Raw genomic sequence first — 72,089 nt, 5'->3', positions numbered from 1 at the left:
GTCATTTCTAACTATTACAAAGTGGGTTGTATCCATTGTGTTACTAGGATAAGGTACCGAACCTTATCCATATACTATAGACCCTTTCGGTTATTACTCGAACATTATCTACTTGTATAACAAATATATACTTACTGTGTATATATACACTATCTATAAAATATATACACTGTATATTAAATATATATTGTATATCTGTTATATACTGTTCAAGTTACATGACATAACCTCAGATGTTAGTTTATCAAATTTGGGTTAATGCACTTCTAAATGAAATATCAATAACAGCTTTATTGAATAAATTTTTACAAACCACATTGGATTTCCCAGAATCCTTATCAGTTTAGAAATTAGAGTCACTGTATCATCTATGGATAAAATCCTTAGCACCATACACAAGCTTATTGTCTCTCGTTCTCCTAATATACTCGAGAATTCCCTTAATAGTAGTCCAGTGATCATATCCTGGATTGGATTGGTACCTACTGACAATCCCTACTACATAGAAAATGTCATGCCTAGTACACAACATGGCATACATCAGACTGCCCATAGTTGAAGCATATGGAATACGTCTGATATCCTGAATTTCTTGAGATGTCTTGGGACATTATTCCTTAGATAGAGTAATTCCATATCGGAAAGGTAGTAAACCATTATTGGAATTGTGCATAGATGTAGCAAAAATTGCTTACCGTAAGTGTTCGGGTAAAGTTTGAATATAGATGGTAAGTGAATACCGATCGTCCTCTGGATTGGGTTTCTAACTCATTTAGGTACCACAAATACAATCACTTAATTTTATTTAGAGAATCGAATCCGAATGAAATAATATAATAAAAAAATAAACACACACAGATAAAGATAAAAACAACGGGGAGAAAAGTCCTAGGCAATTGATTTCACCTAATGAATATATGAACGAACTACTTTAACTACTCAAGATTGAACAAAATATTAATTCTATAGGCCAAGAACTCTCAAATTTCAACTACCTCTCCCGAGCGCAAGCTAATTCTTCTTACATATTAAGAAAACAATATCCCTATCTAGTTTATAAAACAATTAAAGGCCTTATTGAACAAGTCTTCTAATGACATCTAAAAGACTGCTAAATCTCTCAATCTTAAAACCCCTTTAGTTATGCATCCTAGTTCTAACTCCAAACGACCTCTCCCAAGCGTAAGATTTCATGTTTAAAATCAATCAATCTAGGTGTTGTGTTTTGTGCCCTAAACTCGTGGGAGGCTTTCCCACTTCTCACCTTTAAAGGTGGGAAGTGGGGAAGTGAGGGGGGAAGTGAGTGGGGAAGTGGTGACTTCCCCCTTAGTTCTCCTTCCCTATTAAAGGGAGGTTCTCCCATTTCTTTTCATGGTCCTCGGTTGTTGAGTTTTCAAAACTCCAACGAGAAATTCTCTCTCTCGATCTCTTGGTTTCCCTTTCAATTATAAGACGGTTCCCACAAACTGAGTTCTTAACATCCAGAGGATAGCGATGAAGACTTTTTGGTAGCGTTGGTATGTACATTGAAGAGGTAACTTCAACGGTATGTGTCACTAACTTCCTTTTATTCATGCTTAGAAGTCTTTTCTTTGTTGTAATTCTAAAACAAGTTCGAAGCACACGCGTTCGTGCACTTCTGCTACGGGATCCGATCCCTTCAATTCGTATCAGAGCCTATGTTCTAATTTCGATATTGCTTTGACAAGGAAAATAATGTGGGTGTTTCTATACATTTGATGTAAGTGGTTTGTAAATATATGTTTTTCGTTTTTGGCATTAGATATTCATTTTTTCCATTGATTCGATCAATGTAAAAGCCCGTTGTTTAGGGTGGTTAATCCTGTAAATCGAGTCTGTAGGTTTGTGTCGTTCGTTGCAAGGAGTTGTCGTGAAAGAATACCAGAGAAGTGAAGAAAAACCAGAGAAATTGGGTGGATAGCACCTCGGCGCTGAGGGTGTCGCTTAGGCACTATTAGAGTTGCAGAAACCCAAGAGCTCGAACCTGCAGCGGTGGAACAGCGCCTATGCGTTGTCCCGCAATGCCTTGACGTTGGGTCCGAGCGCCTAGGCGCTGGGCTCGGGTGCCTAGGCAGTAGTTTTTTATTTTTTTAAAATTTTTTTTTGTTTCACTTCTTATAGGAAGCCAAAAATCGGTCTATTTTACAATTTAATTATTATGCATTTTAAGTGTATACTTAATTAGTTGTATATGTTGCATAAAGTATGCCATATAGTTTAAAATCCCACCATAGGTTAAGCATGTTCATGCATCATATGTATATTATAGTTATAATATATGATAGCATGATTTACTTTCATGACTAATTAATATAAGTGTTGTATTAATTAGATGAAAATAAAGTTTTTTGAGCATTATATTACTTTAGTAGATATAAATGTTATATTTATGTATGTCATTGATGTATGATTATAGTTTCAATTTCTTTAAATTTATAAGTGTTATAAGTTTGGTGAATAGAAATTAAAGTCTATAATCAATAATTACATGTGATACGCGACAACCCAAGTGTATTGAGCTACTCGAGCCACAAGACACTTGAATCCGATCGTACAGTTGGTTCAACCCGAAAGGCCAAGGTTAAAGGGATTACCTTTGCAGTCGTTACTTTAAGCAGACAGATGACTCACTATACTCGAGGCCGGAAACACTCAACGAGTTTGTTGACCAATCCAACAAAGCCTATTTTATTCAACTTCAATGATCCAAGGGTTTCTTACAATGAAGGGGTACAAGCCTATTTATAGGCTAAGGCCCTTGGCCTTTTAAGGAAAACAACAAAATTAAAAAGAAATTAAAAATGATAAATTCCCTAAATGTAAAGAACTTGCCTAAAGTTGAATTTGAAAAATGATAAATAAAACAAATACATCGAAGATAAAATCCTAAATCAAATCTCCCAAATAATAAAAAATCATAGGGAAATATATTCCTTAAATGGGAGGAGTGGGCGGCAAGGCATGGCTGGCGCGCGCAGGGTTAGGGCTGGCACTGGTGGTACGCGCACATGGGTGCGCTGGGCGTGTGGCATGGGCGTTGGGGGAGCCGGACTGGGGGGCGGCACGGGCTTTGGGTGTTGGGCAGGCACTGGCGGATGGCATGGCCGTGGTGCGCAGGCGTGCGCGGCGATTGGCGCGAGGGGCGTGTGCGGTAGTGAGCGTGGGCGCGCGACAAAGGCATTTTGCATGGGCGGCGGGCAGCATTGGCATCAGGTGGACGCGCATGCTGGCAGGGGCGTTGGCCTCTTGTGAGGTTAGCACGGCAGGGTCGCACAGGCGCTGGCATGGCTAAAGCGCGCGTGGGCGCTGTCGACAGGATGAGGCGCGGGCGTAGGCATGCACGGGCTGGACATTGGTGGGCTCGCACGGGATAGCGTCTTGTGAGGTTAGTCCGCCGCTGGTGGCGTGGGCGTGTGGCAATGGTGTGCGTGCGGTTGGGCGTGCGCCTCTTGCATCTTGTTGGGCGTGCAAGGGCGCGAATGCGCGCGGTGGAGCGCAGCCGCACGCGTAGAGGGAGGGTTCAATTGCAAATTCTTAGCTAAATATCCTTAGTCTTGAAAACTTTGGCCAAAAATAGCATAAACTCCGTATTTGTGGTTCATTTGCACAGGTTTGTAAAGAAGAGATAAGAAGAGAAGGAAGTGCTGAATCAGACCCAATAAGCCAAAGCATTTTCAAGATAGAGCATATAAAAGCTGGAGCATAGCGACGCCAGAACAAGAGTGTCCATACAGTTAATTCAAAACCATGGGATTCACTTATGTCCGTACATTCCCCAGTCGGGTGCGCTAAAAATGGGACCCGATATTTAAAAGGTATGTTGCCCTAGCCGACAGCACGCATATCCCAAGAGAGACAAAAATTGAGAGCTGAAAAGACCAACGAATGGAATATACCCATTTTCGGATGGACAACTGACGCCAGAAAGGGGAAATTCGTCTGCTGGAACAACCCGACTGCTTCTTCTTCTCTGTCAGTTAGCTATTTTTCTGCTATGGGTTGTATTTCTTCTTCTTCCATTTTATTTTCTTTACCTATTATGAGCTAAACCCCATTTTGGGGGAGATTTACATGTTGTAATTGATTTGAGACCCAATCTCTTGCTGCTACATTTATTTTTAAGCAAATCGATTTAATTTCTTAATCTTCGCATTTCTGTTGGCCGTTGTTTCGTGTATGCTAGCTTCTATATTGAACCGGAAGGGCTTATGGGTGCTGATTTATTTTGCTTGTGATTAGCGCTTTTCTATAGCTATAGGGATACTTATGAATGGAATCCTCTGATCATGCTTATAGCTTGGGTTTATTGCTTGGGTATTTAGCAATGGGAGTTGTACTTACTCATGTTTGGAGTGTCTCGGAAGGGAACCAAGTCGAGCTGGGAAATAATAAACGTTAGTTATGCTAGAGGGTAGGTTGATAACTTGTGAAAGCATGCTAAATCTCCCCCGCCTTTTCCATATTTGTTATTTACCCGTAATCACTTTCCGTGTTATTGCTTTCTTGTGTTGACAGCTTTAATACCATCGTCCCTCGCAAGTTTCTGTCGTCCTTTTATTATTTTATTTTATTTCACTTGCCTTTATTCTTTATCTTTCTTTCTTGCTTCAGTCAATCGTTACATCTAGTTTCATCTTGCTTGACTCTTCATCTTCTCATATTTTATTCATCTTTTGCTGGAAAAAAAAGTTTGTTTTAAAAAAAAAGTGACTCTTCATATTCTTTTGATTCACACCATTTCATTCCTTATCTCTTTCTTTTTCATTCCAATTTTCTTATTTAGAAAAGAAAATTCTGTCACTGTTTCCTAAATTTTAGAATTTGTGACTTTTCACATTCTAGACTATATTGAAGCATTCTTTGCATGATTTTCATAAGTATACTATAAAACTTGCTAAAGTTTGAGATATTCAAAGTCATAATGTTTCACGAAAGGCGAAGACGACATGAGAATCATCATATTAGCGAGGATCCATTTTGGAAGGCTATGAGAGATAATTTTGCTGAAATGCGAAAATCCATGGAGTACATTTCAAAGTTAAATCAAGAATTAAAATTGAAGACCAAGCCAAGGAGAGACAAACTGCACAATTCGTTCAAATGGAGGAAGATTTTCCCGAGCCTCGAGAGGATGATAAATCAATTCAAAATGAGAGAGAACATCCAAATCTCCAGAAGGATGATTCGAACAATGTTGAGGTCGTTATGTATGATGTCAAAGAGGAAGATTCAAATGATGAGATTGTTATGTGTGATGCTCAAGAGGAAGATTCAAATAATGAGGTTGTTATGTTTGATGAGAAGATAACCAAAGATTGTAATGAGTTATGCTCTGAAAAAGAGGTGGAGACAAAAGTAGTAGAAACAAAGGACGGTGAAAAAAGTGACAAACGAGAGAAAAGTGTTGACGACCATATGGGTTTGGTTACGAGAGTTTCTAAAGCTAGTATTGTTTTGTTTTCAAAACGACATATACAAAAGCTTGTAACCAAACGAAGTTGCTTTCTAACGGGTGCACTTAAACCAATTGTACCAAGTTTTTCTTTTGAATTCTTGCAGGAGGTCAAACTGCTTGTTGAAAAGCTAAATTCAAGAGTTGCTTTTAAAAAGAGCCAATTTCATTCACATGGGACATATGAATCCAAGAGGCTGCACAAGAAGCATCATTCCAACTTCACTTCCTACTGCATCCAAGATAATAAATTCAAAGCAGAGGGGGATCCAATTAGTACAAGACCGTGGAATGCACATGACTTCAAATTTTCCATGCAAGGAGATCCTTTAGATTCGAGGACGAATCTTTTCGAAGAATGGGAGAATGATATAGAAATGAATGATCACGGAGTACACGGGGAAAGTCTACAAGAGGAGCAAGCTCAAATCTGCTCAAATGAAGCTTATGCTCAAAGTCAACCCAATCATGAGCCAATCATTATGCCACAAGGTCCAATCACAAGAGCTAGAGCTAAAAGACTACAAGAAAGGTTGAATGGTCACTTCCAAGCTAAGGTGTTCACACTTGGTTAAGAGTTGCATCCCTTCAAGCTTGAAAAGACATCTTGTCCTCCAAGAAACTTCATGAATCTAAAAATCCAGATTCATCGACATATGTAATTTATTATGTATTTTTCAAGGGTTGTGTCTTTTCATCCAAGAGTTGTGTCTTTTCATTATGTCTTTTGAATTACTATAAATAGGGATGTACATTTGCTTTTCAAACACAACATTTTGATGAATGAAAAATTCAGATTGAGTCTAGTCTCTCTCAAGCTTTTAAGCTTTCTTTGTATTCTTGTGTTAGAATGCGTGTTTTAGAACTTTCAATCTAGTTTGATCCATTAGGTTGTGGAGAGTTCGAAATCTTGAATATAGGAACAAGTTCTCCTTTATTCTTGATCATTGATCATCTTTTCCAAGTACAAATCTGTTTAGCTTTCTTGGGGTTGATTCATCATCTTGTTATTGGGGTTATTCATATTATTGTTGTGGGGGTTCACCTTGTATAAGGAAGTTCTCATGCATAATTGAGTTAGTTCTTTTATCACTAATCCAATGAATCGGTTTAACATCAAACCTAAAGCAAGATTTGAAAGAAGCAACACCAAAAGTGTTAAGGAACAACAGTTCTTGAATTTCAATATGTTTAATCTGCCAAAACAAGGTGATTACAAGCCTTTAAATAGGCCAAAAGGTCGTTCAACATGAGGAACACCAAAAGTCTTTCAAATCCTATTTAATGCAAATTGTAGAAAATAAGACATGCAAATTAAAACATGATTGCACATCAAACTAGACAACTAAATGTGAATCCAAAAACGTAGAATTGCTTTAAATTGTCTCGGAAATCACATGTAGGAGGGGCTTTACGTTTGGATGAGATTTGACATGCTTTGACATCACAAACTCCCAAGAGGTGCAATCTGCAAAGGCACCTGTTCACCAATCTGCACACTTTTTTTGTCCTCCTTACCATCTCTCAAAATAGACAACTTTTCCCGTGCCATCTTTGCTCCATTCTCTTCTTGACTCATTAAATTAACATTGTAAAGAATTTTGGCCTCAGAAATCTTTGTCTCCTCGTGTGCATTAGCTAGCATTTGAAGATGTATTATGAAAACCTCTTGAATCTTCTTTGCTTTGCTTCTTGTAATTGGTTCCTCGGGTACATTCAATGGATCCGTGGTTGGATTTGCATCAGTATCCTATACAATAAGAGTGTATAAAACCGAACTGCAAAATAGCCGATCTTTAGATGTAACGTCGTTGACTAACAGATTGCTATTTCATAGGATGACCATACAACTCATTCTCAATCCTGAGTGAGTTATGGACTCTTGCCCGTGAGGGCTCGTTCTTTGATCTATATGGGTGAGAGTGGCCCGAGTTGCCGACTCAATATTCCTACGATTTTGGGGACGAGACCAAGTGGGGAGCTAGAAACATAACTTCACAAGATGAAATTCACTCCTCCTCGACTTTAGGGGAGTAGATGAGTGTTCACTTAATTACTGACTCCGGGACTTGAACAAGGGGCTCCAGCCTCTCACTGGCCCGAGAGGAACTTCCGATTATTGGTCGGACCATAACTGGGTTGTTTATTAGATGAGCAGTGGTATTTAAGGAGCAAGATATAACACAGGGGTAAAACGGTAATTTGACCCATTTGTGGTTACAAACACTCGTAAAGGATTGACTTGTCATTAATTGTCGTATATCCATGGACACGAAAACATTCTGCAGTGAGAATAGTGCAACTGCGGGTCTTTAGTGGGTTTGACCGATTAATCTCGTATCATTGGAGCTTCTGATCTGTAGGTCCATTAAGTCTCCTTACTAGCTCATAACGGGTAAAACGAGGATCAAGTTTTTGGAAGAATTTGAACGGTTCAAATTGCTCAAGGGAATATATGTATATTGATACATTATAATATATAGTTAATTAAAAGTATATATCATGAGAGAAATTATTTGAATGAGATTCAAATAAAATTAATATGAATAAGATTCATATTAAAACTATAGGTTAAAAATAATGTGCATAAGATGTATATTACAACTATAGGTTATACGAGAGAAATGCTATAGAATATGATTCTATTTATGTGATAAATAATTAAGTGTTAATTATTTATTTGATATATATATATATATTAATTGATTATTAATTAGATTAATAATTAATATTAATTAATTAATTAATTATATATATATATATATATTAATTATTAATATTAATATTAATATTAATATTAACATTAACACTCCCCTGCTTAATTGCAGGAGTGTGGGGGAACAGTTATGACGTGAGGAGAGGCAGTTATTGCAGAATGGTTTTGCAAGATAACCATTCCCCCAACAAAGAAACTCTCTCGATGAACACATTCTCAATCCCTATTGTTCAAAACGATTGCTCCCACGAGCACAATCTCGGAACCAGAGGATAGCACGGAAGATCATTTGGTGGTGTTTGGGAGATTGAATCGTTGAAGAAGAGTTCTTCAAAGGTAAGGGAAAACATTTTCCCCTGTATTTTCATCTTTGCACTTTTGATTTTGTTTTCTCAAAATTGATAAACAAAGATCCGCTTCCGCTCCGGGATTCACGTCCCATCAATGGTAAGGAACAATGCAAGGCCCTCACTCTGCGAAGTGGGAAAGCATTACCTCCGGCACATCCAAGATAGCTTCATCAAGGCTACTTGAATGATTCTAACATGCAAATATAACACCCAAGAATTGCAAAGAAAAACAAGCTTTAGGCTTTTGAAGCAAAATAGCAACTTTCATTCAATCATCAAATCTGTATTTCAAAGGAAACAAGCTAGGCTATTTATAGTCTCCAAAACAACCCTAAAAGTAACCTAAAGGCATTTGAAAGGTTGTAACTCCCAACGGCGCCAAAAACTTGACTGGGCGTTTATGCTGAACGCACGCACTAAGCGTGGTAACAATTATATAGATGCAAGCGCACACCTGTCAGAGTAATATAAAATAGATGGAGTATCCAAGTATCGATCCTCAAGGACTTCTAAATAATTTCCAAACTCTAAAGTTTTAAAGAATCGTGAATGTTGAAATGAGTGATTCTTGTAAAATGGGAAGTGGTCACAAATAATGGTTTTGGATTTGGGATTTGGAGTTATAATGATAAAACCTAGCCCGAATTACTTCAAGTTAGCCAACAAAGAATCAAGGACATGCTAAGGATAATATGCATTTTACTTTAGAAACCAACGACTACGCTTCTCACTTGACTTATGTCTAAGCAAGTTCAAAGTCCTAAGACATTCCCTAATATGTCTATTATGAGAGATATCTTAGTTTTAGGATGGAAATAGTCGCAACCTCGGGTTAAGGTTCTATGTCTAGGCTACTTAAGCGGAACCCTTATGTCTAAGGCGCTCCTCTCCTTGGTTTAACCACTCAACAATGCAAATAAGCAACCTTTTCAGTATTGACTTGTTAAGACTTACAGTGGCCTTCTCTAAATCCTAACTTTTTGGGAAAACATGTTGAGCAATGAATGGAAAGCAAAAACACTACTTCTTAGCAACCCTTTTTAGACATAAAAGGCTAACTATCCATAACCGGGCTAGAGACGGGAATTTAGAAAGACATATTGAAGAAAATACAGCAAGTAAAATGGTTGAATGTGGAATGCATGTGTGAAAAACAAAAGTTAACTAACGGAGAGTTTTTCTCGGGATTGAGAGCTTCGCCCTTCTCTTTCAAGCAAGAGGGAGTGTCACGTGCTCTTTCCTCCAAAAACACAATTCTCTTAACTAAAAATAAAGTAAAGGCAAAGGGAAGATAAGCAAAGTGTTGGATTTTTATAAATTTGAATAGGTAGAAAATAACTAAGTATAAACGAAAACAAAACAAAGCTCAATAAAGGAATGTAAAGTGCTCGGGATTTAAAAACCAAAAGCAACTAATGAAAGCAACTAAAAAGTACTTAGAAAGCAACAAAGAAACACTAAAAGTGATCAAGAGAAGGAAGCAAGACTTGATGATTTTGGTGGAGAAGTTGCTGGAATTTATAGATGTGCAGAATTGGTTAGGTAGGTCCTAAAACGATGGTGAATCACCCATTTCCAACTCTTTTGACTGACCAAATCGTGCTCAAACTGATAGTGGAACACTTCTTCTACACGTATGCATCGGTTGGAACCACCAAAACGCATTGGAAGACGCGTTTCATTAAGGGCAAAGTTGGAAGAAAAACTGTTTTTCTGCAGGCACGCAGGCGCCTGGCGCCTCCCATGAAGCTTTTTTCGTCTTTTTGCTTCTTTTGATTAATTTGCACTCCCAAATGGTCCTAAAATGTCATAAATACAATATAAGCCAACCACAAACCATAATATATGAATTTTGCATGAATTGGAACTCAAACGATCGAGAAAAATCCGAAACAAAGCTGAAACATTGTAAAAACAGCATCTAAAATCTTCTTTTTACGCATGTAAACAAGCGTATCATTTACCGTTGCTGTTGAGTATGCCTGGAAGCCACGGCGGTGTTCGAAATGTTGTATCTTTGGCCATTCTGATTCGACTTGTCCCGTTGAGAAGGTCTGGGTTCCTAAGGCACCTCGGGGTCCGGTCCTGCCGGTGTCAGCTCCTCCAGCTTTTGTTTCCCCAGTTGTGGTGTCCGGGCCTGGTCGGGCCCTTGCTATTGTGGCTCTTGCTCGTCCAGTGGAGCGAGCTGTTTCTGGTAACCGTTTTGAGGCTTTGTCTTTACCTACTGAGACTCCTACGACTGGTCATGACTCTGGTCCTTCGGGTCGGGATAGTGGTAAGGTTGTTCTTTTTCCTGGCCCTTCGTGTCAGGATAGTGGTGAGGAGGTGTTTTCGCCGCTTTTTGGGGATGGTTTTTTCTCAAGTGATGATCATGAGGGTTTCACTACGGTTGTCTCTCGTCGTCGTCGCTTGTCTCCTGTTTCCAGGGCGGGTTCTTCTTCCCCTCCTGTAGCCCATGACTAGTTGGTGCTCGTGGAATGTGCAGGGTTTGAATACCGCCGCTAGGGGCCGCGAGGTCCGCTCGTTTCTGAGTAGTGTTCGTGCTGAGTTTTGTTGTCTTTTGGAGACTCGTGTTTTGCATCGTAATTTTGCCTCTGTCTTTCGCCCCTTCCAGGTGCATTGGCAGTGCGTTAGCAGTTACTCTTCTTCTGGTGTTGGTAGGATTTGGGTGTTGTGGCGTCCGGGACGTTATGATTTCTCCCCGATTACTGTTTCTGATCAGTTTGTGCATGGTGTTGTTTTTGATCGAGTTTCTCAGCTTTCGGTGCAGGTTCTTTCTGTTTATGCTTCTAATTTCACCTCTGAGCAGGCTCTGTTGAGGGACTCTCTCGTGTCCATTTGTTCGACATGGTCTGGTCCTGGTGTGGTGATGGGTGATTTTAATGTTATTCGGCACTCGTCTAAGGTGCTGGGTGGTAGTCCTGTTTTGACAGATATGGAGCATTTTGATGATGTTTTGTTACAGACCGATTTGGTGGAGCCTCGTGTGTCTGGGTCTTGGTTTACTTGGACAAATAAGCATTTGGGGGCTGGTCTTATTCTCAAGCGCCTTGATCGTGTTTTGGTCAATTCCGCTTGGTTTGGTCCCATGCTTGTTTTTGAGGTTCAGGTTAGCGAGTGGGGTGTCTCTGATCATTGCCCTATTGTTTTTCTGTTTGGTGCTGAGGTGCCTAGGTGTCGCCCGTCTTTTCGGTTCTTTGACTATTGGGCTGCTGATCCCCTGTTCTTGTCAGTTTGATACGAATCCATTTGTGACCAATTACATATATCAAAGGAGCAATTATTACAAGAAAGGCAAGGAAGATTCAAGAGGCTTTCACACTGCACCTTCAAAAGCTTGTTAATGCACAAGAACCAACAAAGAGTTTTGAGCCCGAATTTATTCATAATGTTACTTCAATGAGTCAAGAAGAGAATGGAGCAAAGATGGCACGGGAAAAGTTGTCTATTTTGAGAGATGGCACGGAAGACAAAAAAAGTGTGCAGATTCGTGAACAGGTGCCTTTGCAGATTGCACCACTTTGGAGTTTGTGAAGTCAAAAGTTGTCAAACCATATCCAAATGTGAAGCGCCTCCTACAGCACATAGATAAGACCATTTGAAGCATGACTACGTTTTCTGATTCGCATTTAAGTGTCTAGAATGATGTGCAATCAAGTTTTAATTTGCATGTCTTATTTTCTACAATTTGCATTAAGTAGTATTTTGAAAAACTTTTGGTGTTCTTATGTTGAACGACCATTTGGCCTATTTAAAGACTTGTAATGCTCTTGTTATGGATAACTTAAGATTAAAACATATTGAAATTCAAGAACTTTTGTTCCTTAACACTTTTGGTGTTGCTTCTTTCAAATCTTGCTTTAGGTTTGATGTTAAACCGATTCATTGGATTAGTCTCGATCAAGCTAATTTTGAAGTGAGTCGTCTTAGGATCTAGGAGGGTCTATCGTAGATTCTAAGTTCGATCTAAGAGTGATTCAACTTCTAACCTTACTCTTGGTTGGAATCATTTGGTAAGTTAGTCGTTTTTGTGAATGTTTGCAAGGATCCTAGAAGGACCTCTAGCTTTGTAAACACGAGCAACCTTGGTGCTTATCATTTGGTATCAGAGCATTGGTCGACATCCTTTGGCCGGTTCTAGAGGTGAAATATCTTTACTTTATTTAATTTTATTTTTCTGTTATTTTCCTTTTTCGAAAGTAGTTTCTTACAAAGTGTAACAAGACATAACTTGTCTTGAAATTCTTGTATTTTGCTCTCGGATCATTAGCAAAAAAAATTAGAAGCAAAAGAAAAAAAAAGGAAAAAAAACAGAAGCAAAAGAAAGAAAAAACAGTAGCAAAAAGAAACAAAAACAGTAGCAAAAAGAAAGAAAACCGTAGAAAAAAAAAAGAAAGCATTCGAAGATCCGAGGCACACGAAAGGTTCTTTTCATTATGTTGTGTTTTGTTTAAATTATCAAGTTGTTTATCCGAAGATTGAGTTTCTGTAGTCTTAGTTTGTGAGAGTTGATCATTGAATTAGTTATATCAAGCTTTAAGCAAGATTGCACCAAAATTTAAGCCAACCCTTATATCTTTGACCTAGTACCAAAAGCCTACCCTTGAGTGATAAACACGAGTGTCCTCGAGTGAAATCTTGGTGAGAAGAGTGGTAAGGTCCTTATTATCATTATTATTGTTTCTAACAAAATGGCACAGGATGGAGTACCACAAGTACCGCAAGATCCTAACATGGTGATTCTTCAAGCAATTCAAGGAATGATGGAAATGATGATGGAAGATAGACAAGAAAGGAGAGCGCAACAACAAAGAGAAGAACGAGCCTTACAAGAAGATGATGCGTTTGACCTTGCTCAACAAGAAAGACAAGTTGGAGGAAGAAGAAATGGGAGAGGAAGAGGACGAAACAACTTTGCCAACGTCATGCAACCTAGAAGATTGGAAAGATTAAATGAAAATAGGGATGGCGGAGTTAAACTCAAAATTCCACCATTTAGTGGAACAGCGGACCCCGATGCTTACTTGCGATGGGAAAGAGATAGAACGTGTATTTCATTGCTCTACATATAGTGAAAATAAGAAGATGAGACTTGTCATTGCCGAATTCATTAATCATGCTAATGAATGGTATCAACATCTCAAATCCGAGAAAAGAAGGAAAGATGAGAATCAAATAGAAACTTGGGAAAAACTCAAAGAAGCCATGAGAATGAGGTATGCTCCCAAACATTATAAAAATGATTTGAAAACTAAACTGCAAGCTTTGAGGCAGGGAACAAAAAGTGTTGATGAGTATTATCAAGAGATGGTGGTTTTAATGGAAAAAGCACACATTCGAGAAGAAGAGGAAGAAACCATGTCTAGATTCCTTGGAGGTTTGAATCTGGAAATTGTTCATCATATTGATAGAAATCCACCACCTTGCTTGGAAGATATGTATCACCATGCTATCAAAATTGAAGATCAATTGAGGAAAGAAGAGGAGCATTCCAAATGGAATGAATTCATGCAACCAAAAGGGAAGTTTGGTGCTGTCAAAAGAGTGAAGGCCGAGAGCTCTAATACCAAAAACAATGAAGTTCCAAAGGAGGTAAGGGAGAAGACTAATTCTCTTACATGTTGGAAGTGCAAAGGGTTTGGACACATGAGCAAAGAATGTGTCAATAAAGAAGTCATGGTGATAAGAAATGGTGTTGTTGATTCAAATGATGCTTGTGAGAAATATGATGCAAAATTTGAGGAAGATTCTAAAGCACATGTTGATGAATTTATTGAACAAGATCGCAAAGATTCTGATTTTGATAAAAGTGAGTTCAAAGAAAAGAGAGAAAGAGAAGAATTAAGAGAAAGGAATTCAAAGGAGAAAGAAGAGGAAAATAGCAAGATCCAATCCATTTGTCAATATAAGTCAAATCTTATAGCATTGTTGCATAAGGACCCTTACTATCAAGCTCACATATTTTATCCTAGTCTTTCTACTTTTCTACTTTTCCAACTTTTCAATTCAAGCATGATCGAATACAAGAAACAAAGGAAGCTATAAAGGAGCCAAGAAGAGTTATCCTATCATCTTCTCATGATCTTGAGATTGTCTTACAAGGTAAGTATAAAATATATCTTGATTTTAAAGATACTAACTTGCTTCCTTATTGTGTAGGTAACCATGGACATAAGAAACCTAAGGTGAAAGGCATTGTGGAAAACTACTTATCCAAGAATTTGTATAAAGAATTCCATGGTCGAGAAAGCAGAATGTTATGTTGGAGAATGCAAATGCAAAGTACCAAGTGGAGGAAAAATAAAACCGAGCACAATTTCAACAAACCAAGTGATTGGGTTTGGAAGCACTTTTGGAAGGAACAAAGAATTTGTCCAAGTCCAAACATAAGAAGACTAAGAAGGATGATATTACATGAAGACTTCAAGATTGCACTTCAAGGAAGTCAAAAAGTGGTGTTAACTCAAAGAAGGCAAACAAGAAAGAGCCATAGAAATTTTCAAGAAGAAAGAAGTGACATGTCCAACGAAGAAAATCATAAATCTTCAAGCTCCAATATACAACTCACAAGGTAAGGAACAAGTTGTTAAGGCTTATCATTGGACTAACTTGATTCGTTTTGATGAAGGAAATGAAAACCTTGATTTGAGGACAAATCCTTTTAAAGAAAGGGGGGATGATACGAATCCATTTGTGATGTGAACCAAGGAAGCACCATTGTCATGCCTCAAGGACCCATAACGAGATCAAGAGCCAAGAAGCTACAACAAACTTTACTTTCTCATGTTCAATACTTGGTGAACTCGGCTAGGGATGATCAAGAGAGAGATGGAACTTTTCAAGTCAATATCTTCCAAGTAGAGCTTAAGGGAGGCGTTGCATTAAATGAACTCTAAGTTCATTTAAAGGACCTGAAGTTGAAGTGGAGTTTAACTCAAGTTGCATTCAATAAAGCCAAGTTCAATTCAAGGAACTCAAGTTGCATTAAATGAACTTAAGTGCATCTCAAGCTTCATTTATTGCAAGTTATCCATCAATTAATGGAACTACACTTCAAACTACTTCAAGTGAAGCTTCATTTATAATTGGGAGGTTACAAAGACTTTGAAGGGTGACCAAGACTTCAATTCTCGAATTTAAACCTCTTTTTATTATATTTTCAGTTTTAAACATTTCATTTATGTGTTTTAAGTTACATTTTAGCTAGTGGATGTTATGGCCATCATGTAATTGGGAGTTACAGACTGGGTGTTTATGCTGAACGCACGCACTAAGCATGGTAACAATTATATAGATGCAAGCGCACACCTGTCAGAGTAATATAAAATGGATGGAGTATCCAAGTATCGATCCTCAAGGACTTCTAAATAATTTCCAAACTCTGAAGTTTAAAAGAATAGTGAATATTGAAATGAGTGATTCTTGTAAAATGGGAAGTGGTCACAAATAATGGTTTTGGATTTGGGATTTGGACTTATAATAATAAAACCTAGCCCGATTTACTTCAAGTTAGCCAACAAAGAATCAAGGATATGCTAAGGACGATATGCATTTTACTTTAGGAACCAACGACTACGCTCTTCACTTGACTTATGTCTAAGCAAGTTCAAAGTCCTAAGACATTCCCTAATATGTCTATTACGAGAGATATCTTAGTTTTAGGATGGAAATAGTCGCAAGCTCGAGTTAAGGTCCTATGTCTAGGCTACTTAAGCGGAACCCTTATGTCTAAGGCGCTCCTCTCCTCGGTTTAACCACTCAACAATGCAAATAAGCAACCTTTTCAGTATTGACTTGTTAAGACTTACAGTGGCCTTCTCTAAATCCTAACTTTTTGGAAAAACATGTTGAGCAATGAGTGGAAAGCAAAAACACTACTTCTTAGCAACCCTTTTTAGAAATAAAAGGCTAACTATCCATAACCGGGCTAGAGACGGGAATTTAGAAAGACATATTGAAGAAAATACAGCAAGTAAAATGGTTGAATGTGGAATGCATGTGTGAAAAACAAAAGTTAACTAACGGAGAGTTTTTCTCGGGATTGAGAGCTTCGCCCTTCTCTTTCAAGCAAGGGGGAGTGTCACGTGCTCTTTCCTCCAAAAACACAATTCTCTTAACTAAAAATAAAGTAAAGGCAAAGGGAAGATAAGCAAAGTGCTGGATTTTTATAAATTTGAATAGGTAGAAAATAACTAAGTATAAACGAAAACAAAACAAAGCTCAATAAAGGAATGTAAAGTGCTCGGGATTTAAAAACCAAAAGCAACTAATGAAAGCAACTAAAAAGTACTTAGAAAGCAACAAAGAAACACTAAAAGTGATCAAGAGAAGGAAGCAAGACTTGATGATTTTGGTGGGGAAGTTGCTGGAATTTATAGCTGTGCAGAATTGGTTAGGTACGTCCTAAAACGATGGTGAATCACCCATTTCCAACTCTTTTGACTGACCAAATCGTGCTCAAACTGATAGTGGAACACTTCTTCTACACGTATGCATCGGTTGGAACCACCAAAACGCATTGGAAGACGCGTTTCATTAAGGGCAAAGTTGGAAGAAAAACTGTTTTTCTGCAGGCACGCAGGCGCCTGGCGCCTCCCATGAAGCTTTTTTCGTCTTTTTGCTTCTTTTTATTAATTTGCACTCCCAAATGGTCCTAAAATGTCATAAATACAATATAAGTCAACCACAAACCATAATATATGAATTTTGCATGAATTGGAACTCAAACGATCGAGAAAAATCCGAAACAAAGCTGAAACATTGTAAAAACAGCATCTAAAACCTTCTTTTTACGCATGTAAACAAGCGTAATCACACCCCCAAACTTAACTTTTTGCTTGTCCTCAAGCAAAACTTAGCAACTTTAATCAGTTTTCTAACACATGGACAAGGAAAAGCAAAAGCAACCGAGATGTTCAATCATAAATTGTCTCAGGGAAAAGATGTCAAAGCCTACCATTCTATTGCCTTTGTAAACTTAGTCACTATAAACCAAGTTTGAAATGATAAAAACTTTTTCTTTCAAAATCTTTTTTCTCTTTCAAAAACAGAAAACGTTTTCAAATACCACTAAGGAATCTGCACACTCCCTCCTTACACTAAGACTTTTACATCTGACAGACCGGCTACTAGCCCCTGAGGTTTCCACACACTAACATCGGTTTCAACCACAGCTACTCGTAGAAAGACTTTGAACTAACAGCTAGGTCATAAAATGACGACAATGAGAAACACGAAGTTACTTATCACCATCTTTACTGCTATTTTCAAAGTCAACACCCAACCTAAAACTAAATGGGTGTCTACAGTAGGACTCAGGAATCATAAATACATTTTCTTTAACTCTCATTGTTTTTACCGCTCTTTTCTTTCTAACACAAGTCTTTTCCCCACTCTTATTTTCTCTCAACAAGACTCTTTTTACTCTTTTGCAATTTTTTTTATTGTTTGTTGTGTTTTTTTTTTTCTTTTCAACACTTTCTTTTTTTAATAGCATTTGTTTTTCCAACTGACTCTTTTTCAAAAGAAAATAGCATGATTTTTCAAATATAAATAACACCTTATCTTTCTGAAACAACGACTGACACAACGACTGTCCCCCCCAAACTTAAGAGAGACAGTGTCCTCACTGGGAAAAGACTTTTGCATCAGATGAAAAAAAGCTTAACAGTAAAAAGGACAAGGACTTCCTATATAGGGGCAAAGAAAAAGCTTAAAGTCTGTAAAGATCAAAAAGACATAAAAGAAAATGAGTTTATCACATAAACAAAGGAAATAGCTCAAAGCTTAGTCAGGCATAGAACAGAAAACTCAACAATCTCTTATAATCATCATCGACATGAAATCACATGCACAGCACAGATGCTTCAAAATAGGCATGTGAAAAGCTAAACTAAGGTTAAGTGAAGGCATACTTTAAGTGATCAGAAGATAAACGATACTAATTTATTCATGCTTCAACTAAGCTCAAAACATAATCAATACAAAAAAACATGCGTAGTAATGCTAGAATATGCAAACTACGTCATTAACCAAAAGAATAAAACACAAAAAATAAATAGCAAAGAAAGAACCTCCCCTTCATGAAGTCGGAGGTTGTGGACTAGGATCAGTGTCGGTACTGGAAGATGGATGACCAAGGATAGCAGCTAGCGCTGGAGGCTATGAAGGTAAAACCGCAAAATCCAATTAAGCCCTTAAGTTGTAGATATGTTGCACGACTTCTCGAACTTGAGAGTTTTCGAAATGCTGGAAAAACAGGGCAGGCGCCAGGCGCCTGCGTAATTCTTTTTTTTTTTTCAACGTTTTTTTTTTTCTTTCTTTTTTGTTTCTTTTTTTTTCAACGTTTTCAAAAACATTCTCTTAATAAGAAAAACTTTATAATGAAACAAAGAGAAAATACAAGATACAAAGACTTCCTTCCTTTACTTTTGTTCTTTCAAAAACGGATAAGAAGGAAAAAACATTTTTCGCAAAAATTTATTGACCTGAAAGTTGAATAGAGGTTTTTCCTCTATCCACTGGTTCTCCAAAATACGGCTTAAGTCTCTGCCCATTTACTTTAAAAACATTTCCCTTAGAGTCAACTAGATCCACTGCCCCATATGGGTAGACTTTAAAAATTTGAAAGGGACCAGACCATCTAGACTTACGTTTTCCAGGGAAAAGTTTCAACCTAGAGTTGAATAACAGAACCAGATCACCTTCTTGAAGATTGTTCGGCCGAAGACGCCTATCATGCCACTGTTTAGTTTTTTCCTTAAACAACTTAGTATTCTCATAAGAAAAGTGCCTGTGTTCTTCTAATTCCAACAATTTTAACTTCCTCGCCTTCACCTGCAGTCAACAAATCAAAATTTAATTTCTTAGTAGCCCAAAATGCTTTATATTCTAGCTCAAGAGGCAAATGACATGCTTTTCCAAAAACTAGCCTATAGGGGGACATGCCGAGGGGAGTCTTAAATGCTGTCCTATATGCCCAAAGTGAATCATCAAGCTTAAAAGACCAATCCCTACGGTTAAGATTTACAGTTTTTTCTAAAATGTTTTTTATCTCCCTATTAGATATTTCGGCTAACCCATTCGACTGAGGATGATATGTTGTTGCAACCCTATGACGCACATTGTATTTAGTCAGCAACTTTTGGATAGACCTATTCACAAAATGAGCCCCCCCATCGCTTATCAGACAACGCGGGGTTCCATAACGCGTAAAAATGTGCTTTTGCAGAAAACGAATGACAACTTTGGAATCATTGGTAGCAGTTGCAATGGCTTCTATCCATTTCGAAACATAATCTACTGCTAACAATATATAAAGCTTACCATTAGAAGATGGAAATGGACCCATAAAATCTATACCCCACACATCAAATATTTCAATCTCCAGGATCGGGGTTTGAGGCATTTCGTGGCGTTTAGATATATTACCTGTCCGTTGGCATTTGTCACAAACCTGGGCAAACTTATGTGCATCTTTGAACAGAGTGGGCCAAAAGAACCCACTTTGCAAAACTTTGGCTGCGGTTTTGTGTCCTGCAAAATGTCCTCCATATGGAGACATATGACAAGCGTCTAATATCGCCTCGTGCTCTTCTTCTGCGACACAGCTGCGTAGGATATTGTCAGGTCCTAGCTTATATAAAAAAGGCTCATCCCAACGATAACATCGAACTTCATTTAGAAATTTCTTTACCTGTTGCTTGTTGAACTCATAAGGAACTATTCGACTTACCAAATAATTTGCTATATCGGCGTACCACGGAACTGAATCAACTCGCAAGAGTTGCTCGTCAATAAACTGTTCACGTATAACAGTTCCATCATCACAGAGCGGGGATTCCAATCTAGACAGGTGATCAGCAACTTGGTTTTCAGTACCCTTCCTGTCCCTAACTTCAATATCAAACTCTTGAAGTAACAAAATCCACCGTATCAAACGCGGTTTAGCATCTTTTTTAGCAAATAAATATTTTAAAGCAGAATGGTCAGTAAAAACAATGACTTTTGTGCCTATCAAGTAAGACCTAAACTTATCAAAGGCGAACACAACTGCTAACAGTTCCTTTTCAGTAGTAGTGTAATTGAGTTGTGCACCGGTCAGAGTCTTACTAGCATAATACACAGGATGCAAGATCTTGTTTTTACGTTGTCCTAACATAGCTCCTATTGCATAATCACTGGCATCACACATGAGCTCAAAAGATAAATCCCAATTAGGTTCGATAATTATAGGAGCTGAACTTAGAGCAACTCTCAACATTTCAAATGATTTTAAACAGTCATCATCAAAAACAAATGGTCTATCATGTTCTAACAATTGACACAAGGGTTTAGAAATTTTAGCAAAGTCTTTTATAAAGCGGCGGTAAAATCCCCCATGCCCTAAAAAACTTCTAATCCCTTTGACATTTGTAGGAGGAGGTAGCTTTGAAATGATGTCTATCTTAGCGTGGTCTACCTCTATTCCTTGCTTGGAAATTTTGTGACCCAAAACAATACCCTCTTGTACCATGAAATGACACTTCTCCCAATTTAGGACTAGGTTTGTTTGTTCACATCTCTCCAATACTCTCTCCAAATTAACTAAACAAGCGTCGAAAGAATTTCCAAAAACAGAAAAGTCATCCATAAAAACTTCTAGAATATTTTCTACCATGTCAGAGAAGATGGCCATCATACACCTCTGAAAAGTCGCGGGTGCATTGCATAGTCCAAAGGGCATTCGCCTAAAAGCGAACGTACCATACGGACACGTAAATGTTGTCTTCTCTTGGTCTTCTGGAGCAATAGTAATTTGATTATAACCCGAATATCCATCTAAAAAACAATAGAAATCCTTACCTGCCAGACGGTCGAGCATCTGGTCAATAAACGGGAGAGGAAAATGGTCTTTCTTTGTTACCTTGTTGAGTTTGCGATAATCAATGCAAACTCTCCACCCGCTCACAGTTCGGGTTGAGATGAGCTCATTCTCCTCGTTGGCCACCACGGTTATACCCCCTTTCTTTGGTACACACTGTACTGGGCTTACCCAGCTGCTGTCGGATATTGGGTATATAAAACCGGCGTCAAGCCATTTAAGAATTTCTTTCCTTACAACCTCTTTCATCTTCGGGTTCAACCGCCTTTGACTCTCAATAGAGTTCTTAGCATCTTCTTCCAATAGAATTTTGTGCATGCAAAAGGCCGGGCTTATCCCTCGGATATCTGCTATCGTCCATCCAATGGCCTTTTTGTGCTTCTCCAAAATCTGCAATAAAGAATATTCATTAGTAGGTGATAAATTGGAAGCTATAATAACTGGTAAAGTGTCGTTATCCCCTAGATACGCATATTTCAAATGCGACGGCAATGGCTTCTGCTCCAACGTGGGTGGTTCCACTATGGACGGAAGTAACGACTTGCATTCTTCTTTTTGTATTTTTTCAACAGGATTGGTCACATCTTCCGGTCCTTCTGCCATCTTATCAAGCTCTTCTTCAATCTCTGTAACTAACAAGTCATAAAACTCATCAAACATAACAGGATTCAAGCTATTTATAGCAGAGCACTCTTCAAAGTCTCCTGGTAATTTCATGGCGTCTAGAACGTTAAATTTAACTTCTTCATTATTTACCCTCATTGTAATTTCTCCCTTCCTCACATTAAAAACTGTATCCCCAGTGGCTAGAAATGGTCTTCCCAAAATAATGGGAACGTCTACGTCTGCCTCGCAATCTAGAATGATAAAGTCCGCAGGGAAAATGAATTTGTCCACCTGGACTAAAACATCTTCTATCTTTCCCTCAGGTCTTATGATAGATCTATCTGCTAGTTGGAGGGTAACCGTAGTAGGTCTAGCTTCTCCTATGCCTAAAGATTTGAAAACTGATAATGGCATAAGATTAATGCTAGCGCCTAGATCACATAATGCCCTACCTAAGTTTTTTCCTCCTATGGAACATGGAATGGTAAAACTGTCAGGATCATTACATTTCATGGGTAGCGGGCTGCCTACAGCTTCACTACTACATTTTTTCATGGCTACCAGTTCATGCTCTCCTATTTTTTTCTTCCTAGAAACTATATCTTTCAAAAACTTAGCATAATTTGGCATCTGTTCTAGAGCATCTACTAATGGTATATTTATATGCAGTTGTTTTAAAATATCTAAAAATTTTCTAAACTGGGAATCATTATTTTTCTTAACTAATCTTTGTGGAAACGGGGGAGTAGGGGTAAAAGAAGGCTGTACCTGTGGAGGAACACTCGGGGTGTCCTCATTACCTTTTCTAATATTTTCTTTTTCTGGTGTTGTTGGATTTTCTGGTATCTTTACAATTGGTTCAGTGGACGGAATCTGTACATCTGTTGTTGGCATTGTTGGTCCATCATATGCCAATCCACTCCTGAGGGTGACAGCTTTGCACTGTTCTTTCCCTTCTCGTTTTGGTAATTCAGTATGGCCTGGAAAAGAACCTTGTGGTCTATTCTTCAATTCATTGGCGAGCTGTCCCAATTGGGTCTCGAAATTCCTCGTTGATGCCGCTTGGGATTGTATCACTGCGTCGGTTCGGGCCATGTACTCCTTCATCATATTCTCAAGATTTGAGTTGTTATTTTGAACTGGTGGAGTCTGTGTTCTCTGATTGTACTGCTGTTGCGGTGGTGGGATGTATTGCTGTGTAGGTGGAACATAGGGCTGCTTGTTCTGTTGGCTCTACCCTTGATTAAAACCGCCCGAACCTCCTTGTCCTCCCCATGAGAAATTAGGGTGGTGCCTCCAACCTGGGTTGTAGGTGTTCGAATATGGGTTAAAGTTCCTATTGTTCCCATGTCCTACATAAAAAACAGAAGCAGGGTTATGTGGACAATTATCATAAATATGGTTTTCACTGCAAAATGAACAAATGAGATCGTTGACTTGGCAAACAGGGGCAGGAGTGCAATAATCCGACTGCACAGGTTGTATCGGCGTGGCTAATGGATTTTTTATTCCCAATGCCATCTCTTTTAGCCTCTGGTTCATTGTAACCATCTCTTTTTGCATCGAGGTCGCAATGTCCAGAGCCAAAACTCCAGCTGGATCTTGCTTCTTTGGTGCTGCCCTAGATCTTTGCGAACACCATAGTTCGTTGTGTGAAGCTAAGTCATTTAGGATGTCAACTATCTCGTTGAATGTCTTCTTTGTAAAGGCTCCGTTGGCAGCATTGTTTAGCATCATCTTAGTAGGATGATCTAAACCTCTAAAGAAATGTTTTATCTGGATGCATGCCGGCAAGCCATGGTTCGGACATTTCCTGATTAGTTCTTTAAATCTCTCCCACGCCTCGTGAACAGGTTCACGATCATACTGTCTAAAGGAGATGATCTCCTCTCTGATATCAGCGTGGCGAGTAGGTGGGAAGAATTTTGTTAAGAACTTCTCCACTAACGACCCCCATGTGGTGATGGATCCCGGTGGAAATGCATTGAGTCATGCTCTAGCTTGGTCCTTCAAAGAAAATGGAAAAAGTGTTAGTCTCGGAGCATCGTCTGTTATACCAGGTAATCGAAATGCATTTGCAATTTGAATGAATGATTTCAGATGATCATGTGGATCCTCATGTTCCTGCCCTCAAAAATGTCCAATTGTCTGCAACATTTGGAACATCATTGGTTTAAGCTCAAAGTTTGTGTGGGCTGGAATAGGGTTGACTATCCCTGAACCAAAGTTCTGAAAAGCCGTGGCGGCATATTCTCGCATTGCCACATCTGTGTTGTCCGCCATCTGGATATGGTTGAATTCATCATTTCTTGCATGATCCCTCATATTATCGTTAACAGCAGGTGGATCAACCGGATCACGAGGTAAAATATCTGCCATTGATGTGCTCGTACTCTCTACCTCACTTTCAGGACTGATTTCACCTTCTCTCTCTTTTTGCTTTTCTAGTTGTTTTCGAAGTCTTTGCTCCTTTTGAGTTTTTCGAAGGGTCCGCTCAATCTCAGGGTCAAGGGGTAGAAGAAAAGATCTTGTGCTCATGCACTTTAACTTAACCTTATGAGATAAACGACCAAAAATATAGAACAAAAACGGTGGATGGAAATTACACCCAACAACAATTCACAAAAATAAAAACTAAAAGAATTTGAAAATAATTTTAAAACTAAAGTCCCCGGCAACGGCGCCAAAAACTTGACTGGGTGTTTATGCTGAACGCACGCACTAAGCGTGGTAACAATTATATAGATGCAAGCGCACACCTGTCAGAGTAATATAAAATGGATGGAGTATCCAAGTATCGATCCTCAAGGACTTCTAAATAATTTCCAAACTCTGAAGTTTTAAAGAATAGTGAATGTTGAAATGAGTGATTCTTGTAAAATGGGGAGTGGTCACAAATAATGGTTTTGGATTTGGGATTTGGACTTATAATAATAAAATCTAGCCCGATTTACTTCAAGTTAGCCAACAAAGAATCAAGGATATGCTAAGGACGATATGCATTTTACTTTAGGAACCAACGACTACGCTCTTCACTTGACTTATGTCTAAGCAAGTTCAAAGTCCTAAGACATTCCCTAATATGTCTATTACGAGAGATATCTTAGTTTTAGGATGGAAATAGTCACAAGCTCGAGTTAAGGTCCTATGTCTAGGCTACTTAAGCGGAACCCTTATGTCTAAGGCGCTCCTCTCCTCGGTTTAACCACTCAACAATGCAAATAAGCAACCTTTTCAGTATTGACTTGTTAAAACTTACAGTGGCCTTCTCTAAATCCTAACTTTTTGGAAAAACATGTTGAGCAATGAGTGGAAAGCAAAAACACTACTTCTTAGCAACCCTTTTTAGAAATAAAAGGCTAACTATCCATAACCGGGCTAGAGACGGGAATTTAGAACGACATATTGAAGAAAATACAGCAAGTAAAATGGTTGAATGTGGAATGCATGTGTGAAAAACAAAAGTTAACTAACGGAGAGTTTTTCTCGGGATTGAGAGCTTCGCCCTTCTCTTTCAAGCAAGGGGGAGTGTCACGTGCTCTTTCCTCCAAAAACACAATTCTCTTAACTAAAAATAAAGTAAAGGCAAAGGGAAGATAAGCAAAGTGCTGGATTTTTATAAATTTGAATAGGTAGAAAATAACTAAGTATAAACGAAAACAAAACAAAGCTCAATAAAGGAATGTAAAGTGCTCGGGATTTAAAAACCAAAAGCAACTAAAAAGTACTTAGAAAGCAACAAAGAAACACTAAAAGTGATCAAGAGAAGGAAGCAAGACTTGATGATTTTGGTGGAGAAGTTGCTGGAATTTATAGCTGTGCAGAATTGGTTAGGTAGGTCCTAAAACGATGGTGAATCACCCATTTCCAACTCTTTTGACTGACCAAATCGTGCTCAAACTGATAGTGGAACACTTCTTCTACACGTATGCATCGGTTGGAACCACCAAAACACATTGGAAGACGCGTTTCATTAAGGGCAAAGTTGGAAGAAAAACTGTTTTTCTGCAGGCACGCAGGCGTCTGGCGCCTCCCATGAAGCTTTTTTCGTCTTTTTGCTTCTTTTGATTAATTTGCACTCTCAAATGGTCCTAAAATGTCATAAATACAATATAAGCCAACCACAAACCATAATATATGAATTTTGCATGAATTGGAACTCAAACGATCGAGAAAAATCCGAAACAAAGTTGAAACATTGTAAAAACAGCATCTAAAACCTTCTTTTTACGCATGTAAACAAGCGTAATCAGTTACAACCTTTCAAATGCCTTTAGGTTACTTTTAGGGTTGTTTTGGAGGCTATAAATAGCCTAGCTTGTTTCCTTTGAAAGACAGATTTTGATGATTGAATGAAGTTGCTATTTTGCTTAAAAAAGCCTAGAGCTTGTTTTTCTTTGCAATTCTTGAGTGTTAGATTTGCATGCTAGAATCATTCAAGTAGTCTTGATCAAGCTATTTGTGGAGTGGTTCGAATCTTGAGTTTAGAAACAAGTTTTCTCTACTCTTAATATTGATCATCAAGGTAAATCCGTTCTAACTTCTTCCTTGGGTTGACATCATCTCGATTTGGGGGTTTTAGCATTTGTGATCTAGGGGTTTGCATAACCATAAGGGTTCTTAGATCCAATTGGCTATTGTTTTCTTATCAAAACATCAAAGTTATTTTCATGTACCTGGGATAGTATATATATATTGGGTATATATTTAATATACCCTCGATATACATATGGATAATGTCTCGGAAATAATCTAAAGGGTCTATAGTATATGGATAAGGCTGGGTACCTTATCTTGGTAACACTATGGATATGACCCACTTTGGAAATGTTACAGACGACCCGATCCAGGTCATTCGTGTGGAGACATGCGAGTTGGGGTATTTTATACAATAAGTTTATATAAGATCGAACCGCGAAGCAGCCAATCTTTAGATGTTACGCTGTTGACTGATAGATTGCTATTTCATAGGATGACCAGGCAACTCATTTTCAATCCTGAGTGAGTTATGTATTCCTGCCCGTGAAGGCTCATCCTTTGATCTGTATAGATGAGAGTGGCCCGAGTCATCGACTCAACATTCCTACCATTTTGGGGACGAGGCCAAGTGGGGAGTTGAGAACATAAGTACACAAGACAAAATTCGCTCATTCTTGACTTTATGGGAGTAGATGAGTTTTCCCTTAAGTGCTGACTTCAGGACTTGAACAAGGGTGCTCACCCTCTCACTGGCATGAGAGAGACTCCCGATTATTGGTCGAACCAGAACTAGGTTGTTCATTAGAGGACCAGTGGTATTTAATGAGCAAAATTAATCAGGGGTAAAACGGTAATTTGATCCAACTAGAGGTAAAAATACTCGTGAAAGATTGACTTGTCATTAATGATCATATATCCATGGCACGAAAAATATTATGCAATGAGAAGAGTGCATCTGCGGGTCGTTAGTGGAGTGACCGTTAACGAAAGTTTATTAATTCAGTTAATGAGTTTGACCGATTAATCTCGTATCTTTGAAGCTTCTGATCTGCAGGTCTACTAAGTCTCCTTGCTAGCTCACAATGGTAAAATGATGATCAAGTTTCTTGGAAGAATTTGAAATGTCCAAATTGCTCAAGGGCTAGGGCTTATATGTATGTATATTAATACATTGGTTAATTCTAAATTGAAACTATATATTATGAGAGAAATCATTTGAATGATTTAAATAAAAATCAATGTGAATAGGATTCATATTAAAACTGTAGATTAAAAATAATATTCATAAGATGTAACTTACAACTATAGGTTATACAAGAGAAATGCTTTACAATATGATTCTATTTAGTAATAAATAATTAAATGTTAATTGTTTAATTAATTAATTAATTGTTAATTAGATTAATAAGTAATTAATATATATATATATATATATATTATATATATATGTTAAGTATTACTAGTAATTAATATTAATATAATTAATATTGAACACTCCCCTGCTTATTTGCACGGAAGTGAAAAGTTGGTTATGACGTGGGGTAGCTCTCCGTGTTATCATTGGTTAAATATATAGATTTGTTCTGCAAACAAAAAACTGGTGTTTCCACTGCATTTCTTCTAACTCTAATTCTCTCTCAACAAGAACATAATCTCAGTAGTTTTGTTTCCAAACAAGTGCTCCCACAAGCAATTTCTGTTTCCCAGATATAGCCGGGAAGATTTGGTGGCGGTGTTGAACGAATTTTCTAAGAATCATTGAAGAAGGTCTTCAAAAGTAAGTATAACTTCCCTGTTCTTGTTTTATTGTGTGTTGCCAAATTTCGTCCTTAAATTCATGAACATGATCTTCGTTTTCGCTGTGGGATTAACGTCCCATCATTGAGGACTCAATAGGGGCCAACCTGCTGGAGGACGACCTACCACTTGAGGACTCTGCGAGTGGAGAGCCTTCTAAAGGCGACCTAAAGCTCCCCTCTGAGCTCCCACTCCCCGATCTAAAACTATTGCTATTCCTATCAGACATAACTAAAGCTAACAATGAATTTACAAAGGAAAAGACGAGCTAATAACCTCGGCGTGGGAATGAAAGCAATATTGAAAGCATGGAATGAGGGGAAGCCCTCAACCTTTTATATACCAAGTGGGAAGTGATCTAAGCCCTACCACGTGTCTTCATTCCGGCGGCGCAGATTGTACAAAGAAGTGGCGGTTAAGTATCAGGGTTGCCTTGAACGTCGTGCCCAACGTGTGACCTTCTCGGTGGTTATTAAATGCTTCTATCGGGGCAACAGATTGGTCCACATCACCTTCATCCTACTAATGGCCCTCGAGCAAACGGCTCAATCATCGCTCCCATAGTAGCTCTCAAGTGGGTTGCTGGGCACCCGATCTGAGAGAAGGCTAATGTTGGGGGGCAAACTTCTTATCGGCGACCTGTCTGATAATATCTACCAAGCCCGACCTAAGAGGTCGAGGCAAATACTCTGACCCATATGAGGATGTACAAAACTCCCATCTTTGGGAAAAGATTCGAGGACATGCATGGACCATACCAAAGGTCCTTGGGATGAACCTAGTCCGAGTAGGGGAATACCGTGATGAGACAGGTATCTACCCCCTTGACCATTATAAATACACCACACATCCTCCAATCCAAGTATGAAATCTGTCTGAAGCTAATCTATTTAAGCTCGGATACCGTACTGACTTAAGTGTCAGAGTGGTTTGCCTATCCTTGTAGATACCTCGAAGAAGCTCGCTCTCGAACGCTCGCATCGACCTAATAGGTCGCACCTCGAGACTGAGGCGGATTTTGACATGAACACTCGTCATAGGTAAGAGTGAGAGGGTACAAAGGTAGAAACTTAGATTTTTCTCCCTTAACGATATGTAATTAAAGAAGAAGCGCTGTTATTACTTTTACATACTTTTAAACAAGTCTGATAAGAAGCACGTGATATGCACCTTAAATTTCATAGTTTTATTTTAAAGTTTAAAAGGCATAAAAATTAATTAGATAGTTAAAAACTAAATTGTTAACATTATTTTATTTTAAAGGAGGGAAAGAGTAAGAAAGATCTTTATATAGTTGTAGATGAAAGAGTCGCAAAACTTTGTGGTTTTCTTCAATAATTATAATTAAAAATAAATCATAATTTTTTGGAATTAATTGGTACAAACAAAGAGATAAATCTTTATATATTATAACTCTTCGCATTATTAAATAATAAAAAATGATTAAAACTTTTAAAATATTATTATTAAAATAAATATGAGTTTTTAATTAATTTATAGAAGTAAAGACAAAACTTTTGTATTATGCCTTTTAGTATTATTAAATAATAAAAATAATTAACTCTGTGTTGTTACTCAATAATTAACTCGTTCTCTTTATGATTCAATAACTCATTAGAAATTAATTTGAGAGTAAATTAATAGACAAAGCGGAAATGTGGATGAAATAGAGGGAGCATTTCGAGATGTAGATATAGGAGAGGGATAAATTTGTATTTGAAGAATAAAATTGTCATGAAAGTAATAGTGAATAAATTTTAGAATAAAAAGAAAAGTCTCCTTTCTTCTCACATTTTTAATGGACAATAATACCATACAAAACAATCCTAATATGTTTTTATTTTTCTTCTTTAATAAACAAGGGTTGAAAAAAAATTATCTTTTAGATCTTTGTTTACTTTTTTTTTTCTCAATATTTTCAATGGCGGTAGAACCAACTCCCGATACAAGTTACATTATTCTCTTGAAATTTTCTACACGACGGTATAGAGATGAAAAAGATGCTACATTTGAGAAAGATAAAAGCATGAAAGTTAACGTTTGATGGGGGTGGCTGATGGAACCACGACTTAGGCTAGTTGATCATTGTGACGTTGGTAAAGCTATTATTGATGGCAATAGTTGGGTTGAAAGTGAAAATGTTGACAATGTCAAAAGAAACTACAAGAATGAGAGAGGAAAAAGTTATAAACTTTTCATGACTGATTGGTGATAATATTTCGAGGGTATAAAAGAGAGATTTAGCGCAAAAAATATCTAGAAAGAAAAAAGACTAAATAGAAAAAATATAGCTCCAATCTTGTACGCAAAAAGTATCCAAAAAGAGCCATAATTATAGGTGTGTATGGAAAATGAAAGTGGTGCCAAAGCTATTGAAATTCCAAAAACTTTAGATATCCAAAAATTAAATATAATTAAATGTTATAATTAATTTAAGTTGAGACAAAACTTTTCATCTTATCTTTTATTATTTAAATTGAATTAATATAATTTAATTGTTATTGATAATTAATAGTGGTGATAATAAATAAAACTTTAAGGGGCAAAATAGAAAGAAAAGTTTCTCCCTATGTCCCATTTTATATATAATATAAATTTGGTCTTCAAATAAATTAAATCTTAATTGGGTCATTTTACCATATTGTTATTTTTTAAACATAAAGTAATACCCAATTTAAATATTATTTAAATATAGTTTTAATCTCATTTTAATCACTCTCACACTTTCCAATTTGAATATTGAAAAATAGAAACTTGTAAGTTTTGAACTAAACAAAAAATTATTTTATTATTTTATTTACTTTGCCGAACAAACAGAAGATTGCCAAAGCCTCTTTTGATCATTTTGAGTTTATATCTGTATGTCAATAATATACCGATAACCTTTCAACAAGGCGAGGTCGTTTGCTAGAATATAGAATAAACATATAATAAACATATAGAAACAAGAACCAGTCCCAACGAAAAATCAGACACAAAGTGCAAGGTGAGGAAGGACACAGTCTTACACAGATGGCCACTAAAGCTCATAGTAATAGCGTGATTGTTACATGGAGAGAACCAAGATTCTTTATTTGAATGAGAGACTTTTAATGAAATTGAAAGTTGTTGCCTAAATATACTATTATTTAGAACCAAAATTACCAAATGGAAGGTTACTTCCATTGGGGAATTTTGTTTTCAGTTATAATAATAATCAATGGTTGTTTTTTTTTTTTTTTTATAAAAATAATCAATGGTTGTATAGCTAAAACTAGGTAAAGTAATTTAAAATCACATAAAAAGACCTCAAGGTAGAAAATACTTTAGACCAATGTTGCGGGAGCAAGAACATGCTTTAGCAAAATGAACAGGGAGGGGAAGAGATAATGAAATGAGAACGGAGGATCGCAACTGATGCTCAATCCTACGTGGTTCCCTTTTGATATCAATATTCATGGGGTTCCATCTCAAAACCATTTGGCAATTAGAGGAGTAACTCATATCTATTATAAATCATTGTTAGGTCCCCTCTCTTTTCAATGTTGGATCCTTAACATGCCCCCTCAAGATCGTGGTTCTTTTGGCTTATCGATATTGTCGGATCTCATTTTTTGGACCGGTTGCTCGTTTGAGCATTTTGGATTCATATACCAAGTTTGTATAAACAGAAAATAAAAGATGAGAAAGATGAGTCAAGAAAGTGTATTTCTCTTATGATAAATTGAGTGCACTAAATACAAGTATTTATAGGCATTTAGCCCCTTAACAGAAATAGAGAAATGAGTGACTAACTAACAAGAGAGATGTAGTGAATCAAAACAATTTAACAAGTTTGTATAAATAAAAAATAAAAGATGAGAAAGACGAGTTTAGAAAGTGTATTTGCGTAACGCCCTAGGATTTTCAACATCCCAACAAGGACCATTACTAAAAGCCACCTAAAAAGTCCCACTCGTACTAGAGAAATAAACCACTTGAAATACAAACTATGACAAACTCTCACCATGCTTCCACTACGCTACTCCGATTTATGACACTTACAAAAACTTGCACTAAACAAAACAAACAACACTAAAGTTCTAAACGAAACTCAAATTCTTCACAGTTAATAATTTAATAACAATTTAACCTTAGAAAACTTCTCAATGAAATCTTCACTAATTATAAACCATCCACTGCACGAATCTAACTTTCTCAAATTGCGAAGTAAAAGCTAACTCCGGTTCAACTTGAACAAATGTATTATACTGATAAATATCTTCCATAGACTACATCACCACAATTCAAGTAGCTAAATAAAATTAATGTTCTCAAGAATAACGAACTGTCAATTCTAAAACATCCCTTAAATAAGGAACTTAACAAATCAATTTATTAACCTTATAATAGACTCGAGCTACAAATAAACAACTATAGCTATCTTATTCAAAATGAGACTTAACAACGCAATGTTAATTGATTCAAACAGCATGCTTATCAAGGAAACAACGTGTCAAGCATAACAAAGAATCAACACCTGATGCTTATCATTAATCTCGAGCCTTAAATGAAAGAAACATATTACAAGAAACAGTTTATGCATAAGTTTAACTAAACAAGTACCATACATGTCAAACTCATCCTCACATCTTAACTCACTTGTTCTCTTTCTTGATTCCTCCAAGACTTACTCCTTCGAGTCGTACCGACTCTGACCTCGCGTAGCCAAGACATATACACTTTTGTACGGTGCTCGGTGATGGACCTTGACATTTATCCCCAAGACCTCAACTACTACTCAACGTATTGGCCTTGGCCTCCAAGCAACTTCTAACCTATCACATTATATTAGTCCTCCAAGTCTAACTCTCGAATCGTATCGATCGTTGCCATTTATCACCAAGGTCTGGCACTCATCTACAGAAGCTTAGCGTTCGACCTTGCCATTTATCCCCAAGGTCTTGAACTGTGCATCACATTATGGTATTCCTCCAAGTCTAACTCCTCGAATCATATCGACCATTGCCATTTATCCTCAGAGCCCAACACTCATCTACATAAGCTTGGCGTTCGACCTTGCCATTTATCCCGAAGGCCTTGAAATGTGCATCGACCCTTGACATTTATCCCCAAGGTATCGACGATGACTCAACGTATTGGTCCTTGACCGCCACCACATCAAGACCCAATATTAATTCAACAATTAGAATCATTGTGCCGACCCCCAACCTTTGTACTTGGAGTCTCGACACTTATCTCTACCAAGTTGGGGTATCGATCCCTAACCTTTGCACTTGGAGTCTCGATACCCAACTAGTGACGTGCCAACCCTCTGGCCCTGTTACTCATTCACACAATTCATGATATCCCGAAACTCTACCACAGTCCTACATGCTTCTGAGTCATGACCCATGCAGAATTTATCTCACAACAATGCAACATGCGTTATACACTAAACATATGCCACTATCATTCAGATGTGGTCATCCAACATCACAAGAACACCTTTCTCTCAACGTTCAGCATGTTTTACACGCCACAGCGAATATAATTCACAAAAGAAATGTAGCTGACATATATCCAGAAGCACATCTAACACTCTAAAAAGTTTCATAGTAATCAGAACACAACCAATATGTATAAAGTGGTACCAACCACAAGCAATCATGCAACAACATTCATAGGCACAAACAAACATTTCTTTCATAGCAACACACAACAAACAATCCCCTGAGTAAGAAACTACTTACCCACTCCCAATGTTCCTAATTCTTTAGTTGATTCGATACCTAGGCATTCAAAGAAAAAAAATAGCATGTTAAGAAGACAGTTTCGGACATAAAAATCAGTTATAAGGAGAGTTTGCATGGTCCGTTACACAAAAATGACTTCGTTTGAGTGTGGGTAACTCATATCTAACTCGAGTAAGGGTGGGTAACGTAAATCAAGCTTCGAACGGGTGTGGGTAAGCACCAAACACCACGAAACTGCTGTTGTCCACGTTTTGTAGCAGAGGAACGCGTCGAAACAACTTCCAACGACTTCGTTTTGCTATCCGTTATACAAAACGACTTCGCTTAGGTGTGGATAACTCATATCTAACTCGAGCAAGGGTGGGTAACGTAAATCGGGCTTTGAACGCGTCAAACACCACGAAGCTGCTGCTGTCCATGTTTTGCAACAGAGGAACGCGCCGAAACAACTTCCAACGACTTTGTTGTCCTGTCCATTACCACAAAATAACTTCGCTTAGGTGTGGGTACCTTAGATCTAGCTTGAAAAAGTGTGGGTAGCGTGAATTGGGCCTCAAACGAAAATGGGTAATCGCCAAACACGAAGAAAACAAGCTATTTACGTTTTTTATAGCAGCAGAATGCATCAAAAATGTCCTTACAGCCGTAATCATCGCCACAAGGGCATGAGGGCCTCCCAGACTAAGTTGAAATGGGTTGTTGGCTGCCACTGAAACCTCGAGACATCGCCCAACACAGCAGACCGCCGCGCCCACCTCGAACTGCCGCGAAATAGAGTAGAATGTCGCTGCCCGCCGAGTTTCTTGCTGCGCCGTCGTCTGCAGGAGTGTGTTGTCGGGAGGAGCGCTGTCGTTCATCAGATCTTGTCGGGGAGGCTAGCAGCTGGGCAAAGAAAGAGAAGAAAGAACAAGGTTGAGAGGGGGGAAGGGATTTCACGTGAAGGAGGAAAAAAGAAAAACAAAACAATTGTTTACTTTTAGGGTTTTTCCTCTTTCTTGTCTTCTCCCATCCTTATTTTGTTTCCTTTGCCATTTGATTTAATCCCAATACCCAAATTAAAAAAAATGGGCCCATGGAAAAATTAAAACTCTTATTTTCTTTAAAACTACGTCAACCCATAATAAAAATAAACAAAACAAAATAATTTAAAATAAATTCTAATCCTTTCTACTAAAAGAAATCTCGTTCTTCAAAGGATTTGGGAAAAATAATTAACTTTCAAAATCCAACAATACAATCCAAAAGTGAAAATTAAATTCCCAAAACCTTGGATTAAGATTTAATTAAATATCTTTTTCAAAAATTGAAAAACTTAATTTATCTTAATCTAACGAAATTAAACTTAATTCTAATTTTTCCTAAAATTAGAACTCCAAAATTAGAAAATCCAAGAAATTAAATTATTCACTTAGGGGAGAATCCAAAGGCACAAATTCAATCTTATAATAAAACTAACCCAAGAACGCGGGGTGTTACAATTCCTCTTATGATATTGAGTGCGCCAAATACAAGTATTTATAGGCATTTAGCCCTTTAATAGAAGGAGAGAACTGAGTGACTAACTAAAAGTCGAGATTTAGTGAATCAAAACAATTTAACTAATTACTCTAACAAATTAACAACTCATTAATGAGTCAGCTTGACACCCCCTGCAAGCCAACGGATGTGGGAGAATAGACCTTGAGCTTGGTTTTAAGCCTATGAAATGTAACGCTAGAGAGAGGCTTGGTTAAAATATCTGGAATTTGAGCCGTGGCTGGCAGGTGACGAACAAAGATACGTTTAGCAAGAACTAGGTCTCGAAGATAATATATGTCAATTTCAACATGTTTCGCCCGTGAGTGAAGATCAGGATTGGCACTAAGATGGACAACACTCAAGTTGTCACACCACAAAATAGGAGGTTGTTGTAGTGCAAATTTTAGTTTCTGAAACAGAGAAGAAAGCCAAGTTAATTCTGTTGCGGCTAAAAGCGCGAAATTCAGCCCCAGTGCTGGATCGGAAGATAACACTCTGTTTCTTAGATCTCCAAACAATAGGATTTTCACCCAGAAATATACAGAAACCCGAGGTTGATTTTCGATCATCTGGGTCAGAGGCCCAATCAGCATCGGCGCAGCCATTAAGAAGGAGACTAGATGGTTTGGACAAGTGAAACCCATGGTTGGAAGAACCCTTCAAGTATCTAAGAATTCGCTTGACAAGTTACCAATGGAGATGATTAGGGGCATGCATAAATTGACATGCCTTGTTAACAGAAAAAGCAATCTCAGGCCTCGTTAAGGTGAGATACTGTAAAGCTCCCACGATGCTTCGGTAAAGATGTACATCTATAAATTTGTCACCGTGTCGAGAGGATATTAGAGGACCACTGACCATTGAACTGGAAATAGCTTTGGCTTCAAACATTCGGGCTTTATGCAAGATATCATTAATATATTTTTCTTGAGAGAGAGAGAAACCACCAGAGGAGGGATAAGAAACCTCCACGCCAAGAAAAAAACTCAATTGTCCAAGATCTTTAAGCCAGAACTTCACGTGAAGTAGAGAAATAATGTGTGTAATATCAGAAGAGGAGCTTCCTGTGATAACAATATCATCAACATAAACAAGAATGTAACAATAAGTACCTCCAGAGACACGAATCAACAACGAGGGATCAGACTTAGAATTCATAAAGCTGAAAGAATGGAGATAACAGCTTAACTTTTCAAACCATGCACGCTAAGCCTGTTTAAGACCATAGAGTGCCTTTTTCAGTTTGCAAACAAGTCTATCAGATCCATTCACAACAAATCCTGGAGGTTGATCCATATGCACTGTTTCATTAAGAAGACCATGCAAAAATGCATTGTTGATATCAATTGGTCGAATAGATCATCCGCAAGCAATGACAAGAGTAAGTAAAACCCGTATTGTTATAGGTTTTACAACAGGACTAAATGTTTTGTATAGTTTATGTCTATAGTCTGATGGAAGCTCTTGGCTGCAAGTCGGGCTTTATAATGAGCAACTGACCTGTTTGGGGATAAAAATACCCTGAACACGTAGAGGACGCTCATTGGTGTTCAGGAAATAAAAGAAGTATCCCAGGTCCACCTCAAATCTGCCGAGGAGACTGGGTTTGCCCATAAACAAGGCTAAGTGTAAAAAGCCCCCGTTCGACCTGGACGGGTTCAATCTGCTCAAACCCGACAGGTTCGACATAAAAAAAGACAAAGGTAACCGCCGGTCGTGAGCACTGTCGGACTCGCCACCTATAAATAGAGGGCCTCATTTCACAGTCAGGTATCGAATCTCACCTCGAACTTAATATTGAGTCCGACTAGAACTGACTTGAGCGTTAGAGAGTTTGCCCTCTTGTGCAGGTTTACTCTTGGTATTCAGGTCAAGTCGGGGATCGGGTTCGAGCTTGATTCGTTAAACAGCGTACTGCAATTCTTTGCATAAACATTTGGCGCCGTCTGTGGGAACCGACAATTTAGTTATCACGATCTAAGGAACATAAGCAAAAATGGTTCAACCAGCAAACTCAACCAACACAGCAGAGTGAAAAGCTCTGGCTGCCAACGATGGCCACACGAGAGAGGTCGGGTGATGTGAACAAAGGAAGCACCATTGTCATGCCTCAAGGACCCATAACGAGATCAAGAGCCAAGAAGCTACAACAAGCTTTACTTTCTCATGTTCAATACTTGGTGAGCTCGGCTAGGGATGATCAAGAGAGAGATGGAACTTTTCAAGTCAATATCTTCCAAGTAGAGCTTAAGGGAGGCGTTGCATTAAATGAACTCTAAGTTCATTTAAAAGAGCTGAAGTTGAAGTGGAGTTTAACTCAAGTTGCATTCAATAAAGCCAAGTTCAATTCAAGGAACTCAAGTTGCATTAAATGAACTTAAGTTCATCTCAAGCTTCATTTATTGCAAGTCATCCATCAATTAATGGAACTACACTTCAAACTACTTCAAGTGAAGCTTCATTTATAATTGGGAGGTTACAAAGACTTTGAAGGGTGACCAAGACTTCAATTCTCGGATTTAAACCTCTTTTTATTATATTTTCAGTTTCAAACATTTCATTTGTATGTTTTAAGTTACATTTTAGCTAATGGATGTTATGGCCATCATGTAATTGGGAGTTACAACCTTTCAAATGCCTTTAGGTTACTTTTAGGGTTGTTTTGGAGGCTATAAATAGCCTAGCTTGTTTCCTTTGAAAGATAGATTTTGATGATTGAATGAAGTTGCTATTTTGCTTCAAAAAGCCTAGAGCTTGTTTTTCTTTGCAATTCTTGAGTGTTAGATTTGCATGCTAGAATCATTCAAGTAGTCTTGATCAAGCTATTTGTGGAGTGGTTCGAATCTTGAGTTTAGAAACAAGTTTTCTCTACTCTTGATATTGATCATCAAGGTAAATCCGTTCTAACTTCTTCCTTGGGTTGACATCATCTCGATTTGGGGGTTTTAGCATTTGTGATCTAGGGGTTTGCATTACCATAAGGGTTCTTAGATCCAATTGGCTATTGTTTTCTTATCATTTGGTATCAGAGCTCTAGGCTCTAGATCGGATATATGTTTCCGTTTTCGTATTGCTCTTCTTGATCTTTGTTTTGAAATTTTTGTTCTTATTGTTCATCTCGTTACATTCTGTCCACGTATCTAAAATATAAAAAAAGTGTCATTTACATTCTTCTTTTCGTCTTGTTGTCTTCTATGAGTTTGTAGATCTCTGTCTTATGTACAACTTTGTCTTTTAGTATATCTTCTGATTCAATTTGCTTCTGAGTGAAAAGTTCGAAAATTGACATTCTATTCTGGAAAACTGCTATACCCGAGAGAGCATGTGTTATTCTTTGTTCTTTACATTTTTACTTCCAAATCATGCTAGATCTGAGTTGTGCTGTTGAAATTGCCTATTTTTGTTAATCTAGCTGTTGGTAATAAATTATATCAATTATGTTTTGATTTATTTCCACAACTAACCGTTACTCATTAAATTTTTGGCGGTTACAATTGTCTCAATTAATTTCCAGCAATTTGTTTTTCATTTCTCATGATGTTTTTCTTGTGTAACTCATATCTGTTGTCAAGGCTAAATTAAACTCCATAAATTCTCAAAATAGCCTAATTCTTCAAGAGTTACATTTTCTGGTCTTTTGAACTTCTTGTTCCATCTTAATTATCATGTTCCAATTCTGTCACTTTCTTCTTTAGCTTGTTTCCAATTTGAATTTTGAATTTACTCCTATATCAAGTTATTTGAGTGTTTTCTTTGTGTGTTTTATCTAATCACTTGAGTTGCAGTCTTGCTCATCGGCTTACTTTTCAATATTGGAGTGTAATTTGCTGAGAGGGTGAGATTGAGCGTTTGTGAGGGAGTGATTCATTGTTTGAGTGTTAAACACGAGTGAAATTCATTAACGAGTGGAAACACGTGAGGGAGTGCCTGTGAGGTCCATTTCTTGTTACTTTAACTTGTTTTGCAGCATGTCCAATCCTAAAGATAATACCATTCCCGATGTCCGAAGGAGAGAGGCACTAGAAGGAACTATGGAACGATTGATTCGTGGCATGGAGGCTTTGACAGAGCGGATAGGAAGGTTGGAGGCTCAAAACCAAGCTCCGGAGCGAATTCCACCACCACGTTTTCTAGATTTTGATGATTGAATGAAGTTGCTATTTTGCTTCAAAAAGCCTAGAGCTTGTTTTTCTTTGCAATTCTTGAGTGTTAGATTTGCATGCTAGAATCATTCAAGTAGTCTTGATCAAGCTATTTGTGGAGTGGTTCGAATCTTGAGTTTAGAAACAAGTTTTCTCTACTCTTGATATTGATCATCAAGGTAAATCCGTTCTAACTTCTTCCTTGGGTTGACATCATCTCGATTTGGGGGTTTTAGCATTTGTGATCAAGGGGTTTGCATAACCATAAGGGTTCTTAGATCCAATTGGCTATTATTTTCTTATCATTTGGTATCAAAGCTTAGATCGAGGGCGAGGCCGAGGAAGAGGCTACCATAATCTCCAACGGAGAGCTCCACGGGAGGATGCTCAAGTTGACCGAAACTTGGGCAATATCAAATTGAAGCTTCCAAAGTTCTATGGTAAGACTGATCCGGAGGCTTACATTCAGTGGGAGAAGCAAGTGGAGTATGTATTTGACTGCCACAATTTTAGCGAAGAAAAGAAGGTAAAACTATGTATTGCTCCATTTAAAGATTATGCAATAACATGGTGGGACAAATTGATGTCAAGTAGGACACGAAATCTTGAGGCGCCAATCGATTCATGGTATGAATTCAAGGAGTTGATGAGAAGGCGGTTTGTTCCTAGACATTTCCAAAGGGACACGGCGCAAAAGCTACAAGTGTTGAGACAAGGTAGCAAGTCCGTGGAGGACTATTACAAGGAGATGGATTTGTTGATGGATCGACTTGATCTTGAAGAGGATATGGAGAATCTCATGGCACGATTTCTGAATGGCTTAAACAAGGAGATTGCTGATAAGGTTGATCTACAACCTTACTATAACATAGAGGAGATGTTGCATATTGCCATAAAGATCGAGAAGCAACTCCAACGAAAGTCCCAAAGGTATTCTACTAAACCTTCTTTAAGTACTTCTACATGGAAAATGGATAGTAAGCATGCTGAATATAAGTCTAAGACCCGAGAGTTAAGTGAGAAACCTAAGGATAAGGGAGAGACTTCTTATATGGGGAAAGAAAAGGTTGATGAGACTAAGGAAAGAAATAGAGACATTAAGTGTTGGAAATGTCAAGGGGTTGGTCACTATAGTAGAGATTGCCCTAATAGGAGAACTATGGTCCTTAGGGAGGGAGAGTTGGTGACGGACGATGAGGAGGAAGATGAGGTAATAGAGAAAGAAAATGAGGATTGTGATAGTGAGGAGTATAGTGAAGAGGACCCTACACATATGTCCTTAGTCACTAGGAGAGCTTTAAGCACCCAAGTTAAGGAGGATAGCTTAGACCAAAAAGAGAATTTATTTCACACTAGGTGCCTTGTTCAATCTGTACCTTGTAGTATGGTGATCGACAGCGGTAGTTGCACCAATGTTGTGAGTTCAATTCTGGTCAAGAGACTTAATTTAGAGACTAAACCACATCCTAGACCGTATAAGCTTCAATGGTTGAGTGATTGTGGGGAGGTAAGGGTGAATAAGCAAGTTCTTGTTTCTTTTACTATTGGAAAATATGTTGATGATGTTTTGTGTGATGTTGTACCTATGCATGTCGGGGATGTATTGTTGGGTAGACCTTGGCAATTTGACCGTCGGGTAATGTATGATGGGTATGCCAATCGCTATTCTTTTACTCATCATGGAAGAAAAACTACTCTTGTACCTTTGTCACCAAAAGATGTGCATGTTGATCAATGCAAACTTGAAAAGAAGAGGCAAGAGGCTGATGCAAAAGCAAAAAGTGAAAAAGAAACAAAAGAAAATGAGTTGAGAGAAAAAAAAAGTTTGAGTGAAAAGCAAGGGAGTAGCAATCAGCCTAGTGGGAAAAATGAGAGAAAAGCCAAAACGGTGAGCTTGTATGCTAGTTCAAGTGAGGTTAGGAATGTTTAATGGCGAAACGGACTGTTCTTGTACTTTTGTACAAAGGATCTTGTTTCCTTACTAACGAGCTTAACCCTTCTTTGCCTAGTGTTTTTGTTGCCCTTTTGCAGGAATTTGAGGAATTATTTCCCGAGGATATGCCAAGTGGATTGCCACCACTTTGGGGGATCGAGCACAAGATTGACTTCATTCCGGGAGCAACCATTCCAAACCGTCCAGCTTATAGGACTAATCCTAGCGAGGCCGAAGAGATACAAAGGCAAGTGAATGACCTCCTTGCCAAAGGGTATGTACGCGAGAGTTTGAGTCCATGTTCTGTTCCGGTTATTCTTGTACCTAAGAAAGATGGGTCATGGCGTATGTGTGTTGATTGTAGGGCTATAAACAAGATAACTATTAAGTATAGGCATCCAATTCCTAGATTAGATGATATGCTTGATGAGTTGCATGGATGTAGTCTCTTTACTAAGATTGATTTGAAATCGGGTTATCATCAAATTCGCATGCATATTGGGGATGAATGGAAAACTGCTTTCAAAACTAAGTATGGTCTTTATGAATGGTTAGTTATGCCTTTTGGATTGACTAATGCACCTAGTACATTCATGAGGTTAATGAATCATGTCTTGCGTGAATACATAGGGAAGTTTGTGGTTGTATATTTTGATGATATTCTTGTTTACTCTAAGTCATTAAATGAGCATGTTGAGCATGTACGTTCTGTTTTGAATACTTTAAAAAAGGAGTGTTTGTATGCAAACTTAAAGAAATGTAGCTTTTGTATGGAAAAAGTTAACTTTCTTGGTTTTGTAGTTTCATCTAAAGGTGTTGAGGTTGATGAGGAAAAGGTAAAGGCTATAAGGAATTGGCCTACACCTAAAAGTGTAAGTGAGGTAAGAAGTTTTCATGGACTTGCGGGTTTCTATCGTAGGTTCATAAAAGACTTTAGTACAATTGCTTCAGCTTTGAATGAACTTGTTAAGAAACATGTTACTTTTGTGTGGGGAGAGGACCAAGAACGTGCTTTTACCACTTTGAAAGAAAAATTGAGTTCCGCTCCACTACTTGCATTGCCTAATTTTGACTTAACTTTTGAAATTGAATGTGATGCTAGTGGGGTAGGTATAGGTGCTGTTTTAATGCAAAATCAAAGACCTTTAATGTTCTTTAGTGAGAAGTTGAATGGTGCTTCTTTGAAGTATCCCACTTATGACAAAGAACTTTATGCTTTGGTTCGTGCATTACAAACATGGCAACATTATCTTTGGCCTAAAGATTTTGTTATCCATACTGATCATGAAAGTTTAAAACACTTGAGAGGTCAAGATAAGCTCAATCGTCACCATGCTAAGTGGGTGGAGTTCATTGAGACATTTCCTTATGTCATTAAGTATAAACAAGGTAAAGAGAATGTGGTTGCTGATGCTTTGTCTCGAAGGTATGCTCTTTTTAACACTTTGAATGCTAAACTACTTGGATTTGAGCATATTAAAACCTTGTACCATGATGATCCTTCTTTTGGTTCTATTTTTGATTCTCTTGAAAATGGTATTGTTTTGGATGGGTACAACTTGTTTGATGGATTTCTTTTAGGAAAGGTAAGTTGTGCATTCCAAATTGCTCTATTCGTGAATTGCTTGTTAAAGAAGCTCATGGAGGAGGATTAATGGGGCATTTTGGAGTAGCAAAAACATGTGACATGCTTTCTGAATATTTTTATTGGCCTAGGATGAGACATGACGTTCATAAAGTTTGTGAGCATTGCATTTCATGTAGGCAAGCTAAATCTAGACTTAAACCGCATGGCTTATATTCTCCTTTGCCCGTTCCAATTGCTCCTTGGTTGGATATATCAATGGACTTTGTCTTAGGTTTACCAAGGACTAGGAAAGGTAGAGATAGTATATTTGTGGTTGTTGATAGATTTAGTAAAATGGCTCATTTTATTCCATGTCACAAAACTGATGATGCTAAAAACATTGCGGATTTGTTCTTTAGAGAGATTGTTCGATTGCATGGCATTCCTTACAGCATTGTTAGTGATCGGGATGTAAAATTCTTGAGTCATTTTTGGCGTGTCTTATGGGGAAAGTTAGGTATTAAGCTAGTCTATTCTACTACATGTCACCCTCAAACGGATGGTCAAACTGAGGTAGTAAATAGAACATTGATTACTATGCTTAGGGCTGTTATTGATAAAAATATCAAATCTTGGGAGGATTGTTTGCCATTTGTTGAATTTGCTTACAATAGGGTTGTCCATAGTACTACTAAGTGCACTCCTTTTGAAATTGTTTATGGCTTTAATCCTATAACACCTCTTGATTTGCTACCTTTGCCACCTACTGAATTTGTGAATTTTGATGCTAATGCTAAGGTTGAATACGTTCATAAGCTACACAAGGAGGTCAAGGAGAGGATTGATAAGCAAAATGCCAATATTTCTTCCAAAATTAATAAGGGACGAAGGCATCTTATATTCAACCCAGGAGATTGGGTGTGGGTGAACTTTCGAAAGGAGAGATTTCCCGTCCAACGACATTCTAAGCTCAATCCTAGAGGAGATGGTCCATTTCAAGTTCTCGAGCGTATCAACGACAATGCTTATAAAATTGATTTACCAGGTGAGTATGGTGTTAGTGCAACCTTTAATGTTGCTGATTTGAGTCCTTTTGATGTAGGTGATGGCTATGATTTGAGGACAAATCCTTCTCAAGAGAGGGAGGATGATGTGAACCAAGGAAGCACCATTGTCATGCCTCAAGGACCCATAACGAGATCAAGAGCCAAGAAGCTACAACAAACTTTACTTTCTCATGTTCAATACTTGGTGAACTCGGCTAGGGATGATCAAAAGAGAGATGGAACTTTTCAAGTCAATATCTTCCAAGTAGAGCTTAAGGGAGGCGTTGCATTAAATGAACTCTAAGTTCATTTAAAGGAGCTGAAGTTGAAGTGGAGTTTAACTCAAGTTGCATTCAATAAAGCCAAGTTCAATTCAAGGAACTCAAGTTGCATTAAATGAACTTAAGTGCATCTCAAGCTTCATTTATTGCAAATTATCCATCAATTAATGGAACTACACTTCAAACTACTTCAAGTGAAGCTTCATTTATAATTGGGAGGTTACAAAGACTTTGAATGGTGACCAAGACTTCAATTGATATGAACCAAGGAGCTACCTTTGTTATGCCTCATGGACCGATTACAAGATCGAGAGCTAGGAAACTTCAACAAGCTTTGCTACTTCGTGTCCAAGCGTTCTTGAACTCGACAAGAGAAAAAAATGAAGATGTGCAAGAAGTTGGAACTATGCACTTCAATTTGGTGCAAGTTATGCATTTTTAAGTATTTTTAAGGCAAGTCAAAGTCCAGTTGGTCAAGGTCAAAGTCAACTCCATCAAGACAAGTCAAAGTCAACTCATTCAATTCAAAAACCAAGTCAAACAATCACATCCCTCATTATGGACGAGATTGCACTTATTTTGGTTGGCTTTCCATGTTCTTAACCTTTTCATTTGCTTGTCTTTTCATTTCTTGTAAGTTATGTCTTCTCATTTACAAGTCTTTTCATTTCTTGTAAGTTACAAGTCTTTTCATTTGCTTAAGACTTTTCATATGGCTTGCTAGGATGGCTATATATAGCCTTGAGATGTCTTGTTGTAAACACAATTTTAAGTTTAATGAAAAGTGAGTTTTCTCATTAGCTTGGTTGAGAGCTTTATCTCCCATTTCTTGTGCAATTTCTTGAGTCTTTAGAATTTGCATGTTAGGATCATTCAAGCGGTGTTGATCATACCTCTTGTGGAGTGATTCGAATCACGAGTTTAGAAACGAGTTTTCTCTACTCTTGATATTGATCATCAAGGTAATCCGTTCTTAAACTTTTCCTTGGGTTGATTCCATACTTGTTTTCGGGGTTTTTGGGATTGAGTTCTATGGGTCTTGTTCGTTAGCAAGGTTCTTAGATCCAACTCTCAAGGGTTTCTTAACATTTTGCTCTAAATGTTAAGAAACCCTTGAGAGTTGGATCTAAGAACCTTGCTAACGAACAAGACCCATAGAACTCAATCCCAAAAACCCCGAAAACAAGTATGGAATCAACCCAAGGAAAAGTTTAAGAACGGATTACCTTGATGATCAATATCAAGAGTAGAGAAAACTCGTTTCTAAACTCGTGATTCGAATCACTCCACAAGAGGTATGATCAACACCGCTTGAATGATCCTAACATGCAAATTCTAAAGACTCAAGAAATTGCACAAGAAATGGGAGATAAAGCTCTCAACCAAGCTAATGAGAAAACTCACTTTTCATTAAACTTAAAATTGTGTTTACAACAAGACATCTCAAGGCTATATATAGCCATCCTAGCAAGCCATATGAAAAGTCTTAAGCAAATGAAAAGACTTGTAACTTACAAGAAATGAAAAGACTTGTAAATGAGAAGACATAACTTACAAGAAATGAAAAGACAAGCAAATGAAAAGGTTAAGAACATGGAAAGCCAACCAAAATAAGTGCAATCTCGTCCATAATGAGGGATGTGATTGTTTGACTTGGTTTTTGAATTGAATGAGTTGACTTTGACTTGTCTTGATGGAGTTGACTTTGACCTTGACCAACTGGACTTTGACTTGCCTTAAAAATACTTAAAAATGCATAACTTGCACCAAATTGAAGTGCATAGTTCCAACTTCTTGCACATCTTCATTTTTTTCTCTTGTCGAGTTCAAGAACGCTTGGACACGAAGTAGCAAAGCTTGTTGAAGTTTCCTAGCTCTCGATCTTGTAATCGGTCCATGAGGCATAACAAAGGTAGCTCCTTGGTTCATATCATCCTCCCCATCTTCAGAAGGATTCGTCCTCGAATCTATAGGATCTCCTTGCAATGCAACCTTGTACTCAGCATCTTGAGCTCGTTCAAACAGGTTGATAAGATAATAAATTTGTATGATAAACTTGTAATTGCTTGTAGTGAAGAAAAACCTTGCAGTCTTTTTCCAAATTGCTGGTTTAAATCCCCAATACACTGGACCACGAGTCCATGGTATTTGATTTTTCAAGGGCAACGAAGCAATGAGTGAATGTTGCTTCTGAGTATTGCCGAGGTCTGCATTTTGCAGTTGCGTGCTTTTCTTACTCTCCCCAAGTTGCACAATATTTGTAATCTCGAGTGCTTTCTCAATAAGTACCTCCTCTATGGTTGTGTACTCATCAGGCGTCAAAACCTCAACATGCACATCTTCTTCAGCATCATAAATAACAACATCAATATTAAAATCTTCTTGTCGGGCATGCATAACAGTCTCAACATTCGTATCGTCAACGGCATCTTGATTCTCTACCTCATTTGGAATGTGTTGATGATTTTCCTCTTGAGGCATAGGACAATCGTTCTCTTTTTTAACCGATTTTGTAGCATGCCTCCTCATGTCTTCGTATAGCATTTTGAACTCTTGGCACAATTCATTGAGGTCATTTATGTTTTTGCGAATCCCGACCAATTCCTTCGTATATGGATCGTCGCCATGGTGGTTATCATATTGTCTTCGACTATGGTGGAACTTCGATTTCTGTGAACGTTCAGTGTGAAACATGGCTGCAAAACAAAGTTAAAGTAACAAAGAAAAATTGACCTCACAAGCACTCCCTTACTATTCCACTCGTTAATGAAGTTCACTCGTGTTTAACACTCAACACTCAACACTCAAAATAATGTATCACTCCCTTTCAATCTCTCCCTCACGACTTAGTTCACTCTTACACACATCAAATAAATTGGTAAGTGAGTAGCAAAGTCAAAGAGCAATGTGCATTTCAAGCGGTTTAGATAGCACATAAGAACTCATACAAGAGCGTGATTTTAGGAGTAACCCGAATAACAACAAAGAAACAAGTGAATAAAAAAAAGAATAATGGACACAATTATAATGGGAGCTAGAAAGAAATGAAAGCAAAGTTAAACATATAGATGGTTTGGAATTAAACAACAATGAAGTGGCAAAATTAAGAATGAGAATTCAATGCAAGACTAGTAAATGAATAGAAAGTGTAACCATAATATTAAATAGCTAATGGCTAGTTTTAAAAACCAAAGTAGGGATTAAACATGCTGAAGTAAAATCGAACATGAAGGTGTAAATAACAAAATAAGAACAAAAGAAATCATAATCTCGATTTTTTTTTAATTTTTTCTTGACAGATTTACGAAATTGAATGATTTCACCTTGAAAAAAACTGATTTAGAAGATATCAAAGAAGACAGAGTTTTAGACAAGAACGAGATCTAGAAAAACGTAGGAGACTAAAAGATCAAAAGATGTACGCAAATATGATTTTTTTTTCTTTTTTTTTGTGACTGATGGAATGGAAAGAACATAACAAAACAAAAAAAATTCAAAGATAGATTGTACAGAAACGCAAAGGAACATATATCCGATCCTGAGCCTAAAGCTCTGATACCAAAATGTTAAGAAACCCTTGAGAGTTGGATCTAAGAACCTTGCTAACGAACAAGACCCATAGAACTCAATCCCAAAAACCCCGAAAACAAGTATGGAATCAACCCAAGGAAAAGTTTAAGAACGGATTACCTTGATGATCAATATCAAGAGTAGAGAAAACTCGTTTCTAAACTCGTGATTCGAATCACTCCACAAGAGGTATGATCAACACCGCTTGAATGATCCTAACATGCAAATTCTAAAGACTCAAGAAATTGCACAAGAAATGGGAGATAAAGCTCTCAACCAAGCTAATGAGAAAACTCACTTTTCATTAAACTTAAAATTGTGTTTACAACAAGACATCTCAAGGCTATATATAGCCATCCTAGCAAGCCATATGAAAAGTCTTAAGCAAATGAAAAGACTTGTAACTTACAAGAAATGAAAAGACTTGTAAATGAGAAGACATAACTTACAAGAAATGAAAAGACAAGCAAATGAAAAGGTTAAGAACATGGAAAGCCAACCAAAATAAGTGCAATCTCGTCCATAATGAGGGATGTGATTGTTTGACTTGGTTTTTGAATTGAATGAGTTGACTTTGACTTGTCTTGATGGAGTTGACTTTGACCTTGACCAACTGGACTTTGACTTGCCTTAAAAATACTTAAAAATGCATAACTTGCACCAAATTGAAGTGCATAGTTCCAACTTCTTGCACATCTTCATTTTTTTCTCTTGTCGAGTTCAAGAACGCTTGGACACGAAGTAGCAAAGCTTGTTGAAGTTTCCTAGCTCTCGATCTTGTAATCGGTCCATGAGGCATAACAAAGGTAGCTCCTTGGTTCATATCATCAATTCTCGGATTTAAACCTCTTTTTATTATATTTTCAGTTTTAAACATTTCATTTATGTGTTTTAAGTTACATTTTAGCTAGTGGATGTTATGGCCATCATGTAATTGAGAGTTACAACCTTTCAAATGCCTTTAGGTTACTTTTAGGGTTGTTTTGGAGGCTATAAATAGCCTAGCTTGTTTCCTTTGAAAGACAAATTTTGATGATTGAATGAAGTTGTTATTTTGCTTAAAAAAGCCTAGAGCTTGTTTTTCTTTGCAATTCTTGAGTGTTAGATTTGCATGCTAGAATCATTCAAGTAGTCTTGATCAAGCTATTTGTGGAGTGGTTCGAATCTTGAGTTTAGAAACAAGTTTTCTCTACTCTTGATATTGATCATCAAGGTAAATCCGTTCTAACTTCTTCCTTGGGTTGACATCATCTCGATTTGGGGGTTTTAGCATTTGTGATCTAGGGGTTTGCATTACCATAAGGGTTCTTAGATCCAATTGGCTATTGTTTTCTTATCAATTTGTGACCAATTACATATATCAAAGGAGCAATTATCACAAGAAAGGCAAGGAAGATTCAAGAGGCTTTCACACTGCACCTTCAAAAGCTTGTTAATGCACAAGAACCAACAAAGAGTTTTGAGCCCGAATTTATTCATAATGTTACTTCAATGAGTCAAGAAGAGAATGGAGCAAAGATGGCACGGGAAAAGTTGTCTATTTTGAGAGATGGCATGGAGGACAAAAAAAGTGTGCAGATTCGTGAACAGGTGCCTTTGCAGATTGCACCTCTTTGGAGTTTTTGAAGTCAAAAGTTGTCAAACCATATCCAAATGTGAAGCGCCTCCTACAGCACATAGATAAGACCATTTGAAGCATGACTACGTTTTCTGATCCGCATTTAAGTGTCTAGAATGATGTGCAATCAAGTTTTAATTTGCATGTCTTATTTTCTACAATTTGCATTAAGTAGTATTTTGAAAAACTTTTGGTGTCCTTATGTTGAACGACCATTTGGCCTATTTAAAGGCTTGTAATGCTCTTGTTATGGATAACTTAAGATTAAAAACATATTGAAATTCAAGAACTTTTGTTCCTTAACACTTTTGGTGTTGCTTCTTTCAAATCTTGCTTTAGGTTTGATGTTAAACCGATTCATTGGATTAGTCTCGATCAAGCTAATTCTGGAGTGAGTCGTCTTAGGATCTAGGAGTGTCTATCGTAGATTCTAAGTCCGATCTAAGAGTGATTCATCTTCTAACCTTACTCTTGGTTGGAATCATTCGGTAAGTTAGTCGTTTTGTGAATGTTTGCAAGGATCCTAGAAGGACCTCTAGCTTTGTAAACACGAGCAACCTTGGTGCTTATCAATGACCAGGCAACTCATTCTCAATCCTGAGTGAGTTATGGACTGCTGCCCGTAAGGACTCGTCCTTTGATCTGTATGGATGAGAGTGGCCCGAGTCGCCGACTCAACATTCCTACCATTTTGGGGACGAGACCGAGTAGGGAGCTGGGAACATAACTTCACAAGATGGAATTCACTCATCCCCTACTTTAGGGGAGTAGATGAGTGTTCCATTAAATGCTGACTCCAGGACTTGAACAAGGGGCCCCACCCTCTCATTGGCTGAGAGGGACTTCCGGTTATTGGTTGGACCATAACCGGGTTGTTCATTAGAGGAGTAGTGGTGTTTAAGAAGTAAGATGTAACTCAGGGGTAAAACGGTAATTTGACCCAACTTGAGTTACGAACACTCGTGAAAGATGACTCGTCATTAATGGTCGTATATCCATGGACATGAAAACGTTCTGCAGTGAGAAGAGTGCAACTTCGGGTCTTTAGTGGAATGACCTGTAGTTAACGAATCTAGATTAACCCGGTCAATGAGTTTGACCGATTAATCCTGCATCGTTGGAGCTTCGGATCTATAGGTCCATTAGGCCTCCTTGCTAGCTCATAACGGGTAAAACGAGGATCAAATTTTTGGAAGAATTTGAATTGTTCAAATTACTTAAGGGATTATATGTATATTGATACATTATAATATATATAGTTAATTGTAAATTAAAACTATATATTATGAGAGATATTATTTGAATGAGATTCAAATAAAATTAATATGAATGAGACTCATATTAAAACTATAGGTTAAAAATAATGTGCATAAGATGTATATTAAAACTATAGGTTATACGAGAGAAATGTTTTAGAATATGATTCTAATTTTATAATAAATAATTAACTGTTAATTATTTATGTGTATATATATTTATTAATTATTAATTCGATTAATAATTAATTATATTAATTAATTTTGCTTAATTATATATATATATATATTAATTATTATATATATTATTATATATATATTATTATATATATATATATATTTGATTAATTATTATTATATATATATTTATATATATATATATATTATATTACTATTTAATAATAATAAAAATAATAATAATAATATTAAACTCCCCTACAATATTTCAGGGGAGTGGAAGGTTGCTGTGATGTGGGGAGTTACCCCGCGTCATTGTTCTTCTTCTTCAAGGGTTGGAGAAAACAGAACAGGATGAGATAAAAAAAAACCTCCCATTGATTTTCTCTAAAAAAAAAAATCAAGCTCTCTCTATTTGATCTTTTCCCTCTCATTCCAAAGAATTGCTCCCACAAGCACTGTCTCGTACCCAGAGGATAGCGAGGAAGATCCGGTGGTGGCGTTCGAGGGGAACTCACTGAAGAAACATTCTTCAAAGGTTTGGTTTTTCCCCTGTATTTCCTTCTTTCCATTTGGATTCTGTATCTCGAAAATCAGCAACGAAGATCCGCTTCCGCTCCGGGAATCACATCCCTTCACACCTAGATGTGCACCATAGAAGAGACGTACAACGAAATGGTGCAGGCTGCTGATGCCGGGTCTCGATCTGAAGACCGAGCGGGGCACGACGAGGTGCTTGTGCAAGGAGGTCTCCACTTGCCAAAGAGGACCCCGAAGGCGATGAAGATGACGAGTACACTTGCCAAAGAGGCGATCTCCACGACCATCTCAATAGAAAGAGAAGCTTGTCCCTCCGAAGAGGAAGAACTCCAGCATGCTCACACAAGAACTCCAACCAGCAGGCCGAATCTTCTTACAACCCAATAGTTCCTGAGGGAATGATTACAAGGGAAGAGTTCGACCAGCTTAAAAGCAAATTTGATGCTCAAGTTGAAGCCTTAAAGGCAAGGTGTGAGGTCAAAGGGAGTGCATTTGATGATGGCGACTTGGGAGAATCGCCATTCACTTCGGATATCTTGGAGGCTCCCATCCCTCCAAAGTTCAAAACTCCCACCATGAAACCGTATGATGGGTCTAAGGACCCAAAAGACTATGCTGAGATCTTCGAAGGCCCGATGGATTTTCAAGCGGCAACGGACGCCATTAAATGACGCGCCTTCCAGATCGCGCTCACCGGCAGCGCGCGATTGTGGTACAGAAGATTGCCAGCTAGGTCGATCTCGACTTACTCACAGCTGAGGAAGGAATTTATTAGTCAATTTTCTTCTCGGCACTATGACAGAAAAACAGTGACTCGCCTCGCCACCATCAGATAGAAGGAGGGTGAGACGCTTAGAGAGTGCGTCACAAGGTTCCAGGAGGAGCAGCTGAAGGTCGCACACTGCTCCGATGACTCGGCCATGTGTTACTTTCTCACCGGCTTGGCCGATGAGACTCTTACGGTAAAACTTGGAGAGGAGGCTCCAGCTACTTTTGCCGAGGTCCTGCAAAAGGCGAAGAAAGTTATTGATGGGCAAGAGCTCCCCCGGACCAAGACTGGCCGACCAGAAAAGAAGATCGACCAGAGGAGGTCCGGCAAGGACAAGAGTAAGACTGATTCCAAGTCCAAAGACAAGGGACCATCCTCCTCCAACAGCCGAACTGATTATTGCAGGTCGGATAGCGGTTTCAACCAAAGCCGACCTTACGAACGTTATACTTCTATCACCATCTCCATCTCTGAAATACTAACAAACATTGAAGAGACTGACAAACATTGAAGAGACTGGGATGGAGAAGCTCCTCAAGCGACCGGAGAAGCTCCGAGGAGACCCATAAAAGCGTAACAAAGATAAGTATTGTCGTTTTCATCGTGATCACGGCCATAACACATCAAGTTGCTGGGAACTCAAGCGCCAGATTAAACACCTCATTCAAGATGGCCACTTCAAAAACTTTGTTGGCAAACCGAGGTCTAACTCGGTAGAAAAGAAAGAAGAGAGGAAGCGTTCAAGGACGCCACCTTGCCGAGATGATCGACTTGCGGTCATCAACACCATCTTCGGAGGCCCAAGTGGGGGCCAGTCTGGAAATAAGAGGAAGGAGTCAGCTCGAGAAGCCAAGAGCGAGGTGTGCGCCATTAGGGAGCAGCAACCGACCTGCTCCATTACCTTTGATGACTCCGACCTGAAGGGGGTCCATTTGCCCTATAATGATGCACTTGTGATCGCACCTCTCATCGATCACGTCTTGGTTCGGAGAGTATTGGTAGATGGTGGTGCGTGACTGGGCGTTTATGCTGAACGCACGCACTAAGCGTGGTAACAATTATATAGATGCAAGCGCACACCTGTCAGAGTAATATAAAATGGATGGAGTATCCAAGTATCGATCCTCAAGGACTTCTAAATAATTTCCAAACTCTAAAGATTTAAAGAATAGTGAATGTTGAAATGAGTGATTCTTGTAAAATGGGAAGTGGTCACAAATAATGGTTTTGGATTTGGGATTTGGACTTATAATGATAAAACCTAGCCCGAATTACTTCAAGTTAGCCAACAAAGAATCAAAGACATGCTAAGGACGATATGCATTTCACTTTAGGAACCAACGACTACGCTTTTCACTTGACTTATGTCTAAGCAAGTTCAAAGTCCTAAGGCATTCTCTAATATGTCTATTACGAGAGATATCTTAGTTTTAGGATGGAAATAGTCGCAACCTCGGGTTAAGGTCCATGTCTAAGGCGCTCCTCTCCTCGATTTAACCACTCAATAATGCAAATAAGCAACCTTTTCAGTATTGACTTGTTAAGACTTACAGTGGCCTTCTCTAAATCCTAACTTTTTGGGAAAACATGTTGAGCAATGAATGGAAAGCAAAAACACTACTTCTTAGCAACCCTTATTAGAAATAAAAGGCTAACTATCCATAACCGGGCTAGAGACGGGAATTTAGAAAGACATATTGAAGAAAATACAGCAAGTAAAATGGTTGAATGTGGAATGCATGTGTGAAAAACAAAAGTTAACTAACGGAGAGTTTTTATCGGGATTGAGAGCTTCGCCCTTCTCTTTCAAACAAGGGGGAGTGTCACGTGCTCTTTCCTCCAAAAACACAACTCTCTTAACTAAAAATAAAGTAAAGGCAAAGGGAAGATAAGCAAAGTGCTGGATTTTTATATATTTGAATAAGTAGAAAATGACTAAGTACAAATGGAAACGAAACAAGCTCAATAAAGGAATGTAAAGTGCTCGGGATTTAAAAACCAAAAGTAACTAATGAAAGCAACTCAAAAGTACTTAGAAAGCAACAAAGAAACACTAAAAATGATCAAGAGAAGGAAGCAAGGCTTGATGATTTTGGTGGAGAAGTTGCTGGAATTTATAGCTGTGCAGAATTGGTTAGGTAGGTCCTAAAACGATGGTGAATCACCCATTTCCAACTCTTTTGACTGACCAAATCGTGCTCAAACTGATAGTGGAACACTTCTTCTACACGTATGCATCGGTTGGAACCACCAAAACGCATTGGAAGACGCGTTTCATTAAGGGCAAAGTTGGAAGAAAACCAGTTTTTCTGCAGGCTTCCCAGGCGCCTGGCGCCTCCCATGTAGGTTTTTCCGTCTTTTTGCTTCTTTGATTAATTTGCACTCCCAAATGGTCCTAAAATGTCATAAACACAATATAAGCCAACCACAAACCATAATATATGAATTTTGCATGAATTGGAACTCAAACGATCGAGAAAAATCTGAAACAAAGCTGAAACATTGTAAAAACAGCATCTAAAACCTTCTTTTTACGCATGTAAACAAGCGTAATCACACCCCCAAACTTAACTTTTTGCTTGTCCTCAAGCAAAACTTAGCAACTTTAATCAGCTTTCTAACACATGGACAAGGAAAAGCAAAAGCAACCGAGATGTTCAATCATAAATTGTCTCAGGGAAAAGATGTCAAAGCCTACCATTCTATTGCCTTTGTAAGCTTAGTCACTATAAACCAAGTTTGAAATGATAAAAACTTTCTCTTTCAAAATCCTTTTTCCTTTCAAAAACAAAAAACGTTTTCAAATACCTCTAAGGAATCTGCACACTCCCTTTTTACACTAAGACTTTTACATCTGAAAGACCGGCTACTAGCCCCTGAGGTTTCCACACACTAACATCGGTTTCAACCACAGCTACTCGTAGAAAGACTTTGAACAACAGCTAGGTCATAAAACGACGACAATGAGAAACACGAAGTCACTTATCACCATCTTTACTACTATTTTCAAAGTCAACACCCAACCTAAAACTAAATGGGTGTCTACAGTAGGTCTCGGGAATCATAAATACATTTTCTTTAACTCTCATTGTTTTTACCACTCTTTTCTTTCTAACCCAAGTCTTTTCCCCACTCTTATTTTCTCTCAACAAGACTCTTTTTACTCTTTTGCAACTTTTTTTTTTCTTTCTTTCTTTCGGTTTTATTTTTTTAGCTAAGTGCTTTTTCAACATTTTCTTTCTTTCCAACTGACTCTTTTTCAAAAGAAAATAGCATGATTTTTTAAATATAAATAACACCTTATCTTTCTGAAACAACGACTGACACAACGACTGTCCCCCCCAAACTTAAGAGAGACAGTGTCCTCACTGGGAAAAGACTTTTGCATCGGATGAAAAAGGCTTAACAGTAAAAAGGACAAGGACTTCCTATATAGGGGCAAAGAAAAAGCTTAAAGTCTGTAAAGATCAAAAAGACATAAAAGAAAATGAGTTTATCACATAAACAAAGGAAATAGCTCAAAGCTTAGTCAGGCATAGAACAGAAAACTCAACAATCTCTTATAATCATCATCGACATGAAATCACATGCACAGCACAGATGCTTCAAAATAGGCATGTGAAAAGCTAAACTAAGGTTAAGTGAAGGCATACTTTAAGTGATCAGAAGATAAACGATACTAATTTATTCATGCTTCAACTGAGCTCGAAACATAATACAAAAAAAACATGCGTAGTAATGCTAGAATATGCAACTACGTCATTAACCAAAAGAATAAAACACAAAAAATAGCAAAGAAGGAACCTCCCCTTCATGAAGTCGGAGGTTGTGGACTAGGATCAGTGTCAGTACTGGGAGATGGATGACCAAGGATAGCAGCTAGCGCTGGAGGCCATGTAGGTAAAACCGCAAAATCCAATGAAGCCCTTAAGTTGTAGATATGTTGCACGACTTCTCGAACCTGAGAGTTTTCGAAATGCTGGAAAAACAGGGCAGGCGCCAGGCGCCTGCATAATTCTTTTTTTTTTTTCAACGTTTTCTTTTTTCTTTCTTTTTTGTTTCTTCAACGTTTTCACAAACATTCTCTTAATAAGAATAACTTTATAATTAAACAAAAAGAAAATACAAGATACAAAGACTTCCTTCCTTTACTTTTGTTCTTTCAAAAACGGATAAGAAGGAAAAAACATTTTTTCGCAAAAATTTATTGACCTGAAAGTTGAATAGAGGTTTTTCCTCTATCCACTGGTTCTCCAAAATACGGCTTAAGTCTCTGCCCATTTACTTTAAAAACATTTCCCTTAGAGTCAACTAGATCCACTGCCCCATATGGGTAGACTTTAAAAATTTGAAAGGGACCAGACCATCTAGACTTAAGTTTTCCAGGGAAAAGTTTCAACCTAGAGTTGAATAACAGAACCAGATCACCTTCTTGAAGATTGTTCGGCCGAAGACGCCTATCATGCCACTGTTTAGTTTTTTCCTTAAACAACTTAGCATTCTCATAAGAAAAGTGCCTGTGTTCTTCTAATTCCAACAATTGTAACTTCCTCGCTTCACCTGCAGCCAACAAATCAAAATTTAATTTCTTAGTAGCCCAAAATGCTTTATATTCTAGCTCAAGAGGCAAATGACATGCTTTTCCAAAAACTAGCCTATAGGGGGACATGCCGAGGGGAGTCTTAAATGCTGTCCTATATGCCCAAAGTGAATCATCAAGCTTAAAAGACCAATCCCTACGGTTAAGATTTACAGTTTTTTCTCAAATGTTTTTTATCTCCCTATTAGATATTTCGGCTAACCCATTCGACTGAGGATGATATGCTGTTGCAACCCTATGACGCACATTGTATTTAGTCAGCAACTTTTGGATAGACCTATTCACAAAATGAGCCCCCCCATCGCTTATCAGACAACGCGGGGTTCCATAACGCGTAAAAATGTGCTTTTGCAGAAAACGAATGACAACTTTGGAATCATTGGTAGCAGTTGCAATGGCTTCTATCCATTTCGAAACATAATCTACTGCTAACAATATATAAAGCTTACCATTAGAAGATGGAAATGGACCCATAAAATCTATACCCCACACATCAAATATTTCAATCTCCAGGATCGAGGTTTGAGGCATTTCGTGGCGTTTAGATATATTACCTGTCCGTTGGCATTTGTCACAAACCTGGGCAAACTTATGTGCATCTTTGAACAGAATGGGCCAAAAGAACCCACTTTGCAAAACTTTGGTTGCGGTTTTGTGTCCTGCAAAATGTCCTCCATATGGAGACATATGACAAGCGTCTAATATCGCCTCGTGCTCTTCTTCTGCGACACACCTGCGTAGGATATTGTCAGGTCCTAGCTTATATAAAAAAGGCTCATCTCAACGATAACATCGAACTTCATTTAGAAATTTCTTTACCTGTTGCTTGTTGAACTCATAAGGAACTATTCGACTTACCAAATAATTTGCTATATCGGCGTACCACGGAACTGAATCAACTCGCAAGAGTTGCTCGTCAATAAACTGTTCACATATAACAGTTCCATCATCACAGAGCGGGGATTCCAATCTAGACAGGTGATCAGCAACTTGGTTTTCAGTACCCTTCCTGTCCCTAACTTCAATATCAAACTCTTGAAGTAACAAAATCCACCGTATCAAACGCGGTTTAGCATCTTTTTTAGCAAATAAATATTTTAAAGCAGAATGGTCAGTAAAAACAATGACTTTTGTGCCTATCAAGTAAGACCTAAACTTATCAAAGGCGAACACAACTGCTAACAGTTCCTTTTCAGTAGTAGTGTAATTGAGTTGTGCACCGGTCAGAGTCTTACTAGCATAATACACAGGATGCAAGATCTTGTTTTTACGTTGTCCTAACATAGCTCCTATTGCATAATCACTGGCATCACACATGAGCTCAAAAGATAAATCCCAATTAGGTTCGATAATTATAGGAGCTGAACTTAGAGCAACTTTCAACATTTCAAATGATTTTAAACAGTCATCATCAAAAACAAATGGTCTATCATGTTCTAACAATTGACACAAGGGTTTAGAAATTTTAGCAAAGTCTTTTATAAAGCGGCGGTAAAATCCCCCATGCCCTAAAAAACTTCTAATCCCTTTGACATTTGTAGGAGGAGGTAGCTTTGAAATGATGTCTATCTTAGCGTGGTCTACCTCTATTCCTTGCTTGGAAATTTTGTGACCCAAAACAATACCCTCTTGTACCATGAAATGACACTTCTCCCAATTTAGGACTAGGTTTGTTTGTTCACATCTCTCCAATACTCTCTCCAAATTAACTAAACAAGCGTCGAAAGAATTTCCAAAAACAGAAAAGTCATCCATAAAAACTTCTAGAATATTTTCTACCATGTCAGAGAAGATGGCCATCATACACCTCTGAAAAGTCGCGGGTGCATTGCATAGTCCAAAGGGCATTCGCCTAAAAGCGAACGTACCATACGGACACGTAAATGTTGTCTTCTCTTGGTCTTCTGGAGCAATAGTAATTTGATTATAACCCGAATATCCATCTAAAAAACAATAGAAATCCTTACCTGCCAGACGGTCGAGCATCTGGTCAATAAACGGGAGAGGAAAATGGTCTTTCTTTGTTACCTTGTTGAGTTTGCGATAATCAATGCAAACTCTCCACCCGCTCACAGTTCGGGTTGAGATGAGCTCATTCTCCTCGTTGGCCACCACGGTTATACCCCCTTTCTTTGGTACACACTGTACTGGGCTTACCCAGCTGCTGTCGGATATTGGGTATATAAAACCGGCGTCAAGCCATTTAAGAATTTCTTTCCTTACAACCTCTTTCATCTTCGGGTTCAACCGCCTTTGACTCTCAATAGAGTTCTTAGCATCTTCTTCCAATAGAATTTTGTGCATGCAAAAGGCCGGGCTTATCCCTCGGATATCTGCTATCGTCCATCCAATGGCCTTTTTGTGCTTCTCCAAAATCTGCAATAAAGAATATTCATTAGTAGGTGATAAATTGGAAGCTATAATAACTGGTAAAGTGTCGTTATCCCCTAGATACGCATATTTCAAATGCGACGGCAATGGCTTCTGCTCCAACGTGGGTGGTTCCACTATGGACGGAAGTAACGACTTGCATTCTTCTTTTTGTATTTTTTCAACAGGATTGGTCACATCTTCCGGTCCTTCTGCCATCTTATCAAGCTCTTCTTCAATCTCTGTAACTAACAAGTCATAAAACTCATCAAACATAACAGGATTCAAGCTATTTATAGCAGAGCACTCTTCAAAGTCTCCTGGTAATTTCATGGCGTCTAGAACGTTAAATTTAACTTCTTCATTATTTACCCTCATTGTAATTTCTCCCTTCCTCACATTAAAAACTGTATCCCCAGTGGCTAGAAATGGTCTTCCCAAAATAATGGGAACGTCTAAGTCTGCCTCGCAATCTAGAATGATAAAGTCCGCAGGGAAAATGAATTTGTCCACCTGGACTAAAACATCTTCTATCTTTCCCTCAGGTCTTATGATAGATCTATCTGCTAGTTGGAGGGTAACCGTAGTAGGTCTAGCTTCTCCTATGCCTAAAGATTTGAAAACTGATAATGGCATAAGATTAATGCTAGCGCCTAGATCACATAATGCCCTACCTAAGTTTTTTCCTCCTATGGAACATGGAATGGTAAAACTGCCAGGATCATTACATTTCATGGGTAGCGGGCTACCTACAGCTTCACTACTACATTTTGTCATGGCTACCAGTTCATGCTCTCCTATTTTTTTCTTCCTAGAAACTATATCTTTCAAAAACTTAGCATAATTTGGCATCTGTTCTAGAGCATCTACTAATGGTAAATTTATATGCAGTTGTTTTAAAATATCTAAAAATTTTCTAAACTGGGAATCATTATTTTTCTTAACTAATCTTTGTGGAAACGGGGGAATAGGGGTAAAAGAAGGCTGTACCTGTGGAGGAACACTCGGGGTGTCCTTATTACCTTTTCTAATATTTTCTTTTTCTGGTGTTGTTGGATTTTCTGGTATCTTTACAATTGGTTCAGTGGACGAAATCTGTACATCTGTTGTTAGCATTGTTGGTCCATCATATGCCAGTCCACTCCTAAGGGTGACAGCTTTGCACTGTTCTTTCCCTTCTCGTTTTGGTAATTCAGTATGGCCTGGAAAAGAACCTTGTGGTCTATTCTTCAATTCATTGGCGAGCTGTCCCAATTGGGTCTCGAAATTCCTCATTGATGCCGCTTGGGATTGTATCACTGCGTCGGTTCAGGCCATGTACTCCTTCATCATATTCTCAAGATTTGAGTTGTTATTTTGAACTGGTGGAGTCTGTGTTCTCTGATTGTACTGCTGTTGCGGTGGTGGGATGTATTGCTGTGTAGGTGGAACATAGGGCTGCTTGTTCTACTGGCTCTGCCTTTGATTAAAACCGCTCGAACCTCCTTGTCCTCCCCATGAGAAATTAGGGTGGTGCCTCCAACCTAGGTTGTAGGTGTTCGAATATGGGTTAAAGTTCCTATTGTTCCCATGTCCTACATAAAAAACGGAAGCAGGGTTATGTGGACAATTATCATAAATATGGTTTTCACTACAAAATGAACAAATGAGATCGTTGACTTGGCAAACAGGGGCAGGAGTGCAATAATCCGACTGCACAGGTTGTATCGGCGTGGCTAATGGATTTTTTATTCCCAATGCCATCTCTTTTAGCCTCTGGTTCATTGTAACCATCTCTTTTTGCATCGAGGTCGCAATGTCCAGAGCCAAAACTCCAGCTGGATCTTGCTTCTTTGGTGCTGCCCTAGATCTTTGCGAACACCATAGTTCGTTGTGTGAAGCTAAGTCATTTAGGATGTCAACTATCTCGTTGAATGTCTTCTTTGTAAAGGCTCCGTTGGCAGCATTGTTTAGCATCATCTTAGTAGGATGATCTAAACCTCTAAAGAAATGTTCTATCTGGATGCATGCCGGCAAGCCATGGTTCGGACATTTCCTGATTAGTTCTTTAAATCTCTCCCACGCCTCGTGAACAGGTTCACGATCATACTGTCTAAAGGAGATGATCTCCTCTCTGATATCAGCGTGGCGAGTAGGTGGGAAGAATTTTGTTAAGAACTTCTCCACTAACGACCCCCATGTGGTGATGGATCCCGGTGGAAATGCATTGAGCTATGCTCTAGCTTGGTCCTTCAAAGAAAATGGAAAAAGTGTTAGTCTCAGAGCATCGTCTGTTATACCAGGTAATCGAAATGCATTTGCAATTTGAATGAATGATTTCAGATGATCATGTGGATCCTCATGTTCCTGCCCTCCAAAATGTCCAATTGTCTGCAACATTTGGAACATCATTGGTTTAAGCTCAAAGTTTGCGTGGGCTGGAATAGGGTTGACTATCCCTGAATCAAAGTTCTGAAAAGCCGTGGCGGCATATTCTCGCATTGCCACGTCTCTGTTGTCCGCCATCTGGATATGGTTGAATTCATCATTTCTTGCATGATCCCTCATATTACCGTTAACAGCAGGTGGATCAACCGGATCACGAGGTGGAATATCTGCCATTGATGTGCTCGTACTCTCTACCTCACTTTCAGGACTGATTTCACCTTCTCTCTCTTTTTGCTTTTCTAGTTGTTTTCGAAGTCTTTGCTCCTTTCGAGTTTTTCGAAGGGTCCGCTCAATCTCAGGGTCAAGGGGTAGAAGAAAAGATCTTGTGCTCATGCACTTTAACTTACCCTTGTGAGATAAACGACCAAAAATATAGAACAAAAATGGTGGATGGAAATTACACCCAACAACAATTCACAAAAATAAAAACTAAAAGAATTTGAAAATAATTTTAAAACTAAAGTCCCCGGCAACGGCGCCAAAAACTTGACTGGGTGTTTATGCTGAACGCACGCACTAAGCGTGGTAACAATTATATAGATGCAAGCGCACACCTGTCAGAGTAATATAAAATGGATGGAGTATCCAAGTATCGATCCTCAAGGACTTCTAAATAATTTCCAAACTCTGAAGTTTTAAAGAATAGTGAATGTTGAAATGAGTGATTCTTGTAAAATGGGAAGTGGTCACAAATAATGGTTTTGGATTTGGGATTTGGACTTATAATAATAAAACCTAGCCCGATTTACTTCAAGTTAGCCAACAAAGAATCAAGGACATGCTAAGGATAATATGCATTTTACTTTAGAAACTAACGACTACGCTTCTCACTTTACTTATGTCTAAGCAAGTTCAAAGTCCTAAGACATTCCCTAATATGTCTATTATGAGATATATCTTAGTTTTAGGATGGAAATAGTCGCAACCTCGGGTTAAGGTCCTATGTCTAGGCTACTTAAGCGGAACCCTTATGTCTAAGGCGCTCCTCTCCTTGGTTTAACCACTCAACAATGCAAATAAGCAACCTTTTCAGTATTGACTTGTTAAGACTTACAGTGGCCTTCTCTAAATCCTAACTTTTTGGGAAAACATGTTGAGCAATGAATGGAAAGCAAAAACACTACCTCTTAGCAACCCTTTTTAGACATAAAAGGCTAACTATCCATAACCGGGCTAGAGACGGGAATTTAGAAAGACATATTGAAGAAAATACAGCAAGTAAAACGGTTGAATGTGGAATGCATGTGTGAAAAACAAAAGTTAACTAACGGAGAGTTTTTATCGGGATTGAGAGCTTCGCCCTTCTCTTTCAAGCAAGGGAGAGTGTCACGTGTTCTTTCCTCCAAAAACACAACTCTCTTAACTAAAAATAAAGTAAAGGCAAAGGGAAGATAAGCAAAGTGCTAGATTTTTATATATTTGAATAAGTAGTAAATAACTAAGTACAAATGGAAACAAAACAAAGCTCAATAAAAGAATGTAAAGTACTCGGGATTTAAAAACCAAAAGCAACTCAAAAGTACTTAGAAAGCAACAAAGAAACACTAAAAATGATCAAGAGAAGGAAGCAAGGCTTGATGATTTTGGTGGAGAAGTTGCTGGAATTTATAGCTGTGCAGAATTGGTTAGGTAGGTCCTAAAACGATGGTGAATCACTCATTTCCAACTCTTTTGACTGACCAAATCGTGCTCAAACTGATAGTGGAACACTTCTTCTACACGTATGCATCGGTTGGAACCACCAAAACGCATTGGAAGACGCGTTTCATTAAGGTCAAAGTTGGAAGAAAAACTGTTTTTCTGCAGGCACGCAGGCGCCTGGCGCCTCCCATGAAGCTTTTTTCGTCTTTTTGCTTCTTTTGATTAATTTGCACTCCCAAATGGTCCTAAAATGTCATAAATACAATATAAGCCAACCACAAACCATAATATATGAATTTTGCATGAATTGGAACTCAAACGACCGAGAAAAATCCGAAACAAAGCTGAAACATTGTAAAAACAGCATCTAAAACCTTCTTTTTACGCATGTAAACAAGCGTAATCACCTGCCAACAGCGCCCACACGCGCCCTAGTCCTGCCAGCGCCCGCGCGCTCCAGCTATGTTAACCCCACAAGAGGCCAGCGCCCCGCCAGCATGCTCGTCCGCCTGATGCCAGCGCCAGCGCCACAGCGCGCAAGCTAACCAGCCGCGAGGCCACCTGCTTGTAGTGCTAACCTCGCAAAGCGCGCGCTCTTGCCAAGCTAATCTCACAGCGCCCCACCGTGTGCCAACCTTTGCTCATGTTGCCACCCTCCACCGTGGATGTGACCCCCTCCATTGTAACACATCTTGGAATTGCCTTTTGAATAGAATTAAGTGTTTCTCTCAATTGCTTCGTGCAAACCCCCCCTCAAATCTCGAATCCCTTTGTGTGGTCGAACTTAGGCCTTCGAATTTGACCCCCTTCGGAGCATGCTTGTTTGATTGGTCATCAAACTCGTGGAGTGTTTCCGGCATCAAGCATACTGAGTCATCTGTCTGCTCATGGTAACGACTGCAAAGGCAATCCCTCTAACCTTGGCCTTTCGGGTTGAACCAACTATACGATTGGATTCAAGTGGTTTGTGGCTCGAGTAGCTCAATACGCTTGGGTTGTCGCGTATCATTTGGTATCAGAGCTTAGGCTCTAAACCGAGATATATGTTTATTTTCTGTCTTTGAATTTCAGTCTTGTCTTTTCATTCCTTTATCTAAAAATTTTATAAAAATTCATCCATTGTTCTTGTCCTTCGCGAGCCAACTTTGTCTATCATTCTTGAAAAGAATTTATGATTTTAAAAATTGCTTTAAAGTGTCCAAAACTGGTTTTTTTGTGTCCTGCACCTCAAAAGCTTTCCAACAAACCAAGTTTCACTTTAATCCGAGCCATATAGCCAAAGTTATCAACTTTTCTTCGAACTACAGAAATTGAGAGAAGCCTGCAGAGAGTATAAACCCAGAGCCAATTTTAAACATCCATAACTTTTTGCTCAGAAGTCCACATTAAGTGAAGCTGGTGTCATTCGAAAGATCTATGTGTTAGATTTCTATAGAGCTCAGAATTGATAATTTTCGATTAGTGGTTTCAAAGTTATCGAGTTTTCAAAAACACTGTGCATTCTGGAAATCCTGCAGCCGCCGAAGAAGCAGTGTCTCAAATTCGACGATTCATATCTTACTGATCTGTTTGCTGAAAATAGTTAAATTAGATACCAAATTAAAAGTCTGTGAAAGAGATTTCCAAGAACATATATATCGCCGCCATCCGAGATCTGTAGAAGAAGTTATTGGCGAAAGAAGAGAAGGTGTAAAAGTAGAAAACTTTCCAAACTTGAAGCTAAACGTTTTCTAAAAAAAACTTTGGGCCACCAAATCTTGTCCAAATCGATTTCTTTTTGACAAATAATTCTAACATTGATTATATTTTGATTTAAAATTATTGTTGGATTATTTTGACCTATTTGGATAGCTCAAAAGAAGGAGGACAACCGCCACCCCCACTAGGCCACCCGAGAGAGTCCAATTGTGCAACCCCAGAATTTTCTTTGAGAGAGCAGCCCCCTCCAACGAAATCCAAACCTTTTGGCAGCCTACACACTCTAAGTACATTTGTTGTGCTAACTTTTGCCACTGGATGGAGTCCCATCCGAGTTGTATACGTCACACACCCCTCACCAAAAGTTACCCAAATTACCGCAAAGTTCACTGTTTTGTTGGTAAGTTTATTGTTGTGTGTGTTTGCACTACAAATTGGATTTGTACATCTTTTTAGTATATTTTTTACTTCATTTATTTTATTTGCACATTTCTTTCTTTTTTTTAGCTTTAGCTTCAATTTGTATATTGTTGTTAAGTCCTTAGAACCAAAAGTCTTAGGCTTAAGGTTGTCTTTATCATTCTTGTTCATATCTTGCCTTATTCTTTATTAATATCATAACTATCAATTTGTATTTTTTGAGTCTTATCTTTGGTGTCTTCTATACCATTGACCCCTAGTCAAAAAAAAAAAAAAGAATATTTTTGTAAGTTGCTTGTAGGCTTAGACTCACTTGCTTCAAGACCGATTTCCCACGAGCATTCAAGCAAGCATCTCCAAAGGGTATCCTGTAACGCCCCAGGATGTTATATACCATCCTAGGTAATGCTAAATAATCCACCTGTCTAGCCTTAACTCTAAACACGAGATAACCAACTCCCTGGGAATAATTTAAATAAAATAAAGCTTCGACTCCCACAATTCCACCAAAAATATCAATTTTATAAACTGTCGAAACTTCGCTCTCCGTGGGCAATTTAAAAAAAAACATCTCATATCCGCCTCAGTGGCTAAGTTCTTAAATAAATAAAACAATCATACACCTAAACTCCAACGACAACAGTGACGCGTTTAACAATAACATCCAAAAAAAAAATAAAAGTAGTTCTAAAGAAAACAAAATCGCTCCTCGGGTCCACACCTAGCCATAAAATAAATCCCAACACTACTCGTACCAAACGACCTTTCCCTCTATCCTCACTAACTCGACTAGTGATCCCTCCTCGGTCAAGCCCCCTCCACGTCATCACCACGGTCGACCCTGTTCACACCTGAAAACAAATAAGGATAAAAGGGGGGGTGAGTATATAAGGTACTCCGTAAGTAGCCCTTCCTAACTAACACAAAAATCATGCTCACAGTCACGGCATATAAAATAAAACGATAGCAAGACAATTAAATAGACAGCGAGAGATAAAAAAAAACAATAACTTGACATTTACATACAACAACCATGTGTCGGAACTACCAAGACTACAACCATATGATTCACTAGCCCTTGTCCCACAGTACTAAACCTCCCTCTACACCCCCCTGTGATACTCCCCGTTTAACTTCTCGAGGCATGACGGCTCTTGACATTTATTCCCAAGATACCGCCCCCTCTCCTTTTACAGTACTTGATGTTCGACCTTGCTATTTATTCCCATGGCCTAGCACCACTACTTCGCAAGCACCACTCTACTTTAGTCCTTCAAGCCTAACTCCTCGAGTCGCATTGGCCCTTGACATTTATCCCCAAGGCCTCAATACTCCTCTACAGAAACTTGATGTTCGGTCTTGCCATTTATTCCCAAGGCCTGAACTGTGCACCTGTCCTTGCCGTTTATCCCCAAGGTACCGATGACTTCCCAGCGTATTGGTCCTTGACATTTATCCCCAAGACCCCAATACTCATTTACAGAAATTTGACGTTCGGCCTTGTCATTTATTCCCAAGGCAACTACTCAAGGCTTTGAACCTCCAAGCGATTTATATGCATTTTCAGATCAGACCACCCATAGTTTAACAGACTGCCAACCCGTCCCTTCACCCTTCACCCTTCACCCTTCACCACTTCACTAGCCCTCCCAAGACCACCTACAAGTATATTTCCCACATTCCAATTCACTGCACAGTTCACAAGCATGCTTTTCTTTGTAATAAACAAGTCACCACCCAACAGCTCACAACTAAAACAATATAAACTAATTATCAGTTTAACAACGCGAGCATTTCATTTACAACATATTTGCAAAACGTCATGAGCCAGTTACTTTTAACCACAACAATTCAGAATCTACTAGTCACCTCCAACAATAAGAATAGAAAGCATGTTTCCTCATAAGTGTTCAATAATAGAAAGACGGCAACAAAATCACTAGAAGTTCACAAATCAAAACTAACAATCCTTACATGCACAATTAAATTATTTTAACTAAAAATCAGCATCAAAACCATTCTGTTAACGCTAAATAACGACGCACTCGCCCCCTGGTGCTACTTACCCAACCACGTCCTTAAGTTTGCGTCGAACTCACACCTAAGCACAAAAACGGAAAAAATACAGCAATATAAATATAATGTTCAGCCTTCGAAAACAACTCTAAGAGGGTTCAAAGGGTCTCATTACCGCAAAACGACTTCGTGTAGGTGTGGGTAAATTAGATCTCGCTTGCAAAGGGGTGGGTAGCGTAAATCGGGCTTCGAACGGATGAAAATAATCGCCGGACACCACTCAAAACACTGCTGTCCACGTTTTTTTACAGCAGCAAAAAACGCCCAAAATGACCTCCAACGGCTTCGATTTGATGTTCGTTACTACAAAACAATTTCGCTTAGGTGTGGGTATTCCAAATCGATTTCGTTTAGGTGTGGGTAATCCAAATCTAACTTCGAACAAGGGTGGGTCAAAGAAAATTACCGGGCTTCCCGGATGTAAGTTATTCGAGTCGTTGGAGTTTGTCGAATCGAGGGAAAACACCGTGAACAACCACCAGGCGCCGCCGCCGCACCTGCTGCTGCCCGAGACCACGCACCGCCGCCTGCTGTTGCCCGAGCCCGACGCTGCTGCTGCCGTGCTGCTGTCCCGACGCCGCACCTGCTGCTCTGATGCCGCAGCTGTTCGTCGCGTCGCCTAAACGAAGTGGTTCGCCGGAAAAGAAGAATCCAAGTGGGGGGGGTGGCCGGCGGCTTCAACAAAAGAGGGAAAGGGAGGAAGAAGAAGAGGAAAAAGAACAAGGGCTAGGGTTATTTGTTTTAAACTTTTAACTCCTTTGGGCTTGGGTTCTTTTCCTTTTGTTTAAGGCCCACTTACCCAACCCCTCCTTGTTAAAACAAGCCAATAATATAATTTCGTAATTGGCCCAATGGCCCAAAACAAGTGTCACATAACAGAATCCGTACTAAACCATAATTTGATAAATAACTACACGCGACTAACTCACCACTATTTCTGTAGCAATACACAATAACCGAGATGCCACACTTAAATTAAATAAAGATAACTGATGAATCAAACAAAATAAAATGAAATAAATAAATAAATAAATCTATTTTGTTATAAAAATTTCCCGGAACTCGAGGCAAGCTAACCTGAGTAACGCGGGGCGTTACCCATACCAACATCTACCCTACCGAGGAGAGGAAGCCGAGAGGATAAGTAAGGGAGTGAGAGTAATTTTTCTTTGTTTATACTAACCTTTAATTGTGTAGTGATAGCAACAAGAGGCAAATCTCAAGGAGAAGAAACAAGTCCACGATACGCCAATTATAATAACCATGTTCTCAATGTACCTCATCAAAGGAGGAAAGATCACCATACTAGTGGCTACCTTGGACACACAACTCCTAGACTTCCTAAGTTCCATGGAAGTACAAAGCCACAAGAATATCTTCATTAGGAAGACCAAGTCGAGAGCATCTTTGCAAAACACCATTGGAGTGAACGCATCAAGGTAAATCTTATTATCACTTGTTTTAAAGATTATGCTATAACATGGTGGGATACTTTGTGTTTGAATAGGAAAAAGAATCGAGAAAGTCGAATCACCTCGAGAGAACTCAAGCCATTAATGAGGAGACAATTTGTTCCTAACTCATTAATCAAGTTGAAAAACTTAAGACAAAGGGACAAAAGTGTTGAAGCTTACCACGACGAGATGTGCTCATTGCTTGAGGAGCTTAATGTATATGAAGATGAGGAGACCACCATGGATCGGTTCTACAATGGACTCAATGGAGAGATTGCCAAGGTGATTGTGGAAAGAGAAGAAATTCCACCTTGTACTAGGTTGGATGAAATGTTACACCTTGCCAAGAGGATTGAAAGAAGGCATCAACGAGAATCTTCAAGGTATACTAATCCTAAACCTATTTCTCATGAAATTCCAATTTTAGGAAATATTAGTCTGCCTACTTTAGTCCCAATTGTAGAAAATAAAGAGCATGAAATATTTTGTGGTACTATATATGAAATACCTTCTACTGGTGATAGCAAAGTATTGCATGAATTTATATCTATTGTTGAGGAAGAAAGTATTAAGGTTGCTAATGAAATACTTTGTAATGTTATGCATGTTGATCTTAATCCACTATATTGCAAAGTATTACATGATTGTATGCCTATTGATGAAAAGGTAAGTGGAACAATTGAAGATAAAACTTCGTGTGAATCAATGCATGAAAATCCTATTCCAATTAATTACAAGTTGTTGTATGACATCTTACCTATTGTTGGGGAAAAATGTGGTGAGGTAGAAGACGACATGCTTGGAGAAACCATGCATAAAATTGAAAACCAAGATTGCATGATAATTTGTCACTTGGTGAGAAGGAGAGTAGCACATTAGAAAATGAGATACTTTGTGATCCTATGCCTAACTTCCCTAGTCATTTAGATAACAAAGTTGTTTTTCATTGTGAGATATCTACTCTTGTACCATTAATGCATGATGAAGCATTTGTGGATATATGTGAGCCATGACAAATGAAAGAAAAAGAAGAGTTGAGAAAAATAGTATGTGGATGAGGAGGAAAGGAAAGAGAGTGGGATCCAACATATTTGACCTTACAAGTCAAATATCATGGAAGTATTGCATAAGGATCCCTACTTACAAGCTAACATGTTTTATCCTAGTGCTTGTACTCTACTAAGATTTTTACAGGAAGTTCCAACTCTTCACATCGATCATGGCCGAGCACAATTAGAGAGAGAAGTCATGGAGGCTCATGACAACATAGAGCTTAAAGGACTATCATACCGTCATCTCATGACTTTAAGACCACCTCACAAGGTAAGTATGAATAAAATCTTAAAGTTGTTACTAACTTGAATTCTCTTTGTGTTAATTTTCAGGACTTACATAAGGAAGAAATCCAAATGATGAGATGGAGCCAAATGGAGGAAGTTGTGGAGCTAAAGTCAAACTTATCCAAGTTTGAAGATTTTAGACCGAATCCAAAGGATAGGAAATTCCTAACATATGCTCAAGCATTCTACCTTGAGTTTGAACCAAAGAGAAGAATTTCTTTCCAAGTGCTAGCAATAATGCACGATGATGACTACAAGATAGCACTTCAAGGTGAGTATAATGTGGTATGTTCGAATTTGTCACTAATTAGGGTACTTTCTTTTGTAAGTGACATTATTGATTCGAGGACGAATCCTTTTCAAGAAGGAGGAGATGATGTGATCATATTTGGCCTCAAGTCCTTGGAATCAAGTCAAGCCAAGAAGAGAGCTCGAGCGCACACAAAATGCCCACAACGTGCGCGCCTACACCACCAACGACGGTCTAACCTCACAAGACGCTGCCCCGCGCGCGCCCGCCAGCATCCAGCACGCGTACGTCTAAGCCCGCACCCCCACCTACCGACAGCGCCCACACGCGCCCTAGTCCTGCCAACGACCCCACCTGCCGACAGCGCCCCCACCGCTAGCATCCAGCCGTGCTAACCTCACAAAAGGCCAGCGGTCCCGCCAGCATGCGCGTCTGCCTGATGCCAGCGGCCAACGCCCCAGCGCGTACACCAACCATCCGCGAGTCCACCCACCTACAGCGCTAACCTCGCAAAGCGCGCACTCCTGCCACACTAACCTCACAGCGCCCTACCGTGCGCCAAACTTTGCGCATGCCACCTTTCCATGTGCGTCCTGCTTGCCGCCCACGCCTGCACACCACGACCTGCCGTCCACACGCGTCACAAGCCCGCCAGCACCCATGCCGCCCATGCCACTCACCTCGCTGCCCATGGCGTGCGCCCACCAACGCTAGCTTCCTTACTCGCGCACCATAGCCCCCATGGGCACCTCCACCGTGGATGTTGCCACCCCCCATGGGTGCCCCCAACTTGCCTTGCCACTCACTCCATTTTTTTAAGGAAAAGATTTCCTTATTATTTTGGATTATTTGGGAGATTTGATGTAGGATTTTATCTTTGATTTATTTGTTTTCTTTATCATTTTTAAAATTCAACTTTCGGCAAGTTCTTTACTTTTTAGGAATTTATCAATTTTATTTTTGTTTTTAATTTTGTTATTTTCCTTAAAAGACCAAGGGTCTTGGCCTATAAATAGGCTTGTACCCCCTCCATTGTAACACATCTTGGAATTGTCTTTTGAATAGAATTGAGTGTTTCTCTAAATTGCTTCGTGAAAACCCCCCCCAAATCTCGAATCCATTTGTGTGGTTGAACTTAGGCCTTCGAATTTGAACTCCTCGGAGCATGCTTGTTTGATTGGTCATCAAACTCGTGGAGTGTTTCCGACCTCGAGCATATAAGTCATCTGTCTGCTTAAGGTAACAACTGCAAAGGTGATCCCTCTAACCTTGACCTTTCGGGTTGAACCAACTATACGATTGGATTCAAGTGGCTTTTGGCTCGAGTAGCTCAATACGCTTGGGTTGTCGCGTATCAGGACAATTTATGAGTAATTTACAAGATTTCTTCCTTTCTTTT

The 72,089-nt window shown here is 38.5% G+C and overlaps 1 protein-coding gene, 2 long non-coding RNA genes and 2 other non-coding genes across 6 annotated transcripts; 3 read left to right on the top strand and 2 right to left on the bottom strand.

Moving 5' to 3' along the window:
• The first annotated feature begins 23,799 nt into the window (after positions 1-23,799).
• LOC148211419 (small nucleolar RNA R71) lies at positions 23,800-23,906 on the top strand. The gene has a single exon (XR_015791168.1). It is a non-coding gene; the product is annotated as a small nucleolar RNA R71 (small nucleolar RNA).
• Positions 23,907-34,062: 10,156 nt separating this feature from the next.
• Positions 34,063-35,005, bottom strand: LOC111025727 (uncharacterized). The gene is made up of 2 exons (XR_002603607.2): positions 34,639-35,005; positions 34,063-34,466 (listed from the first exon to the last, which is right to left on the bottom strand). It is a non-coding gene; the product is annotated as an uncharacterized LOC111025727 (long non-coding RNA).
• A 4,478-nt stretch (positions 35,006-39,483) lies between these two features.
• LOC148211418 (uncharacterized) lies at positions 39,484-45,578 on the top strand. Its single transcript, XM_088124412.1, is given in 6 exon segments — positions 39,484-39,596; positions 39,976-40,867; positions 40,904-41,293; positions 41,689-41,941; positions 42,371-43,173; positions 43,176-45,578. Coding segments are annotated over 6 exon segments (3,783 nt in total). The 3' UTR covers positions 44,508-45,578.
• A 15,820-nt stretch (positions 45,579-61,398) lies between these two features.
• Positions 61,399-61,505, top strand: LOC148211417 (small nucleolar RNA R71). The gene has a single exon (XR_015791167.1). It is a non-coding gene; the product is annotated as a small nucleolar RNA R71 (small nucleolar RNA).
• A 4,578-nt stretch (positions 61,506-66,083) lies between these two features.
• Positions 66,084-68,494, bottom strand: LOC148211416 (uncharacterized). Of its 2 annotated transcripts, XR_015790993.1 has the most exons (4): positions 68,053-68,494; positions 67,762-67,949; positions 67,637-67,671; positions 66,084-66,421 (listed from the first exon to the last, which is right to left on the bottom strand). It is a non-coding gene; the product is annotated as an uncharacterized LOC148211416 (long non-coding RNA). The 2 variants fall into 2 exon arrangements; XR_015790994.1 differs by lacking the exon at positions 67,637-67,671.
• Between the last annotated feature and the right edge of the window lie 3,595 nt (positions 68,495-72,089).

The sequence above is a fragment of the Momordica charantia genome, assembly GCF_013281855.1.
Source record: "Momordica charantia cultivar OHB3-1 chromosome 5 unlocalized genomic scaffold, Mcharantia_2.0 BLBB01000005.1, whole genome shotgun sequence".
NCBI lineage: Eukaryota > Viridiplantae > Streptophyta > Magnoliopsida > Cucurbitales > Cucurbitaceae > Momordica > Momordica charantia.
Note: the sequence above shows the minus strand (reverse complement) of the source record. Positions and strands in the feature narration are given on the sequence as shown.